Consider the following 72,089-nt stretch of genomic DNA (forward strand, 5'->3'; position numbering starts at 1 on the left):
ATAATTGGAAAATCATTGTCTGCAGATCTCGCTCAGACGAGATGTATCTCACCTAGGTGACCAATGCGTTGCTCAAGCAAGTTGTTCCTCGCTCAAGCAAGAGCGCGCAAGACTGAGGGGTATTTAAGAGATTTTCAGCACGAAAATTTCATTTCATTTCAAAACTTACGTTCCTCTATCCTTTTCTCTGAACTCTCTCTTCCCTATTATAGAGAAAAGCTTTAAAAACTCTGAAACTACACTGAATCCAAGCTCAAACTTTAACTCCATGGAATCATTGGTAAGTATCTTAGAGCTCAAACTCCTTATTCTTACTTCTATCTTCTCTATTTCGTGTTTACTCAAAGAATACTCTTTTCTGTAAAGTGTAGAACTACTTTAGTTCGTGAACCATCATTTTCTCATTTTCTTCACCAAACTTGTCTTTTAAGGTAAGGAGAGCTCTATCTTATTACTAAGAAAGTGGTATGTTTATATTCATGAAAATGTTATGATGAAATGTTTGATTTTGAGTATATGCTAGATGAGAACATGTTTTGTTATGGTTGAAGCATGTGTGTGATGTTTGATGATGTATATAGTTATTATTCTGAGTGTATATGCATGTATGTTATGGAATGAGTCCAAGGATGACTTACTCTCGGCAAATGATTGATTAATGTATGATGAACTAATGAACTAGAGTAAAATAGAGAGAGAAGATAGGAAATATGGAAAGAAAAATGAGATGAGAAAGGAATACAATAAGGACGAGTATGGGTAGTTCATAAGTACACTGTGAGTGTGGAAGATAGAGACAACTGAGAAGTCTTGGGAAAATGAGGGTGGTGTATGCTCCTCTTGAATTACACAAAACAAATGAGAGTAAGAGCACCACATGCATCACACTCACTTTCTGACTGATACTTCTAACCATGCTTTTGCTAAAAAGGGTCGGGTCGGCACATGTTGTATCCGTGTTGCTGCAGCTATCCAGCAACTATCTATACTAAGGAAGATCTCGAGGGATCCCAGGGCAGTGAAAGTGTAAGATGAAAGTTTTAAGTATTAATAGACATAAAATAGAATAAGTTAAATAATCGATAATCTTGTTATATGATGAATTATAGTGTTTTTCGTATTTGTATTGTTGATTTAATTGTGTATGCATGCTTGGTAATAAAAATAGAAACTCATCATTCATAAATATTTCAGGGGATCAAGATGACAGTACCTAGAGAGAGCATTAGGCTTATAGATAGTTTTGTACAATGTAGGTTGAATTATGTATTTAATGAATACCATAGATTTTGTTATTTTAAAATAGCCTTACATGTTGATGATGTAATGCCTTAAATTTAAATTCAAATAAACAGTAATTTCACAAATTCAGAATAATAAAATTTTTATAAAATATTTCAAAATAGGGAAAGGGTTACAAGTTTATATCAAATAACTGCTACAGGACCATTTCAAATATAACAATCTCAAAATAACATTCTAAGCCCTATAGCAGTTCCATCCAACCCTTTATTGAGTTCGGTGTTGATCGTCTTGATTACCTAAAAATGAATGTAAGTGTGAGTACTTTACACTACCAAATACACAAATAAGCATAAAGTCTCACCTTGCACATACTTCACATTATATAATTACAGACGACATTATCACACAATTTATTTTTAATTCAACTCTGATGCACTCACGACACCAAATAGTTTACACACACACACACACACATGTAATTATCAAACAATAACCTCGTCCACTCACCACACACCAGCCACGCTCACTGTGGCACTGTGATCACAGATTTTCACTATGGATGGTCGCCGGTTACCCTTGTCTCACGAATACCATGTGGGCAGTCACGAGTCGCTCAGTAAAGGTAGTGGTCAGAGTTCTAGTCAGGAAGATAGTGTGCGACCCGTGGTGCACCCACCCTCACTATTAGTGTCACCACTACTTTCTCTTCTCCAAGGTATTTCTACCGTCCCCATCTTTCACACCTCTAGTGTATCGCTGAACCATTCACAACACTATAACGGTGTTAACACGCCCTATCCACACACATTTCAACATTTAGTCACAATTCACGGCACAAAGCGCATAGTCATTTATTTTACACGACCCTTAAGCCCACATTTATTTGCAATAATCATTCTCAATACACGGCACAAGTACCCACATGCATTTACAATATAATTCATTTCAACCACACACACAATATTAACCATTGTATAAGGCTCTCGGCCTACACTTATTCACATTGCACGGCACACACATTGCCCTTATTTACTCACAATATTTCAACATAGTTCGCATTTACATTCCTCATTCATCAACCATTAGCATACTCACACCACACAATCACCCATCACGGGTCTCCACATGCTATCACACCTCACAACACACAGCAAATTCCATCAAATACATATTTTCTACCTTCTATCTCAACCACATCCTAATATTCATGAAAATACACGACAATCAAACCCTAAGAGTTCCTCTTACCTTGGATTGAAGACCCATGTTTGGAGGGCAAGTGTACCCATCGAGAAGTAATAAAGGGTTCTTAAATTAAGTTCCTGAAATATCGTCCCACAAGGGTTGATTTTCAATTACTAAGAATTTCTTAATTCCATTGTTTAAGCTTTAAAGATACGAGATTAATTAAAAACAAGAATTTATAAAATCAATTATAAAACTAAGAATAAGGAATACAATGCACGTCTTGGTTAAACTTATCAGAGAGAAACCTAGGGCATATGGGTTTTCTCATTCAATCCTTTATGTTATTTTTCTATTTAACTTTAAATCTGATTTCCTTGTGATTACCAATCATTCATACGAATACTATTAATACCCAACGGTCATGCAATATTAATATTCTTTTCTCTAACTTAATATCCCCAATGGTCATGCAAGACATCAATTTGAGAAAGCTTAAGGAACCTATGAACTTGTTAATTTAATAATGATTAGAAGAGAAAGATTGGTTTGGTCCACCTAATCCTTTGTCTCGTTTTACCCTATAGATCTATTAATTAACCGAGGTACGGTCGCCTGACGATATAATTAATTAGGATTAAGAAAGAAGCGCAATAGGATAAAATCTAATCACAAAACGAAAATCAAATTTAAATTCAAATATCAAAATTCCATAAATTCATGAACAATAGTTCCTATAGCCCTAGTTATGGACTTAGTTACTCATGCTAAAGAAAAGAACTAAAACAATCATAAACAAAGCCATAATAAAAAGAAATAGAAAACTAGAGTGTGAGATGTGTTCCCGGTCTTCAAGTACGATCGCTCGAAGCTCCAAGTCCCGCCAAGCATGTGCCAAGAATCCCGTGCAAGAGAGATGAGATCAAATGTCTTCTAGAGCCAAAGCCAAGATGTCAAAAACTAGTCTCAAACGGTCGTACAAGGCCTTAAGCATGGCCGTGGATGGGCTCAAAGCACTTCCGTGCTTGTTGGAAGGGACTGGGCGTGTTGGCTACTGCGAAACTCTAATCTTCTATCAATTTAGGCCCAAAATGCATCCAAAATCCACTTGCGGCCTCTTTATACAAAACTGCACAATTAATAAATAAATTAGTGTAAAACCCAAATAAAATAAAGATTGAATATGAATATATGAGTTATAAAAGAGGGTCTAATTATAGACTTATCAACTCCCCCATATTTATCTGTTTGCTTGTCTTCAAGCAAAGTGCTGGTTAAGAAAATAACATAACAACTTAATATAATACCACACAAGGAACCCGAGATGAGGAGATAAAGAGAGCAACAAAAGTAATATTACTGAGCATAAGCAATCAAAATTATTCCTAATTAGAATCTTATATTTCCATACTTTTCACTCAAACATCAAACTAAGGTACTTTACTTTCCTCTCTCACTAAGGGACAAAATGGGATATCACTCAGTTTTCCTAAAGAAAAGTGTACTACTATGGGCTTGACTATAAACCAACTCTCCACTAAATCAATTAAATACAAGTAAAAATCATGAGGTTTTTTTCAGGTTATAATGTGGCCAAGGGGTTATAATAATTGAGGTGAGATAAATGAAAGAAAGGGAATATACAAAGGGGTAATAAATTATAACAATTGCAACATCCCCTAAGTTTACAAATAAAACTCTTGGAGTAATTTTATATTTTTATATGTAAACAATATATTTACTCCTCTCTCCTTTCAATCATACATAACCCCCTTTTTTTTCTTTTCTATTTTTTTTATTTTATTTTTCATATTTTCTTTCTTTCTTTTTGCACATGAGAGATATAGAGGAGAATTAATCAAACAATTCAACAACTCAATTGCTCCATTCATAAACTCAAGGTCATCAAAATATTTTATAAATTTAATGTAAGGAACCAAAAAAATCAATAAAGCTCAAAGTGGACAACTAGTTGTATCTCAAACATGCTGAAGGCCAAGAATAAAAATCCTATTATGCCTCAATCACATTAAAACATGTAATTAAAAAGAGAAGTCTTAAGTTGATTCCAAGTCAAGTTCTAGAGCACAAATCTTAAGGAGATAATCACACAAAATAATGATGAAAGGGGTACAATTAATTAAATTAAGATAAAAATTCCCTTTAAGGCTCAAAACTCACATCTGTGGGTTAAAATTTAATGTAGAGCATAAAAGTAAGGAACTTAGCTAATTATTAGTTTTCAAATGAAAGTATAATGCCAATAATAATCACTCAACATGCTCTTCTATCTAGAAAGATTGGGTTCCATGAGGAAAAATGTTTTAAATTATCACAAAAATAGCATAGACACTTCACTCAAGAGAACATGCGATAATAATTATAATTAGGAACTACTCCCCCATACTTAAAGCAAAACATTGTCCTCAATATTTGAAAGCAATCAAATTAAAAGCATGCAAAGAGGGCAATTAAATAAAAAGGAAAGAAGTTCCCTGATGTTTCTTGGTGCGATGGCTTCAGGTGAGGGAGCACGACCATGCTAAAAACGTAAGCACGCCCATGCGACTTGATTTGTGTATGGTACGAGCACTGGCGTACTTTCATAGCAGAGCTCAAAAGTGTGTGTGGGAACAATCAACTTAAGTCTTGCAATCTTTCAATATGCTTATTCTTTATTTTGAAAATAAAATAACAATAGAAAAATTAAAATAAACAATAAAAGAAATAAAATTTAAATAAAATAAAATAAAAGACACATGTTGCCTCCTGGAAGCGCTTGTTTAACGTCACGAGCCTGACATTCCTGTTAAATCAAGGTGGGAAGAAGGCATGAGTCTCAGAGGTGACTCCCTTGATATGTGATCGTCTTCCCACTAGCTTTGCCTCCCCAACACCTACTACATCAGAAAATTTATTCATAAGATGAGAATTATAATAAAGAGAAGAAAATTTAAGCTTTAAATTAGGAGGCTTATTAATGGATGATTTAAGCTTTTGTCTTTTCTTCTTCTTATATTGCTTCCTTCTTGGCCTTCTTCTTGTGGTTCCATGCTTCACATAATTTGGAGGAGGAGAAGCAGCATCCATAGTGCTCACAAAATGACAGGATTCTTGGCTAGACGGGTACTTGAAAGAATTGAAAACTTGAAATACGATTTCCTTATCATCTAGCCTCAGTGTGAGCTTCCCTTCTTGTACATCTATGATGGCCCTAGCAGTGGCCAAGAATGGTCTCCCTAATATGATGGGGGCATCATTATCTTCCTCCATGTCAAGTACCACGAAGTCAGCCAGAAATATAAACTCTCCAACTTTTACAAGTACGTTCTCCATTATGCCTTTGGGGTATGTGATCGACCTATCTGCCAGCTGAAGTGATATGGAGGTTAGCTTAGGTTTATGCATTTCAAGCTTCCTGAAAATAAAATAAGGCATAAGATTAATACTTGCTCCTAAATCACATAAAGCCTTATCAATATGAGTTTTTCCAATTGTGCAAGGAATAGTAAAACTCCCTGGGTCCTTAAGCTTAGGTGGAAGCTTTTTAAGGACTATAGCTGAGCACTCCTGGGTGAGCTTCACAGTTTCATGTGTTTTCAGCTTTCTTTTATTGGTCAAAATCTGCTTTAAAAATTTAGCATATTTGTGCATTTTGGAGATAGCATCAATGAAAGGCATATTGATGTAAACTTTGCCCAATAAGTCTAAGAACTTGTGGAACTCTTCATCATAAGGAGGGTGACCTTCGTTGAACAAAAGGCTCTTCGTTCTTTTCTTTTTCAGGCTCCTCGCTTGAAGCACAACCTTGCTCATGGTGATGCACGGCCGTGCTTTTATCACTGTCATGGGCGTGCTTGTATAAGCACGGTTGTGCTTCTATTTCAGCAGGGGTGTGCTCATTAGTAAGCACGGGCGTGCATGTAGAATCAGCATGGGCGTACTTCTCAACGAGCTTGGGCGTGCATGTGCCTCTGTTCTGCGATTCTTGTAATTTCTTCTTACTTCTAAAAGTGATGGCATTGCATTGCTCCCTTGGATTAGGCTCAGGCTGAGATGGCAGTGTTCTCATCCTTCTTTGACTCAGAAGGTTCGTAATTTGCTCCATTTGTGCACTCATCTTAGAAGAGTTGGCTTGTATTTCAGATTTGACCTCTGCGAACCTCTTATCAGTTCTCTCAATATGTTGGTCCAACTTGGATTCAAGCTCTGTCATCCTCTTATCAGAGTAATGCACATATTGCATCATCTGTTCTTGAAAGTTGGACTGAGATCTAGGAGCTTCTTTTCTTTCAGGTCTTACTCCTTGACTTTGCATATGAGGAGGGCAATAAACACTTGAATTTTGACTTCCAAAGCCATTCCCCCATGAGTTAGGAGGATTACTACTCCACCCTAAACTGTGATTGCCCATGAAGTTTGCCTCCTCTTGCTTAAATTCTGGGCTTGCAGAAACTTTTACAGACTAGTCTTGGACCTTCATTAAAGATTCTAGTTGCTTTGCAAGGGCTTCTATTTGGTTAATTAGTGGATTACTGCTCTCTACTTGGTGGACTGGGGCAGTCTCTTTCCTTTTGATGTCGTAAGAGTCAGCAGTGTGTCACTGAAAGCTAGAAGATGTCATCTCATCTATGAGCTTGTATGCATCATCTGGATCTTTTCTTATGAGGGACCCTCCTACTGTGACCTCAATTGTAGCCCTAGTGGTGATTGATAAGCCACTGTAAAAGATTTACACCTGTCTCCACATCGAAAAATCATGATGAGGACATCTCCTCAAAATCTCTCCAAATCGCTCTCATGCCTCGAATAAGGATTCTGCTTCATGTTGGTTGAAGCAACATATCTCTGTCATAAGCTTAGAGGACCTTGATGGGGGAAAGTACTTTCCCAAGAATAGTTGAGTGAGATCCTCCCAAGTTGTGATGGAATTGGCTGGGAGTGAGGCAAACCAAGCATTCACCTTTTCAAATACCAAGAATGAGAAATGATGGAGTCGAATAGCATCGTTGGAGATTCTATTGTATTTGATGGTATCTGTCAATCGGAGGAACTTTGTCAGATGGAGATTGGGGTCTTCATTAGGCATGCCTCCAAACTGTATAGAGTTCTGGACCATGGTTATGAGTGCTAGTTTCAATTCAAAATTGTTGGCCTCCACATTAGGTGCCGCAGTGCTTCCAGGAGTACCTCTAGCAGTGGGTGTCATATAATTTTGGATTGATCTCCTTCCCTCTGCCATTCTTTACTCTCTCACTTCTTTTCTTTGTCTACATGTTGTTCTCTCAATCTCCAAATCAAATAAACAAGCTGTAGAGCACTTAGAACGAGTGAACATACATTAAAAAAAATTGTGAAATAAAAATAAAAATAAAAAATAAAAATAAAATAAATACGAAATTTATAAAAAAAATAAAAAAATTTAACAATAAACAAAACAGAATTAAAATAAAGTAAAACACAAATTGCTTAAATCAATTAAATTTGAGATTTTCTTAATATTGAAAAAGAAATCTCCGACAACGGCACCAAAAACTTGTTTAGAGGGCAAGTGCACCCATCCAGAAGTAATAAAGGGTTCTTAAATTAAGTTCCCGAAATATCGTCCCACAAGGATTGATTTTCAATTACTAAGAATTTCCTAGTTCAATTGTTTAAGCTTCAAAGATACGAGATTAATTAAAAACAAAAATTTATAAAATCAATTATAAAACTAAGAGTAAGGAATACAATGCATGTCTTAGTTAAACTTATCAGAGAGAAACCTAGGGCATATGGGTTTTCTCATTCAATCCTTTATGTTATTTTTCTATTTACCTCTAAATCCGATTTCCTTGTGATTACCAATCATTCATACGAATACTATTAATACCCAACGGTCATGCAATATTAATATTCTTTTCTCTAAATTAATATCCCCAAGAGTCATGCAAGACATCAATTTGAGAAAGCTTAAGGAACCTATGAACTTGTTAATTTAATAATGATTAGAAGAGAAAGATTGGTTTGGTCCACCTAATCCTTTGTCTCGTTTTACCCTATAGATCTATTAATTAACCGAGGTACGGTCGCCTAACGATATAATTAATTCGAATTAAGAAAGAAGCGCAATAGGATAAAATCTAATCACAAAATCAAATTTAAATTCAAATATCAAAATTCCATAAATTCATGAACAATAGTTTCTATAGCCCTAGCTATGGACTTAGTTACTTATGCTAAAGAAAAGAACTAAAACAATCATAAACAAAGACATAATCAAAAGAAATAACAAACTAGAGTGTGAGATGTGTTCCCGGTCTTCAAGTACGATCACTCGAAGCTCTAAGTCCCGCCAAGCATGTCCCAAGGATCTCATGCAAGAGAGATGAGATCAAATGTCTTCTAGAGCCAAAGCCAAGATGTCAAAAACTGGTCTCAAACGATGTTTGAGATCTTCCCTTTTATAGGATTTGAAAATCCTACAAACTCTTCATAATTGGGCTTCCCGCAGATGAGCACAGCCGTGCAAGGCCGCTTGGGCTCAAAGCACCCCTGTGCTTGTTAGAAGAGACTGGGCGTGCTGGCTGCTGTGAAGCTCTAATCTTCTATCAATTTGGGCCCAAAATACACCCAAAATCCACTTGCGCCCTCTTTATACAAAACTGCACAATTAATAAATAAATTAGTGTAAAACCTAAATAAAATAAAGATTGTATATGAATATATAGGTTATAAAAGAGGGCCTAATTATAGACTTATTAACCCACACTTGAATTCAACCACGGAAGTGCTCCCCATGCGGATTTCGTCCTAAATACACGGAAGAATTCCACGAGAACCCAGGGAAATAAAAAAAACAGAGAAGGGGGATGAAAAACCAAAACCCTAACCATTAAAACTCACCTCCAAGCATTCCCAACAGGAATCCAACCTTTGATAAAGCTCCCGAACAGTTTTGGAGGCAATTTAATCGGTGGAATAGGGTTGTGGGTTAAGAGGATCAAAGAAATTTTGAAGGGAAGGTGAGAAATAACCTTTCTCAAACCCTAATCCCCTTTAAATCCTCTCTAGTCGCGACACTCTCGTTACAGTGAGATATTCTTGTTGCAGCGAGGGGCCTCACTGCAGCGACTCCGTCTCTCGCTACAACAAAAAATTCAGACAAAACTACACTCTGGTTTCTGCAGAATCTCGCTATAGCGAGATTGCACCCAGAAATGCAACCCAACTGTGGCTTTGTTGCTACAGCGAGAGACCTCTTTCATATTGAATACACAAAAAATAATGCATATTTACAAGTCTTCCAATTCAACTACTACTCTGCTGCACCTCCCTTATACCTATTTGTTCCCATCTCTTAATTTGGCTCTCAACTTTGTGGTGTTGTGATACTCTAACCCTAAGCACTCAACAACCTTGACTTTTCCTTTTATTTTTATACAATCGTTTAACCCACCAAATATCTTCTAAGGGTATTGTTCATGGACAAGTGTACCCATCAAAAAATAATAAAGATTCTAAAAATAAGTTTCCAAAATATCGTTTCACAAAGATTGTTTTCAATTACCAAGAATTTCTTAATTCAATTGTTAGAATTTAAATGATGTGAAATTAATAAAACAAGAATTTAAATATAAAACCGATTAACAAGAAATTAAAATAGCGCAGCCTTTGAGAATAAACTAATGAAGAAGAACCTATGGCATATAGTTTCATCTTTACAATTTTTTATGTTTTCTTTTAAACTAATTATAATTTCAGTTTCCTTCTAATTACCAATCACTCATACTGTATCTATAAACACCCAATGATTATACAATGTTAATAATCTTTTCTCTAAACTATCACCCTCAATGGTCATGCAAGGTCAAAGAAAAAGAAAGCATAAAATGCCTATAAGCTATTAATTTAATAATAATTGAAAGAGAATAATTAAGCTTAGTCTACCTAATCCTTTGTCTTGTTTTACCTTATAAATCCATTAACTATATGTGGTATGATCACCTATGATATAATTAATTATGATATGTTTAAGAGTTGTCAATTCTAACATATAAATTTAGCATAATAGGGTAAACACCAATCAAGAAAGAAAACATGAAGTTATTATTAATAATAAAGATCCCATAAAGTCATGCAAAGAATCCACCATAACCCTAGCTATGGATTTAGCTAGACATCATATAAAAGAAAATCAAAATAATACTAAACAAATTCATAGAACTTGAAAAGTAAATACAAACTAGAAGAGTCTTTAATGAAGAAGAGCTCTTGATCCCAAGACACACTCTCAAAGCTTCAATAGTCATCAGCGACTGGCTAACACCAAGATTGAGGATGTAAAAGAGATGCGTAAAATATGTAGAAAAAAAATGAGATTAAAATAGGATGCTTAAGTCGCTCCCGCTAAGGTCTCTTTTATAAGGTTTAAAAACTCTAAAATTACTTAAGGTTTGGGCTTCCTGTTAGGGGTGTTCATGAATTGGATTTTTAAAAAACCAATCTAGATTCATTTAAAATCCAATTATATGGATTGGATTATAAATCAATTCGTTTTTTTTAAATTTGAATTTGGTTTAAAACCAGTTTTAAACCGTTTTTACATATGGTAAAAATATACTCTAATTATTTTTTAATTATTATATTAAAATATTTAAATTTTATAATAAATAATATAACATTATATATATATATATATATATATATATATATATATTTGTTAAGCATCAACATTTATTAAAGATAAAATATAAATACAAGAAGTACTCTAACCCATTACATTAACAATACATGTCAAGAAAATATTTTCGTATATTTTAATTTATTAATAATACTTTTTATTTTTATATTTTATTGAAGTAATAAATATTTAGATATATTCTACTTTTTATCATCTATCCATCACACAAATTAATTATATGAGTTGAATTTTAAACTATTTTATTTTATTTTAATTGGTTCAAAAATAGTTTTAAAATTTAAATTTATTTTAAAATCAATTTTAAATTTGATTTTTGTTGAAACTAGTTTTAAATTTAGTTTTAAGTTGAATTAATTTTAAATTTAATTTTTAACGCAAAATTGATTTTCAATATATTTGTGAATTATATTTTTAAGGTAAAACTAATTTATTGTACAAAATATTGCATTAAATTAGTGCATTTCAAAAAAAATTTAACAATATTTATTGATATATTATATTTTATAGAAGTATATAAAATATTTATTATTATTTTTAAATTATTTTTATAAACGGAGTTTATAGTAAAAATTTAAATTAAAACCTATAAAAATAAAAATTAATAATATAAATAATAATAAATTTTTTATGTTATAATATTTTAAAAATTTAAAAATAAACATAAATATAAAAATAACAGTAGTAATTAATTTAAAAATATTTTTTATATTTTAATATTTTTAATTATTTTAAATATTTAATTTTAATTATAAGAATTAAGATTAATAAAAAAAAATAATAGTAGTTAAATGTAGTTATAATAAAATTTTGTAAACTAATATAGCGGTAAAATTTAACAAATAAAGATATAAGGTTACTTCATACATATGGATTTGGATAACTAAAAAAAATCTGGTTTTAAAAAATGGATTTAGATACTAAACTGGTTACAAAAATATAGTTAATAAAAAAATCGGTTTAATATGAATCTAGATTTTTAAAACCAATTTGACATTGGTTATGGATTGGATTTATAAAATTGAATTTTTTGAATACCCCTACTTCCTGTAGGTGAGCACGGCCGTGTAGGGCCATAAGCACAGTCATGGATGTGGTTGAAGTACTCTCATGCTGAATGCTAGGGTCTGAGCGTGCTAACTAAAGCGAAACTTTATTTTTCAACCAATTTGAGCCTAGAATATACCAACAATCCAATTGTGACATTTTCATATTAATCTGCACAATTAATATATAAATTAGTATAAAACTTAATTAAAATAATAGCCACACATAGATATTTAGGCTATAGAAGCATGTCAAAATACATACTTATCAAGTATAACACTCCAGCTCTTCAACTGGATGCTCCGCCATCTTTAAGGCTAATACCTCATTCTCCCTTTTCTCTAATTGCTTATCATCCATAATGATCAACTAAGATTGATGTTTAGGGCACTAATGTAGAGGGTGAAAGTTTTGGCCATATTTTATTTTGCTTCCTCTCTATTAGTTTACAATATGATAAGGGATGCACTCCCCGAACTTTTTCATTACTAACTTACCTTTCTCCAACCCTAATATTGCCCGAACTTAAACCAACAAACTTCTCTTCCAAGGTGCTTTTCCATCTTCAAGGCTAATGCCTCCTTCTCTCCTTCGTCTGATTGCTCATCATCCATAATAATTAACTAAAGTTGATGTTCACCACACTGAGGAATAGGGTGAAAGTTTTGTCCACATTTGAAAAATAAACCTTTTTGCTTCCTCTCTATTAGTTCACCATATGACAAGTGACGCACCCCTTAGTCTTTTCCATTACTAATTTTCTTTTCTCTAACTGCAATATTGTTTGAACTTGAACCAACAAACTTCCTTTCCTCCTTTCAAAACTCCCTATCTTGCATTCCCCTTGAATTTCCATCAAGTTAGGCAAACGCTTTGTTCCAAGTCAGCCTCAATTGCTCTCACTAACTCCATCATCCTTACTTTGTTATCAAGTTTATGAATATGAACCTTTCATCGAATATCTACTTGAAGACCATGCACATAATAGGCCTTGATTATTGTTTTGACATTTTGGGAACATGAGAAACTAGATATTCAAACTCTTAAATATATCAATCCATAGTTTCATCCTATTTTATTTCTACTAGACTCTAAAAAAGGATTCTCCATTAGAGATTCCTTATACCTCCAAAGTAGTGTTGCTTTCAAATTATATGATAGGTCTAGCTTATTTTCTATCCATAGATTGAACTATTGAACTGTAGCCTCCTCCATGGAGATTCTGGCTAATTGCACCTTTATTTTTGGCCATGTGTCTTGAACTTCAAAGTATGTCTTAGCTTGAGTAACCCAAGCACCTAGGTCAATGCCATCAAACCTTGAAAGCTTGACCTTTTTTAATGCACATCAAAATTCTATTAACATTTGCTTCTCCATAGAATTTTTTGGTGTTGGTTAGTCTGACGAAACTCCATTAGTGCGATGTTGAGAATGAAGACTCTAGAGACATTCTAAACATAGGATGGAGCTTGTATTCCATCTATTTCATCTCTTCCGTCAGCTTAAAAACTGCATTTTGTAATTCAACTACAACAACTCTGGTGTGTCAACTAGCTTTCGAACAAGATTCTCCAATAAACTCAAACAACCTTCCATGGTTGGTTCCACTCCATTTCTATGCTCAGGCATACAACTCCTTCAACCACACTATGATTAGGGAATAAAAAATTTATGAATTGTATTGTTAATGAAGAATAAAATACCATAGAATCAATTCTATAATACTCAAAGCAAAGCTCGTACCCTTGGCCACTCAAACAAAAAAAAGATGCAAAATTTTCTCATTCTCTCTCTTCCTCCCACTAAATGAAACATTACAAATCAATTTGCTCCCCCATAATTAATTTCTCTTTCAAATTCTCATTTTGCCCTGCTTATTTTTCTTACTATATCTTTTCTAAATTCAAGATCCTTGACTAAGTTGGATTGGACTTGTCTTAAATTCATGGGACCTAACACTACTACTCTTGCTGAAGACAGGACCTTAGGAACAAGAGAATCAAGTAAAGATATAAAGAACATGATCAAATTTTATTAACCATCATAAGAGGCAAGAAAAAGCAGTAGGACAGGTACAATTGCTATTACGTTTCCAAAACGTAAGAGAGATGGGGACATAGGAAATGTTGGATCTTGAGGCCCTAAAGTAGTATTATCATGGCAATTAGGCTTGTTCGAAAGAACCATTTAAAATGAATTAAACTGCTGAACTGAACCAAACTTGAAGATAAAAAATTGAACTTATGTAAAAAATAAAAACAAATTGAACCGCACCTATGATTAAAATTAGTTTAAAAAGTAAACTATTTTTAAATTAAGTTCAATTCACCGAATGAGACAAGTTTAGAAGAAAGAAAGAAAACATCAATAAAATTAAGTGATGGTAGTAACGAAATTATTGATATCCCCAGCGCCTCAAAACTACTCTACACCCAACAATCCGCAATCAAACCTTAAATGAAATGACGTTATATATTGATTATGTTGTTACGCAAGTTTTTTATTGACTACTCTGTTGGACAAGCCCAACTTTACCATTGTTGAACCAATTTCAATGTCACCGTAATATGCAATCGTTTGGTATTAAAAGCAATTCAATATTTTTTTTCTGACTTATGTTAAAAAAAAAAGTGAAACAAAATCAAACTATGAAACCAGTTCCAAACTAATTTTGAATCATTTCATAAAGAAACCAAACTAATTTATAAACTCTTAAAATAGTTCAGTTCAAGAAATCAAATTGCATTTCCATTACTTTTAGTTCAGATTTAGTTATTAACTAAAAGTAAACCATGCTCACTTCGTAGATTTTTTATGGTTTGTTATCTTTCCAATCCAAGGTTATTCTATTTGAATTTCAAACTTTTTTGAGCCTTCATTGAAATTAAACATATATGCATCAAAGTCAGATACAAAATATAAGAAATTAAATAGAGACTTAAGGAACATACACATTAAATATCACAGCAATTAAATATGGCATTTTTTTTATACGCGTGAGAAATGTAACTGTTACTATGTTTATGATTGTGAGCAGCATCAACCTCCTATACATCCTACATTACAAGTATTAATTACTAGCAACACACCAATGCCCTTAAAGAAAAGGGAATGAATTAAAAGAAACCTGATTGTTCATCTTCCTATAGAATAAATTATCTTCCAATAAATAGGATATTAATCTCAATTATTTATAAGCTGCCATGCACTAAAAACCATGCTCAATACTACGTCAATGTAACGTCCTAAAATTTTAAAATATGAAAACTGTATTCTTTATTATCAATTAGATAAAAATACCATTTTTCATATGATAAATCTTATTGTAACAAGTTAATAAAAGTCACTTTATAAATAGGTTTGTTGTAAACAAAATTTTCCTATACGTGCAATATTAATGGAAACAACAATACATTTAAAGACTATAATAAACCATAATCAAATTTCCAATTTGAGAAGCTGAACATGCATTTTATATCTTAAATATAATAATTTACAAACTGTTTGTCAGAATATATGACTTAAAATAATATTTACATAACTAAAATAATTATAACATATATGAATATTTAAGTCTGAGAGCAGTCCCTAAAATACATCCCAACCCAGTATTAGTCGATTCCATGCTAGCTCTCTATATCTACTATATCTTCAGAATCAAGGTTATCGTCTAATCTAAGGTAACGATTGCCTGAATCAACTGTGATCTCTGTGCCAGTCACTTGTTCAAAGGTTCATCTGGACTGTCTTCCAAGATGGTTATGGTCATGATATGTAAATAGGTATGTGAGGGCTGCTGGAGTTCTAACAATACCACTATAAATATAAATTCACAGGGTCTAATGTATTTCACTCCTAGGAAAATCAAAAGGAATAATATAAAAGAAATTCATCTCTAACATAATAAAGGTCCTACATACATCTTTAACAAAAACAACAAACTTAAAATAACATAATCTTTGATATTCATTAAATACATAATTAAGCCTATTATATACTGAGCTATCTATTAACCTAACTCTTTTTTGAGGCTTTGTCATCCTATTTTCCTGAAAATATTAGTAAGAATGAGCATCTATTTTATCATTTACAAATCATTACATTACAAAATCATAACCTTCAATTTAAAGAAAATATATTCACTTTTCACACCTATTCATATTGCAAACACATTCACATATGCACAACACAATAACTTATTATACATTATCAATTCTCTCATTTCAATACGCACTCCCAGTGCACTGTGATCATAGATATCGATGCCTTTAGCATTTCTTGAGGTTTTAATCAACTAGGTAAATAGTCGCCAGTTAGCCTATGCATACGGATACAACGCATACAATAATTGAGCCCCTTAACAAAGGCATAGTTAGGAAATGAGTGTGAGGCCAAGTGGCACATTCGCTCTCAGAAAGAGTGTGAATGCATATGCGAATGTTGCTCACCACCCTACATTTCTCCAGATTTCTCATCGTTTCCGGACTCTATACCCCCACTGTATCTCTTAACTATTCATACTAAATCCAATCCATATTCGATAGTTAAAGTCATTCTCAGAGTTATTCTTTTTCTCAATCACAAGATCGTGCTTAGTAAAACACTTCCAAACTAAATTCATTCCACTTATACTATTGTAATATAGTTTCAATTACTAAATCCTTCAAACTAGTATCACACTTTATCATAATATTTCATCCAAACATATTCCATAAAATCATATCATAATCACTCAACAAGTTTAATAATATTTCATATTGAATACGCATCATATAATGCATATAAGCATGTAATAACCAATCAGTCCAAACAATCAAAGAAGCATTTTTTTCAACCATTATTCACACAATATATTTTTCAACCACATATTTTTATGAAATATTCATGTAACAATGCTCTAATGAGCGTAAAATAAAGACTGTAATATAACGACCAAATAAAGTCCTCCTTACCTCAAAGACGAGTTTAGTGCAAAAAAGGGTGGAAAAGATAGTTCACGCATCAAGGTCGTTCTACACCTTACACAAAAGAGAGTGCTCTTTGAGAAAAGAGGAAACAAAGAAGATAGAAGTGAAAACGAGGAGTTTGAGCTCTGAGATACTAACCAATGTTTCCATTGAGTAGAAGTTTGAGCTCTAATTTAGAGTAGTTTTGGAGTTTTTGAGGCTTTTCTTTGGAGAAAGGAAGAGAAAGTTTAGAGAGAACAAGATAGAAACGTGAGTTTGGAATGAAATAAGATTTTCATGTTGGAAACCTCTTAAATACCCTCATTCCCGCGTGCTCTCGCTTGAGTGACAAATATCTCACCTCAGCGAGATATACAGACTGTAACACCTTAAATTAATTTCTAAGTAATAATTTTGCAAAATTAAAGTAATAAAATTTTCATTTAAATAAAAGCTTCCATCACAGAGTTTCATAAAACAATTCAAAACAATAAAGGATTACAAGTTTATATCAAAGACTCCTGCAGGATTAATTCAATTACATCATAATTTCAAAATATAATCTAAGTCCTATAGCAGTTCATCCTTCCTTCAGTGAGTCCGATGCTGATCGTCTTAGCACCTACAAAATAAATGTAAGGGTGAGTGCTCTACACTATCCAACTACACTATCCAACACACATAAACATAGAGACTCACCTCAATACTACAAATTTACTAACATATTTTAAATCATGCATCCACAAGACAAGCATCTCAATCTCAGTCACAATCATCATTCATCATTTATTCCAATTCAGAACACAACCAGCACTTACTGCACCAACATTTCACACACGTGTGCTTACCGCACCTAGCCACGCTCACTGTGGCACTGTTATCATAGTTTTACACCATGAATGGTCGCCGGTTACTCCCGCCTCACGGATATCGCGTGGGCAGTCACGGGTCGCTCAACAAAGGTGTTGGTCAGGAGTCTAGTCAGGAGGAGAGTGTGTGGCCTGTGGTGCACCCACGCTCACTATTGGTGTCACCACTACTATCTCTTCCTCAAGGTATCTCTACCGTCTCCATCTTCCACACCTCCAATGTATCGTTGAACCATCCGCAACATATCATACACGACATACTTTGCCCACATTTATTCATATTATACGGCACAAAGATCCACATTCATTTATAGTACACAACACACAGGCCCATAATTCATTCATAATGCTTGGCACATATGCCACTATTCCATCACACAACATATCAACAGGTCATCCATATCCATTTATAACCATTTACATCAATCAATCATCATTGCTCAACATGCTTACACACATTCTCAATCAAGGGTCTGTCAACCCCACAATCAATTCACATTTCACTCCAAACACACAATAATTTTCATAAAATTACACATTTCTTACTCTCTATCTCAGCCACATCACAACATTCAACAAAATAAACGATAAATTAAACACAATGAGATAGGGTAGAGTCCCCTTACCTCAGATGAAGACCAACACACCAAATCAACAAGGTAGGCGCTCCCCCACACAACTTTGACTTAAATACATGGAAGAACCCCATGAGAACCCAAGGAGAACCGAGAAAACAGTGAGTGGGGATGAGAAATCATAAACCCTAATTATGGAAACTCACCTCCAAGCATTCCCAACACAAATCCAATCTTCAATCTAGCTCACGAACTGCTTTGGAGGCAATTTAATCTGTGGAATAAGGTTTAGGATTGAGAGGATCGAAGAGATTTTGAAGAGGGAAGATGGGAAATGAGTTTCCCTAACCCTAACCCCTTTAAATACCCCTTTGCTTGCGACATTCTCGCTTCGGTGTAGCAAAAATATCAGAAAAAAACTACACTCTAGTTTCTACAGATTTTCACTACAATGAGACCTTCTCTCTACAGCGACACTGCACCCAGAAATGCATAACAAATTGTTGCTTTGTGCTACAGCGAGACACTCTCGCTACAGTGACAAAGTAACAATTTCACGCCTTTCTCCTAGGGCCCTCTCGCAACAGCGAGACATCTCTCACTGCAGCGAGAACACCCTACGTCAAAACATTTAGCCAAAAATTCAATCTAACCCCAAAGATACACATTTCCTACTTTTTATCTCAGCCACATCACAACATTCAACGAAATAAACGATAAATTAAACACAATGAGATAGGGTAGAGTTCTTCCTTATTTCAGATGAAGACTCACACACGAAATCAACAAGGTAAATGCTCCTCTACATGACTTTGACCCAAATACATTGAAGAATTCTATGAGAACCCAACGAGAACTGAGAAAACAATAAGTGGGGACAAGAAATCATAAACCCTAACCATAGAAACTCACCTCCAAGCGTTCCCAACACGAATACAACCTTCAATCTAGCTCACGAACGGCTTTGGAGGCAATTTAAGCCGTGGAATAGGGTTTGGGATTGAGAAGATGGAAGAGATTTTGAATAGGGAAGATGGGAAATGAATTTTCGCTACAGCGATATTGCACCCAGAAATGCACCCCAAACTATTGCTTTATTGCTACAGCGAGACACTCTGGCTACAGCAATAAGGCGACAGTTTCACGCCTTCCTCCTAGGGCCTTCTCGCTATAGCGAAACATCTCTCGTTGCAACGAGAATACCCTACATCAAAACACTTAGCCAAAAATTTAGTCTAACCCCAAACATACATACATACATATATATATATATATATATTGATGAATCTACATTTTACTATATTTTTATACATCATTTATTACTTTTTATAGAAAAGAATAGACTTAGATAGTGTAAATAAGATGAATATTCCAATTAGGCTAAATAATATAGGTTTCTTAGTTTTTTGTTAATTTACATGAATTTAGATAGTTTATTTTACATATTTTGATCATTTGAATAATATGGCAGAAATCCCCAAGCTTATTTTGAAGAATTATTGGATTTTGAAGAATTTGAGGTGAAAGTAACTACTTTCAATATTGATAGTGACAACTACAGCAAGTCACTTCCAGCAAAGGGACCAAAGTGATCACTTCCAAAGCTTAAAGTGACAACTACAGCAGCCCAAAATCAACCAAACCTGCGCGTGGTTACTATGAATATTCATAGTAATCACTCCAGAGCATGCAAAAATTGAAGGTGTTGCGCGTAACTACTATGAATATTCATAGTAATCACTCCAGAGACCTAAAATGTCTCAGTGCTGCGCGTAACTACTATGAATATTCATAGTAATCACTCCAGAGAGGAAAAACCCAACTGATGCTGCGCGTGGTTACTATGAAAGAATGAGAGTAATTACTTTGGGCGGCGCCAGCTTTAGTATAAATAGATTTTTACCAAATTAGGGTAGGGAGTTCTTACACTTTTTGTACCTTTTCTCTTCTTTACTAAATTTAGGACACTTGGAGAGCCTAGGGTGGCCTTGGGTGACAGCCAAGGGTCCAACCTAAGGTTTGATTTCCATTTTCTCCTTACTTCTCTTTGATTTTTGTATTGATGTTATTGATTTCTCTTTACTTTCATTTTGCAATTGTGAGACCCATCCTCATGAAGGGTTAATTTTCTTGTAATCTCTAGTGAGTTCATATGAATTCTTGAATTCTTGTTTTTCGAATGTTAATGCAAATCTTTTTCTTCCATTAATTTCTTCCTCCCAAACTCCTGAATTGAATTAATGGTTGAATGAGGGGAGCATTGCGTAATGAACCCTAATTCGTTTTAAGGAAATTCTAAATTTGAATTGCTTAATTCTTGTTTAATTCCAAGATTGCGTAATCAAGGAATGAGAGATTGGAGTTCATTGGATTGCTTAATTCATATTAAAACATAAGGTTGATTTTCGCTTGTTAAATCAACCTAACTCTAGGAGGAGAGGAAGAGTATTAAATCTTGAGGGGAATAGGTATAGAGTTTATATGAATGAACTAGGGGTTACTACATTTTATCGATTGAACTTTGCAATTTAATTTTCTACTTAAGTTGATTGAACTTGAAATCACAAAACCCCCCCTTTTTTTACTTGCTTTCTAAATACATTGCACACTACATTTTTGATATTTGGTCACTTGTCCAATGATTCATGGGAGACGACCTAGGCTTGCATCCTAGACTACATAAATTTTTCTGCATATTTTGATGAAGGTTCACGACAAATCTTTTTGCAAATGAGAAAATATTTCGTTCATCAAATTGGCGCCGTTGCCGGGGAATCATTGGTGCTTGATTAGATATTAAACATGTTTTGTGTTTTGTTTTTGTCTTTTGCATGTTAGTGTGTTTGTTTTATTTTGATTTTTTTTTTAATGTGGTAGTATAGCATAATTCTGATTGTGTGATTGTCGATTTAATTCTACATTTGTGCTGCATTTGTTCTGTTTCAATTTTCTGCCTTTTACATTCATTTTCTGCACTTTTGCATTTAGTAAATTCTGCATTTTCTGCATTTCATTTTGGTTTTCATTTTTCTACACTTTGCATTTCTATACTTTTGTATAATTTTCTACATACTGCATTTTGCTTCTGCATAATTTTTCTATTTTAATTTTCTATATTTCTGCATTCTGCACTTTTTCTGCATTCTGTTTTGCTCTTGTTCTGTTTAGCTCTGTTGCATAATTTTCTATTTTCTGCATTTGTTTTCTGCTCTGTTTTTTGTTCTATTTTTCTGCATTCTGCTGCATAGTTTCCTGCAATTCTGCATTTTGCACTCTACATTTTGCTTAATTCTTCATGTATTTTTCTGCACAATTTCATCAAATTCTGCATAATTTTCTGCTGCAACATTTTCTGTATTTTTTTTTCTTCTGCATCACTTTGCTGCATACTATTTATGCATAATTTTGTAGGCTTTTAGCTAGACTCTTTTTAGTTTGATCTAGATATTATGGCTGAGAAAACTTTGAGAGAACTTGCTTCACCTTATGTATCTTTTCAGACATTATGCATCCAATATCCTAATATAGATACACCTTGTGTGCTTAAGTCTGGATTGATTAATTTGTTGCCCAAGTTTCATGGTCTTGCAGGTGAGGATCCATTTAAACACCTCAAAGAATTCTGCATTGTTTGTACCACCATGGGACCAGCTGGAGTTCCTGAGGATCATATAAAGCTGAAAGCGTTCCCATTCTCATTGCAAGACACAGCCAAGGATTGGTTCTACTATTTACCACCTGGATCAATCACTAGCTGGGATGGTCTAGGAAGAATGTTTTTGGAAAAATATTTCCCTACATCTAGAGTGACTTCAATCAGAAAAGAAATTTGTGGTATAAGGCAAATGGACAAAGAGAGTTTGTATGAGTATTGGGAGAGATTCAAGAGGCTTTGTGCAAGTTGTCCACATCATCAGCTTAATGAGCAGCTTCTTATCCAATTCTTCTATGAGGGACTTATATCCATGGATAGACAAATGATTGATGCAGCTAGCGGAGGAGCTTTGGTAGATAAAACTCCTATTGCAGCAAGGCAATTAATTGAAAATATGGTTTCTAATAATCAACAGTTCAGTACCAAAAGTAATTCAATGGCCTTAACTACAGGAGTTTATGAGATAGAAAATACTCATGTTGCTGGTCATAGAAAACTAGAGGACAAGCTAGATGATTTAGCTTCTTTGATCAAGCAGTTAGCATTGTCACAGAGGGTTGCAAGGTTATGTGAGATATGTGCTTCACATGAACACCCCACTGATTCCTGTCCTACATTGTATGAACCTGCAGGTTGGATGAGTCACCCAAACTTGAAATGGGGGAATTTTACACAGCAGCAACATCATCAACCTCCACCACAAACTGCTGCACCTTGCAAGAGTGAGCCTTCCTTCGAAGAATTGATGAGGGAAATGGCAGCTAATGATCTAAAATTTCAGCAGAGAACAGAAGCAACCATTCAAAACTTGGAACATCAGATTGGACAGTTGGCTTTTGCTTTGAACCATTTGCAATCTCAAGGTTCTGGTAATCTATCTGCACAACCACCTGTAAAACAAGAGGATGCTAGTGCCAACACCTTAAGATTAGAAAAGACCATTCAAGACTCGCAAGAGCAGCAACCAACTGATGAAGATCTTAATGCTACTACTCCAGCAAGTGATTGCAACAAAAATAGCAGCGCAGCAAGTGCAGATTTTGCTTCTACCCCTTGTGCTACTTCCACTAATGCAGCAAAAAATTTTGAGCAACTTGTTCCTCATTCATTTCATTCGGTTTGCCATATTGATTTGTTAAATAATTTAGTAGATGATAATTTGGTTGAGTTTTCAGATTATATTGATTATCCTATCTTAGCCAATTATTCTGATTCTTTTACTTGTGATGCTTGTACTGATTCTGCAAAATGTAGCTTTTGTACTGAAATTGATACATATGTGTATGGTGATTTTCATGCAGCTATTGCAAATTCTGAGGAAGCAAATCATGATGCAGCCATTGCAAGTTCAAAGGAAATGAATCACGATGCATTTGTTGAGGTACAAGCTGCACATCCAACTCCAACTTTTACATTGCCTCTTGCATCAAAATTGAAGCCTTTGCCCGAGCTCTTAAAGTATGACTATTACATCATTGTATATCCAAGAGAGCAGCAGCCCAAATACAGTAGCAAGAAATCATATTTTGCACATCAAGGCAATGAAAAGTATGAAGACAAGCTCATTGAGTTCATAAAGCAGCTGGAAATCCCTTCGCAGTTATTTATTCCACGTTCTCAATTGAATGAAGTGTTGCAAATCTACGAGAAAAATGAGGAATATCTAGGGATACAACTGAAACCGCTATCATCAAAAGTATTTCCTAAAGCTAAAGATAATAAAGCGTCAAGCTAGTGACGTTTAAAAGAGCGCTGTAGGTAGAACACAAATTTTGGATCCAATTTCTGCATAAATTCAAGAAAGGATCAAGTGTAGCAAGAGTAAACACTTTCAGAGCTTAAGCATCATGAGAAATGCCTTCAGTCCCATCAAGAGGAGCATCAATTTAACCCTTGAATTGTGAGCCATCATCCATGAAAGGGGAGTGATCTCTTTGCCTATGTTTCATATGCTTTTAGTCTAATTTCCTTGCACAATAATAAATAAATAAATATTTTCATTATCTTTCTCTTTTAATTTAGTCTAGTTTTGTATTTCCAATTTTATGTTCTGATTGCACTTTCCATTCAACTCACAATCATTCTCTATTTTGCACATATTTACCATTCCTACCATACTGAACATATTTTCTTGAAAGGTGAACTGTACTCACATGTTGCTAAGAAATTATCACCTTTCCCTTGGTAGAGAATTGAACCTTTAATTTCTTTTTTGTGTGCACTATAACATGTATTGTTGCATCTATCATCTAGAACTTGCCCTGTTTCTTAATTGAATATGCAGTGTGCAATTTTTCATCTAGATGATTGAGGCCTTCTTTGCACACACCCACACACACACCCTTGCACCTAATTTTCCTTGTTCCACATTTTCTTTTTTACCAAACTTAGTCTGCAAACATATTCCCTTACCTTAAGAGAGGTATTTCTTTTGAGTTGCATCAAGAGTGAATGCAAGAAACTAAGTTTGGGGTGCTGATTATTACTGTAATTGCTTGAGGACAAGCAAAATCTTAAGTTTGGGATGGTGAACATCATACATGTTAATAATACATGTTAAAAAAAAAAAAGTGGTTGCCAAAGTCCAATAAATCATAAAAGAAAGAATGAAAAAGGAAAGAAAATAAAATGAAGCAAGGTCCATGAGATTGAAGAGATCTTCACATAATGAAAAATGATGAAAAACATGGTGAAAGAATGCTTGAACCTCATAAATTGCATCATTTAATGCATTCCATTCTTATTATTGTACTCACTCACTCAAAAGAACTCCCTTATCTTGAAAAACTCACTTGAGCTTTTGACCCTCCTTGATCAAAATTGAACCTAACCTAATCCATTTATGACCAACAAAGTCCTTTTGATAGGTAAATCATTGTATTAAGGCAAAGGAAATTGAGAATATGGGCAAGCATATGGTAGGGTAGAGCAATTTGCATGTATTAAGGGAAAATACCTAGCCTGAAACACTGACGAGTGAAGAGTAAAACACCACCTTATGAGCTAGATAATTTCTTTGCATTGTGTGAAGTATAATGAACCTTGTTGAATTTTTGTTTCACTTGTATGGGACTTTGCATAAAATTAATTGATATGAGTGTGCTTTCTTTGTTGAATGACTCTATGATTTTGAAATGGAGGAAGTGTATGTTAGAGTTGAAAGATTGGAACAAAAAAAAAAAATTGAAGAAAAAAAAATTTGGATAAGTCCAACCCTTGTTACTTAAGTCCTTGAATTCTGGTTTGCTTGAGGACAAGCAAAAGTTTAAGTTTGGGGTTGTGATGAATCTACATTTTACTACATTTTTATACATCATTTATTACTTTTTATAGAAAAGAATAGACTTAGATAGTGTAAATAAGATGAATATTCCAATTAGGCTAAATAATATAGGTTTCTTAGTTTTTTGTTAATTTACATGAATTTAGATAGTTTATTTTACATATTTTGATCATTTGAATAATATGGCAGGAATCCCCAAGCTTATTTTGAAGAATTATTGGATTTTGAGGAATTTGAGGTAAAAGTAACTACTTTCAATATTGATAGTGACAACTACAGCAAGTCACTTCCAGCAAAGGGACCAAAGTGATCACTTCCAAAGCTTAAAGTGACAACTACAGCAGCCCAGAATCAACCAAACCTGCGCGTGGTTACTATGAATATTCATAGTAATCACTCCAGAGCATGCAAAAATTGAAGGTGCTGCGCGTAACTACTATGAATATTCATAGTAATCACTCCAGAGACCCAAAATGTCCCAGTGCTGCGCGTAACTACTATGAATATTCATAGTAATCACTCCAGAGAGGAAAAATCCAACTGATGCTGCGCGTGGTTACTATGAAAGAATGAGAGTAATTACTTTGGGCGGCGCCAGCTTTAGTATAAATAGATTTTTACCAAATTAGGGTAGGGAGTTCTTACACTTTTTGTACCTTTTCTCTTCTTTACTAAATTTAGGACACTTGGAGAGCCTAGGGTGGCCTTGGGTGACAGCCAAGGGTCCAACCTAGGGTTTGATTTCCATTTTCTCCTTACTTCTCTTTGATTTTTGTATTGATGTTATTGATTTCTCTTTACTTTCATTTTGCAATTGTGAGACCCATCCTCATGAAGGGTTAATTTTCTTGTAATCTCTAGTGAGTTCATATGAATTCTTGAATTCTTGTTTTTTGAATGTTAATGTAAATCTTTTTCTTCCATGAATTTCTTCCTCCCAAACTCCTGAATTGAATTAATGGTTGAATGAGGGGAGCATTGCGTAATGAACCCTAATTCGTTTTAAGGAAATTCTAAATTTGAATTGCTTAATTCTTGTTTAATTCCAAGATTGCGTAATCAAGGAATGAGAGATTGGAGTTCATTGGATTGCTTAATTCATATGAAAACATAAGGTTGATTTTCGCTTGTTAAATCAACCTAACTCTAGGAGGAGAGGAAGAGTATTAAATCTTGAGGGGAATAGGGATAGAGTTTATATGAATGAACTAGGGGTTACTACATTTTATCGATTGAACTTTGCAATTTAATTTTCTACTTAAGTTGATTGAACTTGAAATCACAAAACCCCCCCTTTTTTTTACTTGCTTTCTAAATACATTGCACACTACATGTTTGATATTTGGTCACTTGTCCAATGATTCATGGGAGACGACCTAGGCTTGCATCCTAGACTACATAAATTTTTCTGCATATTTTGATGAAGGTTCACGACAAATCTTTTTGCAAATGAGAAAATATTTCGTTCATCATATATATTCCAATGGTTTTCTTTGTTGATCATGATAGCCTTCTGTCTATCTTAGGCGGTCTTTATTTTTACTCTAATCATCTTCACTTGGTCATTTTGTTTCTGCACTATATCAGGCGCATACAGAATTGTTTCTCTAGCTTCATACCAACATAGAAAAGTTTGACACTTCCTTCCGTATAATGCTCATATGGTGTCATTCCGATGCTTGCATGATAACTATTATTGTACATGAATTATTCCAAAGGTGGACATTCATCCCACACATCTTGTTGCTCCATCACACAAGCTCGCAATAAATCCACCAATGATTGAATAGTGCGCTTCGTCTGTCCAACAGTTTGAGGATGATATGATGAGTTAAGCTTTAACTTAATTCCCAAGGCCTTTTGCAGACTCTTCTAGAACTTTAATGTAAATTTTGAGTCTCGATCTGACATAATGCTTAAAAGTATCCCATGCAACCTCACTATCTCATTGATGAACACTTTTGCTAACTTCTCCAGTATATACCTCATGTTAATCGGAATGAAACATGCAATCTTTGTTAAGCGGTCTACAATTACGTGATTTCTCTTTGTTATTGGCAGTATAGATACAAAGTCCATGGAGATACTATCCCATTTCTATTCAGGAATGTCCAATGGTTGTAACATACTCAACTATCTCTTTCTTCATGCCGTACCACTAGAGATTTCTTCGCAAATCCTGATACATTTTCATTGCTTCAAGATGGAAACTTAGCTTACTTTTGTGTGTCTCTTCCAATATCATTTGCTTCAGTTCTTCATTTTGAGAAACGCATACTCTGTCTTTGAATCTTATGAGTCCATTTGAGTTGCGAGAAAACTCTGAGCCCTTACTCTCATTTTTTGGCTGCACCCTATCTTACAAATATTAATCATCTAATTGAGCATTCTGGACTTGCATGAACAAATCATTGTTAACTTTCAAAGTACCCATATATAAGCTTTTGGGTCGCACTTCTACCATCAAATTCAAGTCTCTAAACTCTTTGATCAACTTCCATTATTTTATCATCATGGTTAAAATATGTAAGGATTTCCTACTCAGCACGTCTGCTACAACGTTTGCCCTTTTGGGACGATCAGATAACGTGAAGTCATAATCTTTGAGAAACTCTATCCATCGCCTCTGTCTCATGCTTAACTCTTTCTAATCAAACAAATATTTTAAACTCTTGTGATCACTAAATACTTCAAATCTCGATCCAAATAGGTAATGCCTCCAGATTTTTAATGCAAATACTACTGCTGCTAATTCCAAATCATGTGTAAGGTAGTTGACTTCATGAGGTCAAAGTTGTCTTGAAGCATAGGCAACTACTCTCCCAGATTACATTAGAACACTTCTTAATCCTTGTCGTGAAGCATCACAATACACTTCAAACTTTTGTTTTGGATCTGGCAATATCAACACTGTGGCTGATGTTAACTTTTCTTTTAAATTCTGAAAATTAGCTTCACATTCTTCATTCCACTCAAAGTCTTTTTCCTTCCTCGTCAATTTCGTTAAAGGTAGTGCTATTTTAGAAAATCCCTCAATAAATTTTCTATAATAGTCAATTAGTCCAAGGAAACTTGTAATTTCAATTGGAGTTGTAGGTCTCCACCATTGAGCTACCACTTCTACTTTTGCTGAGTCGACCATAATTTCTTCCTTTGACACAACATGTCTTAAGAACTGTATTTATGGAAGCCAAAATTCACACTTTGCCAATTTTGACAACCATATCGTAATAGTTTCAAACAAAACTAGATTTCTAAAACAATTTTGCAATATAGGGAGCAAACCTAGGTCATCTCACAAGGACACAAATTCATTCTGTTTCTAGTTTTAAGCATGCAACAGTGTTAGATTGGGGGTTTTTTGGTTTTTAAGAATTTAAACAGAAACATAAAATTGGCAACAGCAGATTGAATTAAAAATGGATCTAAAAATAGAATTAAAAATAGACCTAAAATCGGAATTAAAAACAGATCTAAAAATGAAAACAAATTTAAAAACAAAAACAAATTTAATTTAACCCAGAAAACAAAAAGAATTGAAAACAAAAACAAATTAAAAATGAAATGAATTAGAAAACGAATTGGAAAACGAATTAAATCAATAAGTTGGAACTCAAAAACGAATTGAAAATGAAAATGATTCAGATTAAAACCAACGCAGATTAATTAAAACGAATGCAATAACGCAAAGGAACACAAATTAAAATCACAAAGCGAATTAAAACCAGATAATAAAAAATGAATTGAAAGCAAAACGGAAGGCAAAAATAATGTAATTAATGAACGCAAATTAAAACTACGAATCACAGGCACGAACTAAGATTACTATACCAAGTTTATCTAAATCTCAAACGCAAAAGAAATCAATCGATCGCTATTACACTAAAAAATAAAATCAAATTGAATCAAATTATGCATGCACAAATCTTAATCAAGAATTGCGAGAAGGTAAAAAGACAAACTCGGAGTGATCAATAGATCTTGTAATCCACGCTTGAGACGAGATGATTCGCGAGAAAAGAATAATTGAGAACTGTAGCAAAATCACAAATTAAATTTGTTGTAGAATCTAAAATGAGGCAATAATGGTAATGAAAAAGGTTCACTCTCAAAAACGAGAAAAAAAGTCTTTATGTAACGCCCTATATTTCTTTCCTTAATATATGATAAACTTTTATAAAAATTTAAATGGTAAAGTAAATTTTCTTTCAAAAACTCTATAATGAGAAAGAAACAATGAAATGATATAAGGTTCATAGAGTAAAATTTCATTAATTCGTAAGTACTTTAGAAAAACAAAGATTATAAAATTTTCATCAGCAACAAAAGAAATAGTACTTTTACAACTGTTTCAAAAGAATGTTATAGAACTGAAAATATCTATTACATAACTCAAAATAACTAGGTCCTATAGCAGTTCTCATCCATCCATGCATTGTGAGCCTGGTACTAGACGTCTCGATTTCCTGAAAATGTTGTGTAAGGGTGAGTCTCTACCCTACCACTCATACATAACACATATTCATCATAAAACACATCTTATCACAATTAAAGAAAATATCATGGTATTACACATCACAGTGTCATATAAAGCAAGTTCTCATATCAATACAAACACATTATATTCCACAAATTCACAATTTCTTTTTCTTTTACCAGTGCTTACCACACCCTGTGGCTATAGTTATCCAATGCCTCTATCTTGAGATCTTACACATCTATGTAAATAGTCACCGGATGGCCTAATTCAGTACAGATAAAACGCATGCAATAGACAGCGCCTTAGGAAAGATAATGGTCAGGAGTCAAGTCAGGAAATGAGTGTTCGGTCATGTGGTGCATTCGTACATAATATTCCATGCACAATCCCGAATGTCACTCAACACCCTACATTTCTCCAAGATATCCCATATCGTCTCCATCTTCCACTCCCCCAATGTATATCTGTAACTATTTACATCATATCATTTTTCATCTCATACTCTTTCAAGTATATTCACATGTTTACATATGTCATTTCTCATGTTCACACATATTTTTCATTATATTTCCACCTGCTTTTCATCATATACATCAAACCATCGCATATTCACAATATACATCATTTTTACATGAAACACAATTCAAACATGAAACATACATCTCTTTGTATATTTCATATCACAAAATCATAAAATCATATCAATCATCATCAATATACCTTATCATGCACTATTTAAACATATCACATTTTCACCATGTATTCATCATAAAATCACATAAATAACTAATTATTTTTCATAAAACAAGGATTATTCCACATATAATCACATATATGACAAGTTCTATAAGAATACAAGTAATAAACATAACAAAATGATAAAGTAGAGCCCCTTTACCTCAAAACAGAGCTTTTACAAAGATTCAACCAAAGATTTAACTCTAGAACGGAGTTTTTCCTAAGAACACCATGAACATCTATAAGAAAAAGAAAAAGAAGAGAAACGAACGGTAAATCTAACTTCAAACTTAGAGAAACTTACTTGAAATCCTTTAGAACGGACGTAGAATCATATATTTGAAGAGAAATCTAAGTTTATAAGAGTTTAGTATGAGAGAAAATGACGAGATATAGCCTTATAACCTTTGAGAATCTTGGCTAGGAGTGAAGAGATGAAAATTTCGTGTAAAACTCCCTTTTTATAGAAAGTTTTTAAAATTTACTATTCATCATCGGAATTATTGTTCATCGCTAGAAACATTGTTCACTGCCTTACTATTTATGCCAGAAATACTGTAGACGCGTACTGTAAATAGTTATACGTGTACGTAACGTCACCGCTGATGATGTCATCATTTTTTAAAAATTTTTGTTTTTAAAATATAAATTTTATCCAAATATATTGCAATTATAATTTAATTAATCTCATTTTATTTAAATTAAAGTGCAGAATGTTACACTTTATAAAAAAACAAAATTATGAAAAGGAGGAGGTGAAAAATCAACCTTTTGACCCCTACATATATTGGTCTCTAAATGAAAACAAAAATAAATGGGCCAAGGCTGCCTAAAGTGATTAAAATAAAAGCCCTAAATAAAAATCCTAAATATAAGATGTGTGTTTTAAGTCTGAACTTAAAAAATTAATAAAAAAAAAATAGCTCTGAACTCTAAACAACACAATCCATATGTCCAAATTGAAGCCTAGGAAGTGAGGAATCCATTGCAAAAAGAATCAGCCAAAAAGGATATTTACAGAAAAAGTTATGGCCAAAACAGTAGACAAAGGTCAGAATAGCAAAAATATGAAATATAAAGTAAAGATAATAAGTAATTTAATGCAAGAAATGCAAAAACATGCTAAATGAAATAAATAAAGAAGGAAAGATATTTTGAAAGATGCAATAAGACTATAAATGTGAGTACAAAATGTGAATCATCATTCCTTCCTTTGACACAACATGTCCCATGAACTGTATTTGTGAAAGCCAAAATTCACACTTTGATAATTTTACATACAACTGCTTTTCACTCAGTATTCGCAAGACGATTTTTAAGTGCTCAGCATGCTCCTTATGACTCTTAGAATAGATTAGAATATCATCAATAAACACTACTAAAAATTGATACAAATTTCTCTTTTTGGTGGCAATTTTGTTACATTTTCTAGAAAAACTTTCAAAAAATCTCGTACTACTGGGATATACTCAGCTTTCACGATCTTATCAATCTCAGCAGAGAACAATACCATGAAAGCCTTAGTTTTAACCGTGCTTCTTGCTTCACCCATACTTAGAAGTCTAGAGTTTCTCAGTGTATCATCACCAAAGATTAAAGCTTTTTCCTTACAATCTAACAGAACACGATTGGATGACAACCAATCCATGCCCAAAATAATATCAAGTTTGTAGAGCGGTAAACAAATTAAGTCTATATAGAAATTCCTACCATGAACCATTATAGAACAGCCTAAGCATACAGAAGAGGTTATAATAGGCTTAGTTGTAGGAGTGGACACAATAACATTATATGGCAGGGAAGATATTAGTAACCTAACATAGCTCACACAGTCCATAAAAATAAAAGAATGTGTGGCACCAAAATTAAACGATACATCACAGAGTCTATCATTAATTATGCATTTATCTCTAATCAGTTCATTAAACTTGGACGCCTCAGATCCACTCATGGCAAAAACCTTGCCTTACACATTCAGTTTCGCTCCACTACTTGCTCTAGATGCATGTCTGTTGCTTCCACTTGCACTTCCACTCTATTGAGGAGCTAACCAACAGTTAATCGCTGAGTGCCCAGTCTTCCCACAAATACTACAAGCCGATGGTGGCTGTGAGCAATTCATCACTAGATGGGGTCCTCCACATTTAAAGCATCTCAGCGGTTCTCTTAAAATGTTAGAACCACTGGTACTACCTCCATGGAATGCAGTCCCTCTTGACTGAGACTGATTAACACCAGAGTAAGGTCCTCTAGGAAACCTTGGAGGCCTTCAGTACTGTCTCACCAATCCTCCAATCCAACTATCTATAATCTTGCCCTTGAAATTGGCTTCAAAGATTTGGCATTTACTGACTAATGTTGGCAAATCAATCAACTAGAATATACTGACTGCGGCTCGTATCTCAGGCCTCAGCCCATTCTCAAACTAGGCGCATAGATCTTCATCTTCATCCTCATGTTGGAAATGAGGCCAATACTTCAGAAGCTCATGGAATTTCGCAACATATTCTCCCACAGACATATTTCCTTGCTTCAGCTCAAAGAATTCTCAGACCTTTTGTTTCTTTAAATCCCTTGGGAAATAATTTCCCAAGAAACATGCCTTGAAAGCTTCTCAATGAATGTATCCTTCTTCTTGTGCCAGAGTCTGACTAGCAAACCTCCACTAGTCCTCCGCTTTTCCTCCCAACATATAAGTGTTATGCACCACCTTGTGCTCCTCACGACATCCCATCGCATTAAAGACTTTCTCTATATCAGCTATCCACTTCTAGGCTCCTTCTGGGTCAAACTTTCCTTCGCACTTCAGAGGGTTATGTTTCGTGAATGATGAAAGTCTATGATACTCCGCTGACTCTGCATCTTGGTTATGCACCAAGGTTCCCAAGACTTGCGTCATGTGGGCCAAAATCTCATTCGTAGCACCAGCAGGTCTACCTCTACTAGCCATAGTTTTAATTTTAGAAAAATCAAATTTCACATATCATCTTTCATTCTAACACATTTCACATTTAGCTCAAACCATACAAACATTTCCAACATCTCAAGCAAGTCAAACAATTTACAACCACTAGGATGTATTAACAAACAATTCTTAAATAATAACACACAACACACTGCATCGATGAACTAGTTACATACCCTAAACTGGTTTAGAAGAACTGCTCTGATACCAAATTGTAATATCCTAAAATTTTAAAATATGAAAACTGCATTCTTTATTATCAATAAGGATAAAAATTCTATTTTTGCATACAATAAATCTTATTATAAAAGGTTAATGAAAGTTACTTTATAAATAGGTTTGTTGTAAAAAAAAAAAAGATTCCCTTGGAAGCAATAATACATTTAAAGACTGCAATAAACCATAATCAAATTTTCAATTTGAGAAGCTGAACATGCATTCCATATCTCAAGTATAATAATTTACAAATTATTTGTCAGAATCTATAGGACTTAAAATAATATTTACATAATCAAAATAATTACAACATATATGAAAATTTAAGTCCTAGAGCAGTCCCCAAAATACATCCCAACCCTGAGAACCCAGTACTAGTCGATTCTATGTCAGCTCTCTATCTTTGCTAGATCTTTCGAATCAAGGTCATTGTTTGATCTAAAGTAACGATCGTCTGAATTAGCTGTGACCTTTTTGTCAATCACTCGCTCAAAGGTCCATCTGGACAATCTTCCGATATGGTCATGGTCGTGATATGTAAATAGGTATATGAGGACTGCTGGAGTTCTAACAATACCAATATAGATATAGATACATAGGGTCTTATATATTCTACTCTTAGGAAAATCAAAAGGGATACTATAAAAGAAATTCATCTCTAACATAATAAAGGTCCTAGGTACATCTTTAACAAGAACAACAAACTTAAAGTAACATAATCTTTTATATTCATTAAATACATTATTAAGCCTATTATATACTAAGCTATCTATTAACCTAACTATTTTCTGAGACTCCGTCATCTTGTATTCCTAAAAATATTAGTAAGGATAAGCATCTATTCTATCATTTATAAATCATTACATTACAAAAACATAACCTTTAATATAAAGAAAATATTTCACTTTTCACATCTATTTATATTGCAAACACATTCACATCTGCACAACACAGTAATTTATTATACATTATCAATTCTCTCATTTCAATACGTACTCCCATTGTACTATGATCACAAATATCAATGTCTTTAACATTTCTTGAGGTCTTACTTAACTAAGTAAATAGTCGTCGATTAGCCCATGATACGGATATAATGTATACAATAATCGGGCCCCTAGGAAAGGCATAATTAAGAGTCTAGTCAGGAAATGAGTGTGAGACCAAGTGGCACATTCACTCTAAAAAAGAGTGTATACACATACACGAATGTCGCTTACCACCTACATTTCTCTCAGATTTCTCATCGTCTCCAAACTCTATACCCCCAGTGTATCTCTATAACTATTCACACTAGATTCAATCCATATTCGACACTTAAAGTCATTCTTAGAGTTATTCTTTTTCCCACTCACAAGATCGTGCTTAGTAAAGCACTTTCAGACTAAATCCATTTCACTCATACCATTTTTAATATAGTTTCAATTACTAAATCCTTCAAACCAGTATCACACTCTATCATAATATTTCATCCAAGCATATTTTATAAAATCACATCATAATCACTCAGCAAGTTTAATAATATTCCACATTGAATACTTATCATATAATGCATATAAGCATGTAATAACTAATCAGTCCAAACAATCAAAGAAGCATATTTTCAACTATTATTCACACAATATATTTTTCAACCACATTTTTTCATGAAATATCCATGTAACAGTACTCTAATGAGCACAAAATAAATATTGTAATATAATGACAAAATAGAGTCCACCTTACCTCAAAGACGAGTTTAGTGTAGAAAAGGGTGAAAAAGATGGTTCACGCACCAAGGTCGTTCTACACCTTACAGAAAAGAGAGTGCTCTTTGAAAAAAAAAAAAAAGGAAACAGAGAAGATAAAAGTGAAAACAAGGAGTTCGAGCTCTGAGATACTAACCAATGTTTCCGTTTAGTCAAAGTTCGAGCTCTGATTCTGAGTAGTTTTGAAGTTTTTAAGGCTTGTCTCTGGAGAAAAGAAAAGAAAGTTCAGAGAAAACAAGATAGGAACGTGAGTTTGGAATGAAACGAAATTTTCATGCTAGAAGTCTCTTAAATACCCATCAGCCTCGCATGCTCTTGCTTGAGTGACGAATATCTCACCTGAGCAAGATATGCAAACAGTGGTCTCGCCCAACATTTCTTGATATGCTCGCTTAAGCGAGCTCCATCTCGCCTGGGCGAGATGACGTCCAGAGAGCAAGATGTTTTCCTGTGAGTCCTCACCTGAGCGAGATCACTTTCGCTTAGGCAAGGTGACAATTGAGCTGAATTTATCCTATCTTGTTTGAGCGAGATTGCCCTAAAAAATAGTATTTCTAGCTACTCAATCTTACTTGAGCGAGATTTGTCTTGCTTGAGTGAGACCTCTTGCATCTGAATCCTTCTAATAATCCTCTATACTCACTTTTAAAAGTATTATAATACTGTTTAATGTCAAACAAAACATAATTTACGAAATAATGAAAAAGAGAGTGTTACAATCAATACTTTTTCAACGAATCAAGTGTCTGAAAGATGCTCGTAATTTAAGATTGTTTTTTCATTTATTTTATTCTTTAAAAATATGGCAAATGATAACTAGTGCTCTGAAGGCATTGGATAAAGGACAAAAAGTAAAAACTTTTTATTAAAAAAAAAATATTTATATATTGAAAGCACAAATAATTTGGAACTTGTTTTTTAAGTAATTACACCTAATAAAGTGTGTATAATGTTCCTATGGCACTTGTCAGCAAGACTCTAGGAAACACAGTTCTACTTACCATCTTTGCTTGAACTATGCTCCATGTCAATCTGATCTTGCCATGACCGCTTTATATTAGATGAGGAACACTGTTATGGGACAGAAAATGAATAAGTGCTTGAACTCTGGATCTTGCAAGAAGATTCAGCCGTGGAGGACCCATCTTGATCAATGCTTGACACTCCAGTATCCATGCTAAGATGCCGTGAATTGTCCTGCTTCTGCTCCACTTCTGCCATACATTTTAATCTCTTCCTGTTAGGAGGATCACTCTGTGGATTCTGAAGTGTTGGAACCTTCTGATCAGTGGATGAAGAAGTGGCACGAGGAGCTTTGTCCTTCAAGAAAACTTTTGGAACGGCCAAACTTTCACTTTCATCAACAACTTCATGTCTCACTTCTGAGCAAGATGCTTTTGCAGTTACCTCATATTCCCACATCTTGAATATGGCTTCAGTCAGTTGTTCTCTTGCTGAATCAATTTCAACGACTGGTTTGGGATAGTTCTGACCCAGCTCTACTCCTGATGCTCTTAGCACGGCCAGTGGTGCATCCCAAGGATGATGAATCCACTCAGCTGGCATTCTTGCCAACTCAGGTATCCATTGACGTACATACTCACCTTCTGGATCAAATTTGACCCCTTGAATCTGTTAGATCATAAAAAAAAAGTTCCGCACTGGTGGTTTAGCAACCAATTTAAGGCTATATAAGCAAGATGATAAGTCTAAATTGCTAAGGCTTCATGGATAAATAGGCTACTCATGGTTACTTAAAGCCCAATTTATTCCCCAATCTTGGACTGGGTACGCACTCAAAATTCTAATAGAATTTGTTCCCAGAAGTGAGAAAAAATTTGAGGTGTCTGCTCTAATTTGTCAGGATTTTTCCTATGTTACGAATGTGTAGTATATATACACACTTTATTGTATACAATTTGGCCAAAAGAGGAACTAGTTAGATATATTAATATATAACCGTTCATGGTCTTTCACCTGACAGGTTAAGCTTTTGGAATAGTTGGTTCATGACATACTTAGAGCCTCCATAATCAAGTTGTCTACAATTAGAATTTGAACCAACATACCGGCATGAACAATCACCTCAAATTAATTACGTCATGTAGAAATGAGATATAATCACCTAAAAAATTCGTAAGAAAAATACTAAAAGATGATTTTTTCCGGATAAGAAAATATCAAAAGCAAATCTTTAAATTTTCAAATGCCACAAAGATAACAAAAATCTTGGAAGCAATCTGTGGTTAAGCACAAAGTTGATTTCTTACTACTAGGTTTAGTCTTAGAAACTCCTCAGATTTTGAAAGTTAACGCATGAGGAAGTAAAGAAAACAAAATAAACAGAAAAAGGAATTTTAAGATCAGCAAAATAAATACAACAGCAGATTCTTACGTGTCACAAAAATTATGCAGATCACAAAAGCTTGAAAAATTTAAAAGAAAATATGAATGTTATATAAGCCTTTAAATGCAAGAAAACATTTCAAACCTGAGGATCGTCCAAGCGCTCAAGCTTGTGGCCATCAGGTAAGCATCCTGAGATATACTGCCAACCCAAGATGTCACTTTCAAGATCTGCATCCAAAAGTGTGTCCCAGAAATATTTCATTCCCCATTTCCATGGTATAAGCAACATTTTAACAGCAAAACTAGAAACTATGACTCTTATTTTGTTGTGTATCCATCCTGTTGCCCATAGTTCTCTCATTCCTGCATCAACCAAAGGATACCCAGTCCTACCCAGTCTCCAAGCCTTGAAGTTGGTAGCATCATCATTCCATGGAAAATATCTCAAGTTCCCAAGCAGTGGCCTCTCTAAGGTGAATGGGAAATTGAAACAAAGATAGCGTGAGTACTCTCTAAGTCCAATGGCCCTCAGAAAAAGTGTTGCACTCTCTTCACCACCACTGTTTCCTTCATTTGCCCATAATATCTGCTTTGAACGTGCCAACTGAAAAACCTTCCTCACACTCAATTCTCCAAAATGAATATATGGAGACAAGAGTGAGGTGGAGTCACCACCAACTGTTAGCCTATTCTTGGAGTAGTGAAGTAGGTGGTGTTCAACAAATTCTGTTAAAGCCTTATCGCTTTTGTTCCAACCTGGACACCATGCCCTTCCTAATAATGCATTGCTCGCCTTTTCTGATTCATCTTCAAGGCCTAATTGTTCAATTGAATATTTCACAACTTTTCCTGTCATAAACAGAAGAAAAACAAAATTCTCATCTCAACAATCTCTGATGGATGGTTTCGTGAGAAACGTTAAAGTATTTGTATTTCACGTCTTATTTGTGTCAGATATGGACACTCATAAAATACACTTGCGTCCGGATCCTAGATATATCCATTACTATTTACTTATTAGTGATAAAGTTTGTATTTTATAGAATTTGTTGGAATATTTCGTTATTTTTAGGGATTTTATTTTTTTTTAAATTGTCATCTAACTAAGATTTGATCAAGGTTATCATAAAATAATATTTTTGAAAATTTTCGTTTTAGCTTATCATATTGTATCGTACCCAATCCTCGTACCTGTAACAGTGCAACATAGATGCCAATTTGTAGACATGATGGTATAACAACATAAGAGCATGGTCACATATAGCTTCCAGTTGCCACAATAATACAGTCCAGAAAAGCTAGACCCTTTTCCTAGTTAATATACCATAAGCATTGTTTCTATTTGCTTAAATTCTCATTTGTTTTAGTGTGTCTCTAAAACTCCAGTAAAAACCTGATGTCAATCATCACATTATTAAGACAATCAAATTATAGTAGCTTGCATATAACCTTACCCTCAGCTAGAATTAATTGACATGGAGGAATAGGTGAAAAATGTTTCATTTGAATATGCAGGCATCTGTTCCAAAACGGATCAAATGTTGTAAAAGCATGTCCGCTCTCATCATATATATCCCATGGCTCAAACAACAGATCCCCATTGTAGCTTTGAACAGATACACCAAGTTCCACTAGTTTTACTTTGATGTCGTGATCACGAACAAGTGAAACTGGATCTGACAAATGATTAGATAAGTATATCAGAATTATTTGTGATACGTCTGAAGCACACGTGTCAATGTTTTCACCATTATATAAAGTGTCAAAAAAAATAAAGCAATTAAAATGTTTTCTATGTTGTATTGAAGATCAAACTCCTATCTTTCATGCTTATACACTTTTAGGTACAGGGAAGAGTACGTAACTACATTGAATAATTATACTGATACACAGCACAAAGTAGTAAGGACTGAGGATTCCAAGAATGCATTCAACATATATAAACTAATAAGAATTTCTGTTTCTGTCTCAACAAATGTTATCCTGCTATATGATTGTTAAATAAGTGTTCTGGTTCTAAAAGAAGGAAGTGTTTTTTCTTTCTCACTGAAGTAGTATTAACAAAAAGTATTCTTCACTTACAATAATAAATGATTAAAGATGAAATAGACAACACAGATATTTTAAGCATGCAAATAATGTTTGCTACAAGCATATACATCTTGCAAGTATTCGTATCTCAAAGAAAAAGCTAAGGTTCTTACATACAATCTATTATATATGTACTTTTACTTTATGCACAGTAAGGAACTAATCTGGCATCTAGAGAAACACACCATTTGTCTCAAAATTGGAAAAATATGCATTGTTTGACATGTAGATAAACAATACTGTAAAATTGGGGAGGGATTTTGTATTTTGTCAAATCAAATGTGTAATCGGATAATTCTCCACTTCAACCATATAGTTTCAAATTGTAAAGCGAAACGTGATTTTGTTTTAATTTTAGCAACCCAGTAGTTTTCGGTTCTTCTACTTTTAAGTCTTGAACATGCAAAGCAAGGTTTCCACCTTGGTAGTGTAGCCCATGAATCAGATTCCTGACTGAAACTCACTACTTTGGAAAAAAACAAAATAGAATTATTTAATAGGAGGAGGCTTGGCACAAATAGTAAGGTTGGTTTCTAGTCGAATCCCTCTTGTTGCATATACTTGATCATGCCCAGACCCCACAATGGTGGGAGCCAAGTGCACTAGGCTTAATATATAGAAGACAAAGCAAACAGTCAAAAGAAATCCCACCTTGACACTAAGTTCTGAGTTTCATCTAATTTAATAACGGAAACTCATTTGCTTCCTCAACATTCGGAGTTCTAAACTTTTGAACAGTACGGAAATATATAATAGTAGGAAGCAACACAAATTTGGATACAAGGGTGTATCTAAATACAGAGTTTAATTATGAGTGTATTCAATAAGTTCTTTTAAACGATGGTTTTGTCATAATTTTAATCATAGAATTTTTTAGTATAAGCTGAAAACAACTTATTTTGATAAGCGAGAAGATTATTGAAATAAACTGAAACCAACTTACGGAAGGTCTTTCTATAATTTGTTTCTAAGATCTTTCAAACAGGCTCTAAAGTTAATTCTATAAAAAGCTACCTTTTGGACAGCAGCACTTACCATACAGATGGTTAAACACTACTTTTTTTGCTTGGATTGCATTTATACATTCCAAAAGCGCCTCGAGAGTACTGTTAGTTTTGATGAGCACAAGTTCAGCTCCAAGTGATTTCAGTGACTTATCCAACTGAGCAAGAGAATGCTTCAGCCACCACCTTGACACCCTTCCCGGATGAAACTGTCCTTCCTCTTTGGGGCACCAAATATAGACAGGGAAAACAGAACCATCCTTGGCAGCAGCGGCTAATGCAGGATTGTCTTCAATTCTAAGGTCTCTCCTAAACCAAACAATAGTCTTGTTTATACCCATAGGATAGTTGAGAATTCTCATGCCACGGCCAAAGCCTTAACACTCATCATGCTATTAGTAGGTTCTACTCAAGCTTCCTTTTACACACAAACAAGCACAGTTCCCACCTTCAAAATTTTATTGTTTTCCTATAAAAGATTCAACCAACACACTGCAAAGAAGCAGAAGACCCTGGCACAGGCTACCAAATTTTTGGAGGTGGAATTTGTCAAGAACATAAAGCTGTTTATGGCTGCACCAAATAGCCTCAAATCACTGTCAAAATAGACGTAATTGTTAGATATGAGACCATCAAGTAGATTATCTTATCTGAACCTCCAATTCCAACTTTTCTGCCCCTTTGTTTTCTAAATGGTATGCAACCTAAATCCAACTCACAGAAACCGTTCCCCACATGTCTCACTCATCAATCTAAACCCCACCAATGAAAAGCACATATAAATAGGATATCTCTGCTTCGCGGCACCTTTCACCTCAAAAACAACAAAACAAACTGTATATCCTCGAACACTACCCATGAGCTAGATATTCAATACTATAACTGAAACAAATCCTTAGAGACAAAAAAAACATGACTTATCTCGAACTTATCGAGGAACGTATCAAACACTACCTATGAGCTAGATATTCAATATTCACCCACCCATCTTGAAGTTTGAGCTGAAGAGTCAAGCAAGGACCAAATCAAATTTAATTTAGTGTAAAATTTATACAGGCTTAGTTGTTATCCTAAAGTGTTATTAATGTTCATTGATTGGCATTAAAAGTCAGAAGTTATGGAATTCTGAAATTGTCTCTTTCCAAGAATTGTAAGGTGAGGAGCCCACTGATCTTTAAAGTGTATGGATCACGTGGGGGTCTTATCACACATCACACTGCTGAGAATGGGTAGCAGACACAACACACACGTAATTTCCTACGTTGACTGTGGCAAAAGAATAACATAAGTAGAGACTAGAGAGACATACCAGCTACTTCCTTTAATTTCTTGTGCTTCGCAGTTTATGGTCTCAAATGCTGTCCATTTTTTTTAATGTAACGATAATTGAGATATTATTATATGCTTAAATATATATTTCTAGTAGTTAAAAAAAAAATAAAAAATTATTTTAGTTTTTATAAGAATTTAATTTAATTTTTATAACTAAAAATAATAGAAAAACATGTAATTGTTTTAGTCCTTGAGAAAAGTAATAGCATATTTATTGTAAATTTAGTCCATGTTTGAAAAAACATCGCACCATAAAATTATTTTGAGCCACATATTTTGAACATTATTTTCACCACCAATTCTTTTGTTTGTACATTCACTTCGTATATTTATTATTTAGTATGCAAGGTATTTTATTTTAAATTAAATTAATATATTTTAATAATTAAAAAATAAATTTTTTTAAACAATTATATATATATATAATAAAATTATTTTAATTTAACTCTATAACAATAAAATATAAGATAATAAAGAATTTTTATAAATATAAACATAAATATTTACAAAATTTTTATATGTTTATATGGGTAATAAGAAAAATTAAGTAATAATTTTTATTTATAATTTTATAATAATCAACAAAAAAAAAGTTAAAGTTAAACTAGTTGCTAAAAGAGTATAATTTACACATAATTATCAGTCAATTTTAATCTTAAAAATACATGTGACTCACTATAAAAGTTACTAATTAAATATATTATTTTTATTTATAATACAAAGATTGATTGTTTGTTATTCTCTTCTTTCTATTTTTTTTATAGGCAAAACATATATTATTAGAGAGAGTTTAAGGGGAACTCAAAACCTATATACATAGAAAAAATTACTAACTCAGAGAAATGAAAAGCAAAAATATACTTACACAAAACTAAGGCGGACGTAATTTCGTAGATTCAAATACTAATCAGCTAACAAAATAGCTTCTCTCTTACTAACAAGTGATAGTCATTTTCAGGACCTAAGAAAAATAGAATTTAGAACTTCCCTCTCATCTAAAACACCATTGGAAAATACAATTCTATTTCTGTGTAACTACAAAAATCACATTGTACTTATCCAAACAATTAATAAGCATATCTCTTCTCTTTTACTACAGTCAACACCAACCCAAGAAAGCAAGTGAGTCGATATATCTGAAGGCAAAACCAGTTAGAATCCAAGCCAACGCGCAGTAAAGTATCAGATTTGAGATGAAACTGAACACGTTAAAAATAAATGAGTTGAAAGTTCCTCCAAACCATGACAAAAGTAACAAGTTATATCATCAATTTGAATACCTCGATCAATCAGCAAACTCTTACAAGGAAGTGCATTCAACAACAATTGCCAAGAAAATACCAGACACTTAAAAGGGACCTTCCCTTTCCATAGCCTTTGCAAGGCATCTGCCGTACACTGATCTACACTATTAGGATCACCAAAAAGTTCAAATAGTCATGAATACGCAGATTGTACTGAATAACAACCTGAAGAATCTGCTCTCCATACCCATTTATCTTCTTGTAGTAACTTAATAGAAACTCCATCCACAAGCTCCAACAAAAGATTAAAGCTTGAGATCTCATGTTGAAAGAGTCCTCTTCCCCAACTAACATCCTAAACCCACCTAGTTCCATCATGAAAACCATTCTCCAATACACATGATTCAGCATTCCTCGCCACTGCAAACAATCGCAGAAATGCTTCACACAATCGCACCCCGCCTACCCACTTATCTCTTTAAAAAAGAGTGTGTAAACCTACACCCACACTCCTATCAAACTTCTCATCCAGCCAAGAATTCTCTTGATGAATAACCTCCATCAAATCACGTCACCACAAAAACATCTGTTGTGGACTGATGGATGCTGAATAGAAGAAGCTAATCTTCCATACTTAGATTCCAACACCCACACCCACAATGAACTAGAACAATTAACACCTCACCACAACCATTTACCAAGAAGTGCCCAGTTAAACTACTGTACATTCTTAATGCCCAAGCCACTATTCTTCCGTGGTCTACATACCGCTTCCCATTTCACCTAAGAGATTTTAGATCCATCATTAACACTCTTCCATAAAAAATTCTGTTGGATAGTGACAATCTCCTTTATCACCGACTTCAGCACCTTAAAAAAGGATAACGAATGCAATAACATAGAATTAAGAACTACATTAATCAAAGTCACCTTGCCTCTAATCGATAAATACCTATGCTTCCATGATGTTAACCTCTTTTTAAGGGCATCTAACACACCCTTCTATGCACTAGGCTTTCTCGAGTTAACACCTAACTGTAACCCGAGATACTTTAATGGAAAACTATCAATCTTACAATGAAGGAACTCCGCAGCCAAGTTTTCAAAGTCATCACCAGTATTAATCCCTAATACACAAATTTTATGAAAGTTAATTTTCATACCTGACATTAATTCAAAGCTACGCAATACTGCCTTCAAAGTCCATAAGTTCTGAACCGAAGCCTCTCCCATAATCAATATGTCATCTGCAAACTGCAGCAAAGAAATATTCGGTCCCCCTATCCCAATCTTCACACCAGAGAATAACCCACAAACCACTTCCTTCAGCATAAGAACTCATAACCCTTCCGCTGCCACAAGAAAAAGAAAAGGGGCAAGAGGGTCCCCCTATTTTAGGCCCCGCTCAATATGAACCTCCAATGTATGATAACTATTAATCAAAGTTGATAGGCTACCCCCACACACACAAGCTTCCATCCAATTGACCCATTTTCCTGAAAATCCAAAGTTATGTAACGTAAACAAAAGATATTTCCACTCCACCAAATCATAAGCCTTCTCATAATCAAGCTTTAACACAAAACATCTTTTGTTATACCTCGGCACATAATCAATTGCTTCATTAGTCACAAGCACACTATCTAACATGTTCCTTCCCAGGATAGAGGCTGATTGTTCTTCTGAAATTATTGAATCTAAAACCCCTTTCAACCTATTTGTCAAAAGCTTGGAAATAATCTTATAAAGACAACCAAACAATGAGATAGGCCAAAAATCAGATATCTATTGTGGGTAAGACACTTTTGGCATAAGTGCTACAAAGTAGGATAACAAAGACCTAGGTAGTTTTCTATTTCTAAAAAATTCAGTAAACATACCTATCACTTCTTCCTTAATCACTCCCTAAAACCTCTTAAGGAACACAAAATTAAAACCATTAGGCCACAGACTTTTATCTCCCTCACACTCCAAAATCATCCTTCCCACTTAGGGATGAAAACAGGCCACGCCGCCTGAAAGGGGCCTGTGGCCTTGCCTGGTTTAGACCTGGCCTTTTTAATAAACAAACTAGGTTTAGGGTTTTTTTAAAGCCTGTTTAAGTAAATAAGCCAGGTCCGAGCTATTTATAAAGCCTGACAAGCTGGCCTGTATAAATAAATATATATATATATATATATATATAATATAATTTAAAAATAGAGCTGTCAAAATATATTTAAACAATTAAGTTATTTAATAATATATTTTTTATATTGATAATTCTGCTATTATTAAATTAATATATTATGTTATAATTTTATTTATTAATAATTATAATAAACATAAATTATATTTTATTAAAAATTAAAAATATTTATACATAATTACACTTTTCAAATAATAAATTTATTTAATAATAAATTATTATATTTATTTTATTTAAACAATTTAAAGAATAGTTAAGTCTTTGAACAGAAATAAGTATTTTAATTTAAATATAAATTTTAACAATTCTTTTTATACTCATATGTTATTTTTCTGCATCTATGAATTTTATAATATAAGTATTTTTTTATCTACAATTTTTATAATGTTAATATTTATTTACTTTTTAAAATATAATAATTTTTTTAGCTGATTCAATAAATTTTGTAAGTGTTATTTTTTGTTATCAATTTTATGTGTTTATTGTGATTTTATTTATGGAATATAAAATGTCTTTATACAAAAAAAATATAATTATCATAAAAAATAATTAAAATATTTAATAATTTTATAATTTTATAAATTAAATTGAGAAAAATAAAAATATAAAAATTTTATAATATGAAAATATTTATAATTAATGCTCAAATAATATTTTAAAAATTCTTTATAAAGTTGTATAAAAATTATTACAATTATTTAACAATTATCAATAACACAAATAAAAATTTGAATATATATATAAACTAATTTGATAATAAAATAATTATATTTTTATTAATATTATTCAATAACAACAATCATTATAAATTTTTAATATTATATAATTTTATTTTTTTAATCTTTTCTTAAGCAATTTTATTGGTATAAAATTTATAATAAAAAATTTCATTGATTGTATTTACTAAATCGCAACAAATCACAAACCTAGCACAGTCAGATACCTCGTGAACCAAAGCTGCTATCGCAATTATTTTTTATTCTTATTTTATTATTATCTATAGTTATTTTAAATATAAATATAAAGTAAATTATTATATTTGTTTGAACAAGCTGAAGAGTAGCAAAATCTTCAAAATAAGATTAGAACACAATCAAAATTAAATAAAATAATATTTAAAAATAAAATAATAATATTATATTAATTTATTTTTTATATTCTTAATTTTATTATTATTTATATTTAATTATTATATTAATATATTATGTTATAATTTTTTATTTATAATAAATAAAAATTATATTATATTCAAAATTAAAAATATTTATACACGATTACACGTGTTTAAAAAATAAATTTATTTAATTACAAATTATTATATTTGTTATATTTAAACAAGCTGAAGAAGAATAAGACACGATCAAAACTAAATGAATTAAAATTTAAAAATAAAATATTAATATTGTTTTAATAAATTTTTCATATTTTTTATTTTATTATTATTAATATTCAATTATTATATTAATATATTATGTGATAATTTTGTATATTTATAATGAATAAAAATTGCTTAAATATAAATTATATTTTATTTGAAAGAAAAAATTTATAAAAAATAATAAGAAAATAAAATAAAAACATTATTATAAGATATATTAATATATATATATATATATATATATATATATATATATAAAATCAGACCATGTAGTTAATAATATAATTATAAAAAAGTTATATAATAATATATATTTTTGTAACTTGCACATATTTTAATTAAATTATTAGTTAATTTATCAATTTATATGTAATATATAAGTATATGTTTTAATTTATTGTATAAGTAATATTTTCTATATTACATTAATGTTATAATGTAGTTAATTTTATGTTTATTTGTTAATTTAAAATAACAAATTAATGAAACAAATAAAATTAAATATTTTGTAATCATTTTTTTAATTTAATAGTTATTATGTTTTAAAAAAATAAATAAATTTAAAAATACTGCAATATATATATATATATATATATATATATATTGCAGTATGTTTAAATTTATTTATTTTTTTAAAACATAATAATTTTCTTTTAATTAATTCAAAAAATTGGTGAATGTTATTTTTTTTTAATCAATTTTATGTGTTTACTATAACTTTATTTGTTGAATATAAGATGTCTTTAAACAAACAAAATATGTTTCTAAAATAAAACTAAAATATTTACTATTTATATAATTTTTAAAAAATAAATCAAGAAAAATATAAATATAAATTTTATGAATATAAAATATTTATAATTAATACTTAAATAATATTTTAAAAATTGTTTATAAAATTATATAAATATTATTATAATTATTTAATAATTATTAATAATATAGATAGAAATTAGAAAAATATATAAACTAATTTGATAATAAAATATTTATATGTTTATTAATATTTTTTTTTTATAACAAGCTTTGTTAACAGGTTTCAGGTCAGGCCAGACCACTTAAACAGGTCAGGTCAAGCCTAAAATAAAGCCTTTAACAGGTAACAAGTCAAACTTAGGCCTAATAATTATGTTACAGGCCAGGCCTCTTTAGAGTAAAGTTTGACTTGGTCTGTTTCTATCCCTATTCCCACTTCCTCCTCTGAAAAAGCATTAACAAACTCCTCATTCTGTAGAATAGAAACTCTCGGTAAATCATTAACATCAATAATAGGTCGAGGCCAACCTCTACTACTAAAGTGAGCCGCAAAATAGGACATCATACCTGCTTTAATCTCATCAACCTCTTCGACACATCTCTCCCCAATTTGAACCGCATGTATATTATTTCGTCGCCTCCTCCCATTAACACACAAATGAAAGAACTTTGTATTTAAATCACCCTTCTTCTCCAATCTCACTCGAGCTTTTTGGGCAATGAGACTCTTCCTAGCCTTCTAAATATTCCTATTAATATCTGTTGATGCTCCTTCTACACATTGGAAAGTTCCATCACAAAATTTTTATCATCAATCAAACTCAACTCAGTTGTCAAATCAGAGATCGCCTTATCAACATTTCCAAATACCTCAATATTTCATTTTTTCAATGCAATCTTAATACTCTTCAACCTCTGGCTAGCTCTCTGGGCAGCCCATAGAAGGGTAATATCTCTTTTTCATGCTTCCTCCACCACTTTCACAACTCCTTTATGAGTCAGCCAACAATTGTTAAATCGAAACGGCTTCAGACCCCAGTTAACCACTTTGTGCTTAAGAATAATGAGACAATGATCAGACACATCTCTGCTCAGAACCTGAATGAAACCATCTCCCCAATAATCAAGCCAAGAACTAGAAACAATGACTCTATCGAGTCTGCTCATCATAAAAGCATCCCCTTTTATCCACGTGAATTTTTTACGCACAAGTGGAACATCCAGAAGTTTCATTTCCTGAATGTTAAAATTTAAGTCTTCTTTCTATTTTTTAATATTCTTTTATTAACAATCTCTAATTTTTTATTTTTCTATTACATTTCTTTCTTTCTTTTTTTTATCTTTTCTCTTCCTCTGCCAATTTCCACCCGAGAGTGTGAATGGATCATTTCCGTACCAATTCGTTCCCACGAATTAAGGTGACAGTAGTTCATTTCCATGAAATAACTAGATTCTTGCTAAATAAGTTGTTAAATCACATAACATACAAAATAATGAGCATAATTAATTTCTAACATTGATGTCATTTCGGGAAACATCCTATTCAACTATTTTATTCCTTATTGTTCATTTCCAAAAAGGTAGTACTATTACTTTGCTTTACTTAATTTTTATTCTATTGGCGAAAGGTAGATATAGAATTCTCATGGGAATATGAGTGTTATTTTCTAACCCAATGTTAACTTGTGTTGTTTTTCCTCTAATCATGAGTTTTGAAAAAAAAATCCTAAGAATATTAAAAACTAATAAACATATATTTCAATTAATCTAAAGATATTATTCCTAATTATAATATTCCTAGAAATGTAATAAACTCCTAAATTATGTGTTAAGTAACTTTTTTCTTTCTCTGATTTCTTCCGTAACTAAAAAAGCTTCCCTTTATTTTAAGATTATGATATGGAAGAAATATCAACTTTATAAGAAAAGATTACTTTATGATCGACAAAATAAAATTATATAACTATAACTCAAGTGAGTCATTGGATCAAGTTGTTGTTTTCTACAAGTATAGACGATTCTAATTCTTTAATTATGCTGTCTGAGAAAATTCGTTAGCCTTTTAAAACTTGTTATCATAGTTCATGTTTGCAATTTTGTATTCAATTAATTATTTGGTCATCTATATTTTGGTGTATGATTTTAATTGGGAATTGCTTTTATAAGAAGCATTAGAGTATATAATTATTACAGGACTATAAAGCATTTTTTATTTCAGATATCCGTGATCCGTTTGGAAAACTGTCATCAACATCTTTTGCTAATAATTAGTTAATTATGAAGATACATAATGTTAAAAATAGGACGGGTAGTGTCAAGAAATTATGCGATTCATGTCAGAGCAATTAACAGTATATGCATTTTCCCTCTTTTTTGTGGCTTCTCGTAATCGAAAGAAATGCTCCATCTTCTGAACCCAGCCATTCGCTCCTTCCCTCAAAAAGACAAGAACTTCCGCTTTCTATCATATTTCATCCATCCATTCTGGTTTCTCATCATTTGATTGTCTTCTTTACTCCCCTATGATGATTTAGGATGTTTGATTTATGGGCTCAGATTGAAAAACTTGTCGATAGTGAAATCCTCACTCATCTTGTTCTGCTTGATTCTTTTTGTATCATTAGTTTAAACAAAAATACAATTGAACATTTAATTTTTGCTACAATTGGAGACAATATGAATCTATATACACCTTATCAATAAGTAATTTAAGGAAAGAATCTACTAATATTAATCAATATTGATTACAACAATTTATTAAGAAGATTTTATTTCTTTGTTACTGTAAATAACTTAAAAGATTCTTTTTATGATTTATTGTAGTTTTTTTCTGTAAATAGAAAATTTCTTAGTTTTTATAATATATGCATACATTGATCAATCAATATACAAGGTTAACAGTTACTTTCGCTACCAACTCTTAAAAACACATAAAAAATAAAATAAAATTGAACAAGACTAAAGGAGCTTCCATGAATGTGATAAATGTTGACAAAGTTGGCTTTGTTGGTTTGACAACTTATCAATGGAAAAAGTTGGTGGGCTAAAACAAACAATAATAAGAAGACAACAAGTAAATTATAATTTGCTTCATGCATCATCAATAATATAATCCTACAGGAATTTCTTTTAATCTTTATAAAATTTTATATAAACAAATATACATTACGTTAAAGTAAGAAGAGAAGAAACGAGTTTGACATTTATATCATAAAAACACTTTAGACTTGTGAAGACTAAATTTTTGTCTAAAAAATTGTCTCCAAATAAAATAAAATAACAATAAGATTTTTTAACAAAAAAATGAAAAATTTTGAAAAACAAGCTTGGTTCTTGAAAATAGAAATCATGCTCTATGTAGGTTTATAGCCAATACAAAGAAGTAATTTTATACATGAGAAGAGGAAAAACTTAGATTTAACATTTTGTTAAATCCTAAAAGCAAAAAAGAAGACTAGTATAAATACATAAATGAAAGATTTGTAGGAGGGAAAGAAATTTGAAAAGCAACAAAAAAGAGCAACAAAAGAGAAGAAACAAAGTAAAAGAAGAAAAAAGAGAGAAAAAAAAGAAAATTACTTTGTTGACCATTACTAGATCCACCATAACCGGTCATCTTTTCTTCCATTTCACCATCTTTCAATTTATCCCAAGTTTATCTACACGTAACCACCTACTGTATGAAATATTGAAATACATCTTTTGGTGTTATTCCTATTTTTCCTTTATTATTATATTTCTTGGTATTTGTAGCGATTCTCGTACATAGATCTATATATAAAGAAAGACCCACGTACATGTGTATATATTTTAAAGTAAAGGTGAATTCTTTACACCGAAGCTATATATAAATCTTTTTTTTTTGTTTTTTTTTTCATTTGATTATATATATATAAATTTTGTTTCACTTTTAATTTCAAATTATATATAAGAGAAGTTTAAAATTGATTGAAACATAATGTTAGTTTTTATTATATCATATTTGATTTTTATTTTCACTTGTCAAATTTATCTCTTCATTAAAATCATAAAAGATAGGTAACATAACATAAAAAAATTTAATAATTTTTATGCTTGTGTTTATATCTAATTTTTTATTTTATTTTTAAATTATGTGTTTTTTAGTATTATTATTTTTTATTGTATTGCACAATTTTAGAATGTTAACGTAATTTAATTCCATGTTTCATAGTATCTTATTTCTTAGTTAATAAATTACTTTTATAAATAGATAACACAATAATTGCTTGAATTTTTATATAGTTTCTCTATCGTCGTGTATTATAAATTGATAAAGTTTACGTGTACTTATGTTACCGAAACTTATATAATATTAATTTATCATATATTTTTTAATAAATTAAAAAATTATCTTAATAATTAATCAAGATGTATTACCCTTTTAATTATTAACTTATTAATCAATCAATTTAAATTGAAGTTATTTTATTAAGGTAACAAATTATAATGCTAATGTGTAATAACTCTATTTTTATGCATTATAAATTGTCAAAACTTATATGTACTAACATTATCTTAAGTTTTATATACCATCAATATATTAAAATAATTTTATCTGATTTCTATAATTAATCAATTACATATATAAATAAAGTGATTTCTACCTTTACACATTTTAAATCATTAACAAAGTTATCTTGAGTCCTATGCAATATAAATTTATCAAACAAAATTTTAATTTTTATTATATAATTATTATTTTTAATCAATTCAATATAATTTCCCTCCGCCTTCTATACTGTTTATTGTAGGATGCATGTATATTATGTTATCTTGTATCTTAAATATTATTATATTATAAATTAATTTTAATCTCAAAATAAACTTTTTCTTACTAAACTTAATTTAATAAGCCAATTTTGTAATATTATCGATAGAACTACATGACTTTGAGTTTTTCATTGCACATGAGGATATGTAGGAGTAGAAAACCCTAAACCCTAAACCCTAAACCCTAAACCAGACCAGTCAAGTCAAAACAATTTTTAAAATAACTTTTATTTTTTAAGATATCAATAATATTTCAATAAATAGTTTGTCTTCTTTTAAAATAAAAATAACAATAATTATTATTTATGGGTTAAATAAATATATTTTTTAAATTAAAATAAATTTACACAAATAATTAAAAATAACCGTTATTTAAACAGACACTATAGGACATTAATACCTTGTCTACACGTAAATGACTCTCAAACTCATTTTTTATTTCAAAGATCATTTTTTTGAAGTTTTTTCAAGGTTTTCTTTAAAAAACTTTGATGGTGACTCCTCTAGTTTTTAGAAAAAAAAAATTGTTCTTAAAAGATATTATTTTTAAACACGATTACGCCTTACCGTTGTGACCACTCAGTTGTGATAAAACTCCTCTTAAACAATCTAATCATACAAGAATAGGGGACCACTGCAACTTTCATAAAATCCTAGCATAATTAAACTACAATAATCACCAAAGTTACATGTGCTTCAATGACATAGATCAAATATAGATAAGTGACATAAAAATTACTTGTAATATAATCTTAATCATGTTTATTTGCAACCAGTCTAAAGTTTAATCTTTATAGATATCAATTCAAAATTACAATATAATTATTGCATAAAACAAATTCAAAATAGAAATAAAAACATTTAATTTAATATGTATCAAACAAAGGTATATAAATATAAATGGGACTCCTACTCAAACTAAGGAACAATAAAGAATTACACCCAAATGAGTAGTGTGCTCATGAAAAACTTTAGACATTAAGCCTTTACTAAATGGATCGGCTAGAATGCATAAAATCAATCCTTTTATGTTCTATACAAATTTTTTTATTATGAAATCTTTTCTTAACAACAAAAAACTTGATATCAATGAATTTTGACTTGGTTTTACTCCTGTTGTTATTGAAATAAAAAGGTTGAGTTATTGTGAATATATTTTTAATGGCTTTTCAATAATTGTCGACTACACTCAAATTAGTGACATAGTTTCGCAGTCATATCCTATGGTTGGATGCCTTAAAACATGCAATGAACTCTTTAGCCATGGTTGAAGAAGTTATAAGAGTCTGTTTGACGGACTTTCAAGAGATAGCCGCTTCAGCTAACATAATCTCTAAACTGTTAGAGTTTTGATAGGTTAGCATGTGCTATTTTGTTTCCTTCAAATGTTATATCTTAACGAGTACAAACTTGAGCATACATTAAACTTTTCACAACTGATGCATAGGAAATCTTTTGCCTCTCATTCTTTTCAAGTTCATTTCTCAGACAATGTCTAAGACTAAATTTGTCTCCTTTAGCTATAAGGGTATTTCTAGAAATTAAATTTATTAGATGTCTAGTTCACACAGTGGTCTTAGAAGTAGACTCTACAGGGACTAGTGCATAGAAAGGGATATTAAAAGACTATCAGGTGTCAATTGGGGTTCTATATTAATAGGTGTCAAACAAAATTGTAAAGGTGAAAATAAAGAGTATACTAAAATAAATTGGCAGAAAATAAGGCCAAAATAAAACCTCAATGAGAATGACAATAATTCATCCACAGAAGGTAATGTGGTAGTTAGGTCCATGAGTGATCCACTCTCCCCTGTCTTCCTTGAAGATGACTTCAATGTTTAGAAAAAGATGTGAAATGGACATCCTTGATATCTTTGAAAACTTTTAAAACAATAAACACCATAACATTTTCACAAAACCAAGTGAGATGCATTTTTAAATAACACGATTTAGGAAAAGGAGAAGAGAAATAAATACCTACCAACATAACATCACAATTAAACATTCACATACATTGACTCTTGAATGCAAAAGATCATATCCAACAAAAATTGTTAGGAGTTTAGTTTCACTAGCCAACCAAAGGTAGTATAACGATTACAATTACAACTAGTCTCACCAACCAAATATGTCTCAAGAGTACATAGAAATATCAGAGTACTGTGTAGACTACTTCCAACCTTGCTAGAGGTCACTCATAGAGCTATTCTGAAGTTTCAAATTCTAAGAATTCCTTAAGTAACCATAGCGTCTATTTTGAAATCTCAATTTATTTACTTCATTTTGCAATGCACTCAGGTACTAGCTAAATCTAGGACTAATAGTCCATTTTAACTATTCAAAAATTTTATAATGAAATTGACAACTACTTGTATTCATGCTATTAAGTATGTTTATTAGCCATTTCAAGATGATCATCCTTATCTCTTTCCTTAGGTCTTGTAAATTACTATCTTATAGAGTTTATTTATATTTTTGAAAAATATTATTGACATCAACTTACAAAATATTTCAATTATTAATCAGAAGTTTCACGTCTAAAAATAAGATGGTAACCAGTTCATTAGTCATAATACATTTATATGTCAATCTTTCATACGTTTTTACTAAAGCAATTATTTTTAGAAAGATTTTTCAATCACGAATGGGAAGTCTCGATCCACCTACCAAATAAACACATGATATTTCAAATTTCTCATGCAAGATGCACACATGTCAAACTATTTGTCTTTACAAAACATTTAAATTATTTATTGTAAGTTCAACCACACTCTAAATATTCTCATTCATCTTGGCGTAGATAAGCATTTCAATCGTATACACGGTACAACACAATATTGAATCAATAAAAAAGGTTGGGAACCCAAGAGCTAGAATGTCCTTCAAAATTTTCAAAGAATTTCAAATACATCTAGATATACACTTGATTAACCACATAAACATACATATTTTCACATGTTATCTAGTATCACACAACACAACAATTTCACACCAATCATTTATGATATTCAAAGAAGCACTACACACATAATACATATCTTAGAAACTCAACTTTTGGGCTAAAAGGGCACCCTTATATATCATTTACCCCTAATCCTTACTAATTAAATGCAAAATATCTCCTCTCCTTACCTATTTTGGGACAAAGTCTGCAATTTGGGTTGTTTCTCACACATTTGGAATCCAAATGAAGTGTGAGATATTTACACATTTTTTTTTTAAAAAAATGAAGATTTCAAAATTTTGCATCTTGCATAATTTAAAGTTGATGTAATTACAAAGTGTGAGATCGAAAGCAAGTAAAATGATGTATAGATTGAGTTCTAAAACATGCGTTGGAAAGCTAAAATTATAAAAAATACGAAACTATTATTAGAATTCAATTATCTATATACATTTTTCTCAGAAATGCAATTTACAAAGGTTGTTCTATTAGTTTCGTAAAGTATAACACAAAATTACATGCTTACGTAATTGGAATCTTAAATGGTCATGTGAACTCCGAATCGAGCTTTGGATAAGTTATTGGAAAGATATTTCTGAGAGAAATACATAAATGAAGTTCCATGTTAGTTAAAATAATCACAAAGAGCCAAAATTTGCGATTTTATTCATAGGTGTTGTAGAAAACTCAGTTTCGAGGTATATTGACAAATCTTAGTGTATCTCAACTGAGATCATGCACAATATGAAGGAATAAAGGCATATTAAAAGCGAGGTTGTTAAAGGGTTAAAAAAGGTAGAACAAAATGCACGCATGTAGGAAAAAATTCAACTTCTCGACTTCTTCCTTTGGTATGAGAGCGTTTTTTTTTTAGTGAACAAACTTGGAGGCTCTTGGTTCTGAAAAAGAATTATCATATTAAAAATATAAAAGTCAAGTAAAAGTTTCTAGAATAATTAAACAAATGATGAGGAGTTTAACTAGTCTTTATTTAATTTTTTAATTTCATTTTAGATATTTTTTATATTTATTTGATTATTATTTGATTTTTTTATTATATAAATAAATGTAAAAAGAAAGTGACACCAAATAATAATACTGTAAATCAGATATTGTAAATAATTTTTAAAATATTAATGATAGGTACAATAGTCAATAATTTATTAAATTTCATCTTAATTAATTTTAAAAAATTAACGTACCCATCAATAAATTTATTGTTATTTTTAATAACTCGTTAATATTATGCATCTAACGATCTTGATTACATCTATAATCTATTTGTACCAACTAATCTTTATTTTTATTCCTGTCGGTACGACGGTCTATAACAATGAGTTTTGTTTACCGTTGTTAATATTCTCTATGACAACCAAAATACCAACGACAGCCATTGGTCAGTACAAATTGTAACCACCAAAAATTTATGAGTAGTATTATCGATATTTCACGTTTTTCTTTTAGTGAATTCATGAACTCTTCAAAATGAGTTTGAGCATTTTATAAAATTAAATACCTTGATTAAGAAAATTTAATGAATGAAGAAATGGGTTTCTTAAATCATTCATCATATGTTGACTTATTAGAGTTTGACAATAATACCATGATCTGAAGTTAATCAAAGCTCTGTAGATGGAAGAAAATATTTATTATTCTTATAATGTTCTTGAAGGTGAGAGATATTACTTCATACTATTTAGATTTTAAGAAATGTTATTAGACGCCAATTTTAATTAGTAAATTAATTTGATTAAATTTTTATTGACTTGGTATTAAATCTATGATGTCATATTCCAATAAATGTTCTAATATTTGTTTTTTAAAAAATATTATTTAAAAATTAAATTAGAAAATTGAATTAAATCAAATAAATAAATTTTAAATTAGTACTATAAATGTAATGTGTATAAGTTGAGTAACTAGAATAAATATTTCATTAATTATGCTTTGGTCATGCTTTGGATTGCAAAAAGGAGGAGGTATTTGTAAATTGAGATTTGATTGCAATTAAAAAAGAAAAAAGAAAAAAGAAAAGGAAGTTATATTTGTAAATTGAAATTTAATTTCAATTAAAATAAAAAAAAATTGACACTAGCAAAAACAGAAGAAATATTTTATTTGAAAAAAATTATTATGACTTACTAAATTTATTTAAAATGGCTCATTATAGACTAAAGCAAGCTTACAAGCATGGTAAGACAAATTATACCCTTTTCTAAAGCATAAAATTTTTGTTAAAGATAAAGCTGACACCACTCGATTTAGAAAATTTATAAACCTAGACTTTAACATTGAACGAGTTTATGTAGATAACATGATTCAAATTTAAAATCTTGAATCCATTAAATTCAAATATTTATTTTTTTAAAAAATACCATCTTCCGTATTTTTTGGTCGTGAGTATCACAAATTCATCAAGGTTTATAATATAAAAAAATGAGAAAAATTAGAACAATTCAAATAAAAACATCAAGATTCAAATATTTTAGAAAATGTAACACAAGTCTATAAAGTCATATGCACTAAAGAGAAAGGTGATGAGAAAGACTGTGACCTTCGATCAAAAAATGTTTTAAAATAGGTTTGAATACTATTTTAGATTCTATAGGAAGTTTATTCTTTTGATATGGTTTGTAAATGAGTGCTAAATATTTTTTTTTAAATAATAACTATCGTTAACTTTTATTATATATTGTTATCTTATATTTAAACAAGTTTTCATTTTGATCCCAATACATAACATATGTTTTCATTGGTGTCACTATGTATAACACATTTTTTTTTATCCTTTTATGCAAAAAAATTCAAATTATAGAGACTAAAATAAAAGTGTTTACCTATTGAGATAATAATGAAAAAAATGTATTATGTATAAAGACCAAAATTAAACTAATCAAAATGAGTTAAAGAAAAACTTAAGGTAATTTAAGACATGTTACAAAGGATTATTTACTAATTTTAAATAGTAACTTTATAACTTAATGTAGTTATGAAAATTATTGTAAGAAAATGATGTTTAAGAGTTGGACAATTTTTTTTTCTACATTTATCCATTATGAGAAATCAAAAGGAGAGAAGATAAATTGTGTTTAGATTTTCAAATGTGAAAGTAATTATTTTTATTACTTCATCTTATAGGCAAAACTCTAGCTAAATTTTCACATGCTTCTTTTAAGTGTAATTATGGTGAATTATTTGTTTTATAAACAAAACATAGATTTATTCCTTTAAAATTATAATTAAAATTTTATCTCAATAACTAACATAATAACCATGGGTATTATAAGTTGTAACCCATTTCTAAGATAAAATATTAATTTTAATTGATAATGCAATAGGGGATATCAGAGAAGTGTCCCTCACGTCAAAAAGCTGAAAGAAAAGAAAAGTGAAACCTGACCCCTCAATTTGTGTTGGCAGCATAGTACACGTTAAGAATGCGCCAACACAGAAGAACGCATTTAGCTATACTTAAAAAGGAAAAGCAGAGATAATTCTCCAATGTTCTTCATAGCTTGTAAGTAATGTTGCTAGTTGTATTCTTCATTCACATTGAAGTAAACACGGATATCTCCAAGTCCATTTTAGATGTTACAAACCTTATTGATCTAAGTTCAACTCAATGGGGTCATACTCTAGCAGCATCGAAAATTGCCTGCTTGAAAATAATTAATAAAGAAATTTGATGGCATTAAACTAGATATATCAGTAATTCAAACAAGAAAAGGATCCATGATTTTTCCTCATTCACTCTTGCAGCTATATTTTCACAAATTACAATTTAAGATGCCTTCTATATAATGGATAGCTAAAATGGAATCACAAATACACTAATTTCAACAAAGCCACATTACACTTCTCTTATTACGAAAATAAAAATGGTGTGTTGGAATGTGTTATTTATCTTGTTCTTTTCCCGACAGAAAAAGTGAGGCAGAATGGTATATTGACAATAATGTGCAAATAACATTACTGTTGTAATAAATTTGGTCTTACCTGGAATAATTTTATAGTTGCACTGCACAATTAAGGATTATAGAACGAGTGAATTACCATGATTTCTTTTCGTCCCAAGCAAATGGACCATACTTTTTTTTACGTTGAATTGATACTTATAATTTAAGCATCAATAAATATTTTTTTTAAAAAATATATAGCTTAATTATACTTTTTATTCTTATAAATATTAAATATTTTATAATAAATTCTTATAAATTTTTTTTATTAAGATTTAGTGTTAAAAAATTATGAAGTTAAGATATAATCTAATCATCAACTCTATTTAATTAAATGTTGAGTTAGATGACAGAAATTCTCATATATAACATAAGTAGCATACCATATAATATAATTTTTTTGTTATTTAAAATTATATAATTATAAATAAATCTCTAATATTAAATTTTATATATTTACAATTTAATCTTTCTTCTTCTCTATTTTTTTTCTTTCCTATACTCTTCACCTCACCCCACCCATCTTGGTCTTTCTCCCTCCTCTACTGTTCAACCCAACCCCGACACCAACTTCACACTCCTCCCGGTACTTACCCTTTTCCCCAGCCCCAACTCCAACAACTCCATCCCGCACTCTCATAATAGATCCACACTCTCACTCACTCCGTTTTCCACTTTCTTCCTTTCAATACCACCTTGTCTTAACCTTACACTCTAACCTATCACCACTTCACAACCCCCCCCTTTTCCACACTCTCACCGGCACCTCGCTTTCCCCTTCCCCACATCCACACATCACGTGCACATGTAAAAAGAGTGCTCTATCTTTAGTTTGAGAGGTAGCATATACTAGAATCTCATCGTAATCGGAGTTAGTTAAAAGTGGAATACTACAATTCTTTGATCTTCAAAATCGCAAGAAGGAAATCATAGCAGTTTGACTAGTTGTTTGGGATACTAAACTACGGGCTATTTGGTGGGCAAGGAAAGAGAGCATATTTTGGTGAAATAGCAGATTTTATTCAGAAGATTAAGCTCGTACTTCTTGGTGTTGGATAAATGCAAAGGTAGCCACTTGATCTTGCTGCTACATAAGTTCATCGTCTTGTCTTGATCTTACCATGATTATACTTGGTGGCCTTATTAACTATATTTTCTTGCACTACAGTTGCTGCTATTGTTATAGTTATCTACCCACCTATAATCACACGGATAGTGGTGCATGGTTGCAGACTAATGCAATATATTGAGCCTGTTATTTTTGTTTCTCATCTATATTGGTTAAGTAATTTTCAGTGTAATGGGGGACCTCACATACCCAAGGGGAGGGTGGAGAGGAGTGTGTGGGGAAGGGAAAGAGAAAGAGAAAGGGGTAGAGTATGCAGCAACAACAGTTGCAAATATTAAAAATATGGTCAAAAACTTGTTTGTAATTATATAATTTTAAATAATAAAAAATAAAAAATAATATTACGTGACATATCATGTAAGAATCCTAAATTGACACTCAAAATTTACCATAAGTGAATTAACGTAGTGATTAAATCCTAAATTCATAACTTTTTAAGAATTAAATTCTAAAATTTTTTTTATAAGGATTTATAACAAAATGTCTAATATTTATAGAAGTCAAAGATATAATTAAGTCAAAATATATTTATTATCTTAAAATTATAAAAGTATAATAAATAGTTTTTTTTAATAAAATTTTACTATTATTACTTGCTTATCATTAATTTTAAGAGTCAATGTTAACATTTTTTTGAATTTATAAAGGTGGTGGTATTTCAAATAGTAAGACTTTAGTTGTATGAAACATTAAGAGTGTATGGCAAAAAATAATAAATTATACAACAAAAATCTAAACCAATAAAACTGTAAGGAATAAAATTTATCTTAAACCTTGTCTATTTTGGCCATTTGCATATAGAAACTTAAGAATGCAGTTTTAAGTTTTACTATAATATACATTTATTATATATATGAGTGCATGTCATGTACAATAAGTTTTTTAATCTTTACATAATCTTTAATTTCAAAAACTGTTTCTAGTTTGCAAAATTGAGTAAATATGATCCACTTCTCATTTACAGCATAAATCATTTAAGACTGATTATACACAAATCATTCCACCATTCCCCTACTGCAAATTGTGTGCCAATAAAATTTCCTAAAATAGTTATGCCAGTCAGTAATATAACTTGTGCAATTATTAATAACATGAAGAAACTACCAAAACATTATTTTAATAATCCATTACTGAAAATGTGCAAATTCTTGTTCCAAGAACTAAAATACTAAGTTTACTGTTAGAGTACTAGCCTTGAATGTAGCTTTGCTGCCAAAACCAGACTTAGGCTTTCTACGATCCTCAGGCCTTAATATTTGAAAAGAGCACATAAGAGTCTCATCAACTGTCATCATTGCTCCAGCATTGTCAAATTCTCCACAGTAGTTAGGAGCAGAAAAGATAGTCACAAGTTGCCTATTAGCAAAAAATTCATATCCATCTTCAACAACCTACAAAAAAGAAATACATATTAGCAGGTAATAATACTATACTTAAACTCTTGTCAAATTTGCGTAATTAGGGTGCAGTGGGATACAAAACTTATTTAAACTCTTATTCAATAAGTTCTTTTAAACAAAGATTTATGCTATAAATTTAATGATGAAACTTATTGGGATTAGCTGAAAACAATTTGTTTTGATAAGCTATACCAAGAAGCTTATTGAAATAAGTTAATAACAGTTTATGGAAGTCATAAGCTGTTTCCATAAGCTGTTCATAAACTCTTTCCAACAAGCCCTTAAGCTTTATAAAGGCATGTGAAACCTGGTGTGCTCTGCAAATCAAGTCAAGATCATGCTTTTCAAGAAACTCAGTCACCCTGCTAGCACCAAATGTATATGAAACTCCACGCTCACTCTCACCCCAACCATCAATGTCTCTACAAGGATCAGACCACAAAAGATCACATAGTAGACCACTTTCAGGAACTTCCGTTGGCCGCGGCAAACTACTAATCTGACTTAGTTTGTGCAATTCAGGAGAGAGTCCACCATGCATACAAAATATCTTTTCATCAATGATAGCTGCCACTGGCATGCAGTTGAAGCAATCTGCAAATATTTTCCATATCCTCACATTGAATCTCCTTTTACACTCATCATAAAATCCATAGACACGATTTATCGATGCGCATTCGTGGTTGCCTCTAAGAAGGAAAAAGTTTTCAGGGTATTTTATCTTGTAAGCCAAAAGAAGACATATTGTCTCAAGACTTTGCTTGCCACGGTCCACATAATCTCCCAAGAATAGGTAGTTGGAGCGAGGAGGAAATCCACCATGCTCAAAAAGTCTTAGAAGATCGGAATATTGACCATGGATGTCTCCTGGTAACATAGTGAAATAAACCAAGATTTTAGTTCCTGCATTATATTAGAATGAGAGTATGCACATACATATACATCATAGTAAAATGACCACAATAATAGAATATAGTTATTATATGTCAAGAGGAAAAAGAGAAATAGAATATGGTTGTCCTGTTTGTTCATGTCTCATAATTTCATGCTTTAAATTCTAATAATTTAAAATAAGTGATTTGTAATTTTTACTAGCTAAGACTTAATTAATCAATTATTAGACAAATACATTCAGTACCTTCAGTTAGTAAATGTTTGGTGTTGACATAATGAGGAGAGAAAATGGGAAGGGCTTCAGCCATGAAGTTTAAAACTTGCAAAAAGGCATATAACTCTAGCTTAATCCCTACATTAATGTGAGATATGTTGTCACATGAGACATTTTGTTATGTGCAATGCATGTCACAATTCCACAAGGAAGTTCAACTTTAGACTCTGATGAAGCTATATAATCACAGTGGACTAAATTGGATTAACTGTTCAATGAGATGCCATCCTCAAAATAAATCCGTCATCTTTCCTAGATAAAAGATACGAATCATTCATTAAACTTGCAGCATATGAGTTGAAGCACAAGGGAAGAACCAAACAAGGAGAAATGGTGCAAACGAAGTCCACAAACTTAGTAAGAGAATTAGTACTAAATATGACAATAACTGTAACTACATATAAGCATAATATTCTGCAAGAGAGAGAGAAACAGAGCAATCTCTGTTTAAGGAGTAGGAGATGAAGTTAGACTTGTAGGTGATTTGCTTTCAAAACCTTTACCGAATATATCGATATTGGAAATCCCTTATTTTCTTTATTCATAGAGCACATTCAGTGAACACGAATGCTTTTCCTTAGGTTTCCTAATAAACTGCACATGTTCCTCTGGAAGACAAGAACTTTATGGGTTGCAAAGGTTTCTTTGATGTAAACATCAGCAACAGAGATATCATTCCACATTGAACACACATGTTAAAAAAGAAATTAAATTCATGTATACAACAGTATTTGGTTTCCCAATTCAAGGACTCATTGACTAAAATAACCCCTCATTCAGCTCAAATATTGTAAAAATATACCAACAAGTCTCAATCAAAGTGAACCGACGTACTTGAATTTCAAAGGTAAAATTTCATGTTTGATTGTTTACCATTGAAAATCTACAATACATTTAATTCGCCAACAACGTAGAAGAGAAAATTTCATACCTAAATGGACAACATTTATTACTGTACTTCACTTTGTGTGACTCTTCAAGACTTCTTTTCTGAAATTTTGCTTGATTATAGCCACCGTGAAGACAATTGAATTTTTATATTGCTGGGTAGTTGGTATAGAGATTAAATTTCGAAAAAAATATAAAGTTGAATTGAGAATGAGAATAATTTTAAGTTAAAGTGGATGATTTAAAACTTGTACAACAATCTCGACCAAGAAAAGACAAATCAACGTTCCCAAAATAAAATTTATAATGCATTTTAAAGAATATAACTAAGTCCCATGTTATAATTAATGATCAATATTAAAACTTAAGAAAAATAGAAAATTAAAAATTTATGCAACTTTTATAAGAAGTTATGTGACTTTAATTTTAATTATCCATATATAATTATACAGTCAATTTTTGTTTGTGTTATTATTATACTTGTTCTCATTAAATACATCGCTCTAGTTTCCTCCCACCCAATAGCAATAGGTAATGGATTAATCTGCTAAGTATGGTGAGGCGCTAAAAAAAGGAGTCCTCCCCAATTGTGTTTTTTTTTCCTGTACACATAAACTAAAGACTAAACCCAAGATCACACTAAGTATTCTAATTTGAATTAGCATGATATTTTTCAGTCAATGCAACATCCAATAATCAAGTTTAGTCAGTTATACAGAAATATTTGGCAGAGCTATGAAATGGGGGAGGGGGTGTGCAAGATTCCAAAGGTTTCACTTTGATCTCTATTTCATAAAAATAAATACCCTCCTAACATTCAAACAAAATTAAAAAAAAAAAGTTTATAAGGAGAAACCATTAAAAGTAACTTTAATATAAATAATTATGGTTTGTGTTTGGGTTCACTTTAAAGTGTCATTAATGTGAATCTAACACAGGAATCACAACTAGCAGTGTTAAAAATAAATGGATTCATGCTCAATAAATGTAAAATCAAATGTAATATAGTGAAATTTTCATTTCTCATAAGAGTTATTCATTGATCTATGCGTCGTTCATTTTACTAGATTGGTGGTTGCTATTTTAATTGTTGTTCCAATTGGCAATAAATTAAAGCAACCTTGGACCATATTATGTTGCATGAAAGTAAAAGTTTGCTGTAAAAAACAAAGTCAAAACTACATACAAACACATGCCATGGCCATATACTTAAATTGACTGAGAAACTAACAAACGATTCTTAAAAAATGGGGTTGGCTAATCGATACCACATATCTTAATTGGAGCCTCAAGTTCCAACAAATTGGGCTGCTTCAAGAAGACGTCTCTAGACACCATACAAAGTTGCCTAATTTCTGCCTCTGAAAGCTGCACCTGTTTCCCTGGTCTCCCTCTCACTTGAAGCAGCCTATTGATGATACCATCAAGAATCCCACGTTCCATTACTTTGCCTCTGACCTTGATATCAATCCTCAAACATAAGGAAGAAAAGAACAAGTCACAACAAAGCAAGAAGGAAGAGGAAAAGAAATGCTAAGTAGAATAAAGACCATAGAATTTATGTTGTTGAGTCTTATATAAGTAGCATCATTTTGAAAACAAGGACATAACTTCAACTCAAACAAGGGAATCAATGCCTTGGTTTTTTTATATACTATTAATCTTTCGGTTCTGTTTCTAGAGCTTTTGTGTAAACGAGTGGTGTGAGATGAATTGGAAGGACAAGAATATATTCAGTTGATGAAAGAGTAGACTTTAAATAAAACCAAGACATTAATAGAGACTCGTCAAGTAGGGAAGGAAAGAATGAAGAATATATAAGTTGAGGGAAACAAACGAGGAGTAAAGTGGGTGTGGCTTGGTGATAACTGTTACAAGTGGTGAATGGGTAGTGCGTGTGCTTGCGGACCCCGAAACTCAAAAACTCCATGGATGACACTTGCCACTGCGTGGGGCCATGCAACTGTATTATCCACCGGAAGTTTTGCATTCACTACGATTCTATTTACCATGAGCCTCGCATTACCCCTTTGGTGTCACCTTTTTTATCTCTCTATATATTTGTTGTATTATTTGGAGAGAGAAAAGAATATAGATATATTTAAAGGAGTGTGAGTATATAACAGCAGCGTTTGAAAGAGTTTTCAGAAATTTTATAAAAATAGTTTTCAATTCTTGTGAATTCTTTTTAACTTATATTGATAAACTTATTAATATATTTAATTATTTTTTTTTCAAATTATTACTAATAATTTTGTGGTCAAATTTATAGCACAAGCCTTCCTGTTAAAAAATTATTAAATAAATACTTACGCTAAGTTTAATTAATAAATGTTCAACACAATCCAAATAATATATATTTATTATCCACTCTTAAATAGTAAATAATATAACTTTTTGGTTGGGCGGAACTTGGTTCCCCCAACTTTTTTTATTAACATGTATATATAATTTTTATATATTTGATTATTTATATATAATAAATTGAATTATAATATAGGAAAATGCTACCTAATAGTTTTAGGATATTGTTCAAGAAATAATTTATTAATAGTTAACAAGATTCTCTAATATACACAAATAGACTAACGACTTTGCCCTGCCAAAATAATTGATAAAGTTCTAACGCTATTTTTAGTGTGTACTAAGTATATTGTTTTATATGTATATATTGTATATAAATTTTGATTTTAAATTTTTTTATAACTATTTTAATAAAGTCATTTACATGTGTATATAACAACAAAATCGAATCTTAATCAGCCTGGTTAATCTATTTAAACTAATGTAATACTTTCCAGAATTTCTATTGGCCATAAAGTTAGAAACCATTTGCTAGAGAACACACTTGGCTGCAGCTCTCTATGGGCTTTACGGAGTTACTTTATTATAATAATTATTATTTTTGCCATGTTGACGTTATTTAATTTGCATCGTTACTTTATCTTTCGTCATTTTGTTCTCATATTTTTTACTTGGTCAAAGTATACTGAAAAGCCAGCAATATAAAGTCGACTAGTGACATAATTTTACTTGCAATTATTAGTGTTCAAATTCCCTTTAATGCCTTGTTTTAATTCGTAAAACCTTATTTGTGCACACAGTTTAGCTTCTGTAAGTCTGTAACTATACATAACTAGAAAACATAATATTGAGTTTGTCCATTTAAATTTTTTATCTGCTAAAAATAAGATTTAAGGACTAAAATTAAAAATTTATGAAAATGTATAAATAAAAAATATATTTAAGTTTATGTTTTACTAAAAGAAACATCAGATATTTATATTAAAAAAATATAAAATTTTAAATTGTGAATTAGGTTTGAGAGAAAATTAAAAAAATTACAATTAGAAAAAAATTCATTAGCAGCTGAATTTATTGGTGGTAATTCATAATTTTTTTTTATCTTTAATGGTTGTTGCAATTATATTTTTGGCAACCAAATTTTGTGACTGAATTTGTGGTTATCAATTTGGTTGCTAAATATTGTAAAAGAGTTTGTTACGAATTTGGTCACGAATGTTATTTTTTTCTATTGATCACAAATTCACTCACCAATAGAGATGTTGAGTTTTTTATTTTTGTTTTCTATTGGTTAAGAAACACTAGTATAAAAAATACTTTTTACAACAAGATTGTACATTAATTTTTTTGAGAAACGAGATAGAAAAAGATGTAGTGATATTTTTAAAATTTTTACAAACTTTTTTATATCGGTTGTCGAGAGAACTGATGTGAAAAGTATTTTCTATATCGGTTGTAAAAATAACCTATGTAAAAAATAATGTAATGGCATTTTTAAAATTTATGCAAACTTTTCTACATCTATTGTTTTTACAAGCGATGTAAAATGTACATTCTACATCGGTTGTTTCTGAGAACCAATGTAGAATCAATTCAAATTTCAAATTTTTAAATACACGCCAGCGAAATAGCATAAATTGAAGACTCGAACACAGATTTTTCTTAAGTTTCTGAAACTTTTGTTCTATTAGTTAGGTGGACAACGAACATCTAAAGGTTTTTCAGGTATACCAATTATTTTAATTTCTTTCATTTTTTTTTTGTTGTTTTACTCTTTTTTTTTTCTTCCTTATTAAACGATTTGATAAATATTGCATCTTCTTTATGTTTCAGATTCAGACAAAGATGAACAATAATGAAACATGATGAACACAATAAACATAATCAATACGACAAACACAACGAACATAAAAAACACGATGAATATAAAGAATACGACAAACACCATAAATATTAACGTTTATCAATTTTAATTTAACTTAAAAAAAATATATTGATAATATCAGAGAAGAGAAATAATGATGTCATTGACAAAGATAAACATTAAGAATATTTTTTACATCGGTTATTATAAACAACTTATGTAAAAAGTGACACTTTTTATATTAATTTTTAACGACCGATATAAAAAGTCATCACCTATATCTACATCAAATACATAACTGATGTAAAAAGTCTTTTTTTCACTAGTGAAATAATTACAAAGATCTTATCACTTTAATTATTCACTTTACCTTCTTTCTTGACTTGTTTGATTGTTAAAGTACTTGGACAAAAATCACTTTTAATGTCAGTTAAAAATGATATTTTAGATTGGCCAAAAACCATAAATACTTTTAATACAGTAAGTATAATATTTTATATTGATTATAAAAACAACAAATTTCTAAAGTATTTTTCGTCGCTCAAGATGAGCATGTTGCGTACGTTCCTCCAGTAATTTTAGAAGTTAAAGCTAAGTAATCAAGCAATTGAGAAGAAAAATATAAAGACTATGATTGCAGGATATTAGTAAACAAATTAAAAAGACGTAAAAAATAAAAAATAAACAACTTATCTGAGACTGTAATGGAAGGTTACCACATTAGACTATAAATTAAAAAAAAATAATATTTATCGATGTTATGTACTAAAATAAATGGATTAATAAGAAAAAATACAAAATAAAATAAGATTCATTAAATTGAACTAAGATTAGTGTTTGTCAATGACTCACCCAAAAATATAAGCAGATACTCAATAATGTAAATAAAGATTTGTATTTGTTATTTTTAATTTATGTTATTTCACTAACATATATCTCTCAATCTTATATTTTAAATTAATTTTATATTAATCATGCAAGAATTAATCTAAAAAGTGATATTTTAGATCAATTTTAAAAAAAACTGATCTAAAAAGTTAAATTAAATTATTTTTTACGTTAATTATGAAAGATATAATATAAAAAGTATTTTTTACATCTATTATTTAGTAATTGATATAAAAAAATTTACAATTCTAATTTTTATAGTCATAAATTTTAAAGAAGTATAAACTTTTTTTTTACAAAACTCTAATTTATACAAATTATAAGTCTATTTTATATAACTTTTTTGAAATATATTTAACTAAATAACTAAAGGAGATTTTACCAAAAAATTGCTAAATTTTAATGTTTTGCCCATTGATTATATATATATATATATATATATATATATATTATAGGTGTTTGTCTAATATTAATTAATATTTAATTGGTATATTTTTTATTATTAAAAAATTAAATCATCTAAAAATGTATAAATTTTATATTTATTTAAATTTAAACTTATGTAAAAGTAAATTTTTATATTTATTCAAACTAAACTGATAAAAAAGTATATTTTGCATTAATTATTTTAACAATTAATATTAAAAAGCTTTTATTTTTTTTAAAAATGTTACTAGATCAGTTAATTATTAACCAATGTAAAAAATCTTTTATGCACTAACTATGCAATGTTAAAAAGTGCATAGAAGATTAACTAATGGAGAAGATCCTTTATGCATTTACAATGCACTAACAAGTCAATTTATGTCGTACCGATGACTATAAAAATAAGTTAATTTTAGTATATGTTCCTGCTAGAGAAACATTAGTCTTCAAGTCTCTACTCCGAAGTGATAACGTTCTTCTGACTGTCGCTGACGTGGGGAGGGTATTTGCAAAAGGCACTCCGATACTGAAGTCAAGATATGGTGTTAAGGAATAAATATTATTTTATAATGAAAAGTCAATCATTTATCTGTACTTTTACTTTCCTTATATAACTATTGTAATGAGCTAATAGGCCTGCTAAGCCAGTCTTGATTTTTAGCTTTTTATTTAAAATAAATAATATGTTAATTATTACCCTTAATTGAGTTAATTACCTTTTAATCTTGATAAAAGATATTCAGTCAAATTAAGGCGAATAAGTACTCAGATTTTTTTTTTCTACGAGTAGAACCAAGTTGTTCCTTATCTAGTATAGAAGGATATTTATGCACTTTAAAAGGCTCGATTATCAAAGGTATTACTCATCTTTTGACGGATAGACAAGATATGTAAGGTTGCAAATAAACCACTTGTACTGATGACATACACTAGCTTGATGCCAGCAATTCTTAATGCTGAAAGCTTTCCTGGAACATGGAATGTTTCAAGATGGCAAAGGGCTGTTTGAGAGAGAGAGAGAGAGGCCTTAAAAAAATAGACTAATTATTAATTTTTTAAAATAACATAATTTTTTAGAAATTTTGTTGTAAATATAAATTTTTAAATAAATAAAATTTAAAATATATATATATATATATATATAACATGCAACTCATCGCCTAATATAATATAATGGAAGGCATATGATTAAATTTTTATGAGAATAAAAACTATAATTAAATTTAAAATTAATATAAATATTTTTAATGCGTATTTTAGGACATATGATAAAAAAGTAATAAATAATAAATTTTTATTAAAAGTTATAATATTAAGTGTTATTAATGTATTGAATTCAGTAATATTATATAATTTCTAATAAAATTTATTATATATAAATTTTATAATGTATATTTGAGCATACATTAAAAAATTAATGTAATTATTTTGATTAAATATTAGATTTATAAATTGGAAATCATATTAATAATATTATTTTTTATTATAAAAAGATATTATCATAACAGTCACATATATAATTGTCTGGCCATCAGTTTATAATTTAGTTGTATTTCCTGATTTCTTTTGTTCTGTCAATTTTGTATCTCGAAATTAAACAATTTTAAAAATTGTTGAATATTTATTGCTTGTTTTACTTATAAAATTTATAGAATTCAAGACAATACACAGGTTTACACACATGCGCGCGTAACATAGTACAATGATAAATGAAAGATCATGATCTTTAAATTTGTAAACATGTATTCGTTAAGTTATAATAATTTGGTCATTTTTATATTTGTCAACTTGATAACACACTAAAATTATCCTATGATGTTATATGACAATGGCATTAATGAGGAAGGGACAAATTTAAAATTGTCTAAAGTAATAAATATTTGTTAAATCACTTTTACCTTAAACATATTGAAAAAATAAAATATAGCTGACTTAGTATAGAAAAAAAAATTATAAAATTATCTGTATTTTTAAACTTTATTAACACTTAAACATAAAATAAAAATTTGAGTGATTCTTTTAATTTGGTTACTTTTAATAGAAAGCGTCGGTATAGTAATACATAATAATTACGTTATTAAGAAAGGTGAAAAGAAAGTTAAAAAGAGAATTCAGAAGTGATTTAAAAAGAAAGTAATAGTCATTAAAAAAACTGTTAAGATTGACATGGAGAATAGTAAAAGTGAATATATTAGAAAAGAAAAAAAAAAGGGAAAAGTGAAAAATATATAAATTTTACCTACGTGCCCTAAAAGTAAAAGATGAGGGAAATTGAAAAAGCAACTTCAAAACCCACATTTTAGCTTTTCATATATTATAATAAACATCATGTTAGTATAAATTACAATATCTGTGTG

At 31.0% G+C, this 72,089-nt stretch overlaps 2 protein-coding genes and 1 non-coding gene across 9 annotated transcripts; 1 reads left to right on the top strand and 2 right to left on the bottom strand.

The window, feature by feature from the left end:
- The first annotated feature begins 7,184 nt into the window (after positions 1-7,184).
- On the top strand, positions 7,185-7,291 carry LOC113874012. The gene has a single exon (XR_003506074.1). It is a non-coding gene; the product is annotated as a small nucleolar RNA R71 (small nucleolar RNA).
- A 7,894-nt stretch (positions 7,292-15,185) lies between these two features.
- Positions 15,186-42,130, bottom strand: LOC113870843 (cryptochrome-1-like). 6 transcript variants are annotated; one of them, XR_003505696.1, is made up of 8 exons: positions 41,108-42,112; positions 39,436-39,657; positions 38,124-38,830; positions 36,634-37,264; positions 35,929-36,294; positions 35,769-35,836; positions 35,610-35,669; positions 29,734-29,951 (listed from the first exon to the last, which is right to left on the bottom strand). XR_003505696.1 is itself a non-coding variant. In XM_027507348.1 (4 exons), the coding sequence occupies exons 1-4, from the start codon at positions 41,436-41,438 to the stop codon at positions 36,707-36,709; spliced, it is 1,818 nt and encodes a 605-aa protein (XP_027363149.1). In that variant the 5' UTR covers positions 41,439-42,130; the 3' UTR covers positions 36,476-36,706. The 6 variants fall into 6 exon arrangements, 1 of the variants encoding a protein (XP_027363149.1); XR_003505697.1 differs by having other exon boundaries at positions 29,792-29,951; positions 35,972-36,265; XR_003505698.1 differs by lacking the exon at positions 35,929-36,294 and having other exon boundaries at positions 29,777-29,951; positions 35,610-35,675.
- A 16,883-nt stretch (positions 42,131-59,013) lies between these two features.
- Positions 59,014-66,280, bottom strand: LOC113871075 (serine/threonine-protein phosphatase PP1-like). 2 transcript variants are annotated; one of them, XM_027507828.1, is made up of 4 exons: positions 65,519-66,039; positions 62,502-63,061; positions 61,988-62,185; positions 59,014-59,364 (listed from the first exon to the last, which is right to left on the bottom strand). In XM_027507828.1, the coding sequence occupies exons 1-4, from the start codon at positions 65,691-65,693 to the stop codon at positions 59,338-59,340; spliced, it is 960 nt and encodes a 319-aa protein (XP_027363629.1). In that variant the 5' UTR covers positions 65,694-66,039; the 3' UTR covers positions 59,014-59,337. The 2 variants fall into 2 exon arrangements, with proteins under 2 accessions (XP_027363629.1, XP_027363628.1); XM_027507827.1 differs by lacking the exon at positions 59,014-59,364 and having other exon boundaries at positions 61,839-62,185; positions 65,519-66,280.
- Positions 66,281-72,089: the final 5,809 nt, after the last annotated feature.

Source organism: Abrus precatorius, unplaced genomic scaffold (assembly GCF_003935025.1).
Source record: "Abrus precatorius isolate BTA unplaced genomic scaffold, Abrus_2018 Scaffold7, whole genome shotgun sequence".
Lineage (NCBI taxonomy): Eukaryota > Viridiplantae > Streptophyta > Magnoliopsida > Fabales > Fabaceae > Abrus > Abrus precatorius.

Bases quoted from the DNA above. Each gene is read 5' to 3' on its own strand.
- LOC113871075 (XM_027507827.1), bottom strand. From the start codon at position 65,693: ATGGAACGTGGGATTCTTGATGGTATCATCAATAGGCTGCTTCAAGTG. The intron at 63,062-65,518 runs GTATCGATTAGC...CTATGTTACCAG, and splicing joins GGCTCCAATTAAGATATGTG to GAGACATCCATGGTCAATAT. The intron at 62,186-62,501 runs GTTTCACATGCC...TCTTTTTTGTAG, and splicing joins TGATTTGCAGAGCACACCAG to GTTGTTGAAGATGGATATGA.
- LOC113870843 (XM_027507348.1), bottom strand. From the start codon at position 41,438: ATGAGAATTCTCAACTATCCTATGGGTATAAACAAGACTATTGTTTGG. The intron at 39,658-41,107 runs GTAAGTGCTGCT...ATCATTTGTCAG, and splicing joins AGTGTTTAACCATCTGTATG to ATCCAGTTTCACTTGTTCGT. The intron at 38,831-39,435 runs GTAAGGTTATAT...TGTTTATGACAG, and splicing joins TCAATTAATTCTAGCTGAGG to GAAAAGTTGTGAAATATTCA.